This window comes from Phyllostomus discolor, chromosome 8 (genome assembly GCF_004126475.2).
Source record: "Phyllostomus discolor isolate MPI-MPIP mPhyDis1 chromosome 8, mPhyDis1.pri.v3, whole genome shotgun sequence".
Lineage (NCBI taxonomy): Eukaryota > Metazoa > Chordata > Mammalia > Chiroptera > Phyllostomidae > Phyllostomus > Phyllostomus discolor.
This window is the reverse complement of record NC_040910.2, coordinates 7,029,384-7,101,472: the sequence shown is the minus strand read 5'-3', so window position 1 is coordinate 7,101,472 and position 72,089 is coordinate 7,029,384.

Genomic DNA, 72,089 nt, shown 5'->3' with positions numbered 1-72,089 from the left:
CCCTCTCGTGATACAGGACTGGTTCCATTTGATGGCGCTGTTCTGAGTCGTTCGAATCTCCACGTTAGCTTACAGCCCCCACCCAGCTGAGTTCAGGGCCTCAGGGGAAAAGAGGGAAGTTCCGGGCTCTGTGGGAGTTTAACACAGCAGCGCTTTGCAGGCAGAACAAATACATAATCACAGCATTTTGAAACAAATGTTCTTTTTCCGCGTTTCAGTATATTCTGATCATTCAGCTTTATGCTATGTGAATGCAATTGAGGCTTTGAAGAGAATATAAGACTTAAATTTTGTTACCATATTAAGAGGAAGAAACTAGGAACTAGGAACAGAAAAACACAATATTGATTAAATACAAAGGTTAAACAAGGCACACTGAAGATATAAATCAAGAGGCTAAAGGAAGAGGCAACATCTATTTTTTTAGCCCTCTCTTTAAAAAGTGGGAATTTAGGTAGAATATCAAAATATCTTTCCGAACAAACAAGGAGATTATATATATTTGTAATGTATATTGTTACCAGTAGTTCACATTTATAAAGTGGTTGTATTTATAAAGTGCTGTATATGCATATAACTAGTAGATTGAGTTCATAGATTTTTCCCAAGATAATTTTGAGGGGTATTATACTATATTCTTCGGTTTTCATTTACTGTAAATGATGTTTTGAATGCTTCAGATTAAAAAGTTGCAAAAATACTAAATACATAAAATAGTCTTAGATTCCTGAGCCATATTCATAAGAGGCAAAATTAGGAATTAAAGTAAATCAAATTGTGTGTACACTCACTCTCTCTTTCTCTCTCTCTTTCTCTCTCGGTCAATTAACTTCACATCTCGTCACTGATAGAGTGTGTACTAATTTGTAAACAATCCGTGCTCCATGTTGAGATCAGGAAAACAAACCCCACAGCCACTTTGGATTAACACATACTAAGGAATGCAGGAACACAGATTATCACTAATGATTACAGTCTATGATTTACTATAGGAGCTACTTTGTATGATTTACTTACATTACTTATATTATTTATATTTACTTATCCTAATCCCATTTTTTCATCACAGTGACTTTCCCTTATAATTCATAGACACAGACCCTGCGGCTCAGACAGAGCCTGACCCATCCATCACTCAGCTGGTAAGGAACGGAGCTGAGATTCACACCCAGGAAGTCCTGCCAGACGGCCAATGTGTCCTGCTGCCCTCCACCCTGTTGAAACCGCACCTGAAGGAGAAAGGAGAGGAGGAAGGCACCAAGGGGAATGTATAGCTAAGTTCTGGGAGCGACACCGAGGCCAGCTTGCTAGCATGGAAGATACTTTTAAGGAGAAATGAGCAAATGGGCTCAAAATCAACATTTGGGTCCCACCAACATAATGTATCTGATCAGAGTCCTTGGAAGCAGGAAAAAGGTGTTCAACATGGAGATTGTGGGTGGGGGGTGGGGGGGACACATAAGCGGACTAAATGACAATGGAAAAGAACAGAATAGAAAATAATTTTTTAAAAGACCATTCTGAAAAAGCTACATCCTGCATGATCCCAACTATAAGGCATCCTGGAAAACACAGAAGTACAGAGACGTTGAAAAGGTCAGAAGTTGCCAGGGGCTCAGGCGGAGGGAGGGGCCAGCTTGAGGCGCACAGCGGGGCTTTAAGGCAGACAAACTGCTCTGTACGATGTTATAACGGTGGATAGATGCTATTTGTCAAAGCTTATAAAAGTCCTAGAATTGTACAACAAAAAGAATAAACTCTAATGTAAACTGAAAAAAAAAGGGAATCTGAAAAATTTTTTTTACAAAAGGTCCAAGGAGGTCTCTCACCTGACTCATGTAGGAAATTTCTAACGTTTATAATGAGCGGATTCTGAAGGGAACTCCCTCCTGGCCCTTTAGGCTGGTCACTCTGAACTGTGCCAGAAAGATTTGCTTACAATCACAGAAATGGAAAAATACAGTATGTCTTATGATTGAAGAAGTTTCGGGTGATTGCATTTCTAAAACTGTAGTATATTAGCAGGCATCACGGTAAATATATGTCAACGCATCGATTGAAACAGACTATCCTGTACTTTTGAGTAAATCATTCTAACGACGCTGTTTGAAGGAATACTCAGGCCTTTTGTTTGGCTTAATGTTCGTTTAATTGGAGAGAGGAGCATTTAACCTTGCCCTGGTTTCCATCTCGGTAATGGCCGGCAGACGGCACGGGGAGCCCGAGAGCGGCGCTTGCATGGGTTGGAGCCGGGCTTGGCAGCGTCCCGGCCTCGCTGCGCCAGCCGGGCATCCCGGCATTCAGACTCCCAAATAGGCCGTCGGGGCCCGATGGCTTATTAATAGGACTGGTCTGCCAGGATCCACACTTCCATGGTTTCCAGAGAACATTGGCATGAGTGCATGCACCAGTGAAACTGGCTAAAGTTATTAGGGTCTGGACATTTATTTGAGTTAATCAAAATACCTCATCTGTCCCTATCTTGATGTCTATGGCATTAATGACACACAACCTACTTGTACAAAAGAGACTAATTGTTCCATTTAAAAACTCGTTTTTACCTTACAAAGCTATGTATTTCATTCTCAGTGAAATAATGACCTATCACACCTATTTGCTTTAAATTTCAAGAAAAAATTATTTTTGAGTGTGATGGAGTAGCCATATGTATATACATATGAAATCTATGTATATGAGGATCTGTTCTGTAAAAGAGGGCATTTTAGTAACAAAATGTGAAATACTTACAGTCACACTATTAGGAATAAGAAATTTAAATTAAATGAATTAAGCATTGTGTAATGTTGCTTGTTTTTACTTATTTTTCTTTTGCTATTGATTTCTAAAATGTACAGTTTTATTACCAGTCTCAGGACAGGGATTTGGGAACTTATCCCCTAATATCTTTTATGATTTAAAAAAATCATGAAGTATATTTGTGTACACATTTCCAAATGATTTATATAATTATTATTAAATAAAAAGCCTTATAATAAATGAACTCAACATAAAGATGATTACAAAGGGAACAAAGAAATCAATTCTAAAGAAATATAGAGAAACGAGCATTTCAGATTTGTTCACTACCAAACCCCCATTTTCTGCTAAAACACATGACCCATAGGAGATGTTCTATAAACGCGATTTGAGTAAATAAGTCAACAGATACTGCATTTCTATTAAAATGTTCTAAATGCCACTGTGGTATGCTGAAGACCCGGGTGCTCTAAGTTCTAACTTCTCGAGAAGAAGCATAACTAGACATAAGATTTCAACAAGACTAAACACTTCACTGGTTTATAAATTTAAAATTTGTGGACAAAAGATTAAAGAAGACAGTTCGGCTGATACAAACAAACTGGATTTAGTACTTGATGAAGCGGATGGTCCCCTTTGAGAGAACTGCAAGGTGGGCTGGAGCCCGAAAGCTGGAATGGGATGAGGAGCAGAGAACAAGGAAAGGGCAAAGCTGTCTGATGGACTGGGGCCGGGAGGTTGGTTCTGTGGGGGGTGAGGGGCCCGGAGCTGGCCCCGGCCTGGGGGGGAAAGGGGGTGGTGGCTGAGCAGACTGAGTTCTGGTCAAGGGGAGCCTGTGAAGGGACAGGAAAGTCATCTCACTTGCTAATGTGGTACCACAGACAGGAACAACTCCATTTGGGTGTAGAAAGTTATTTCACAACACATTTCTAAAAAGACCAATGCTTTAAAAACATACTTATTGGTTGATTGATTTGATTGGCACTTATTTGGGGACAGTAATATGCTTGTACATAAGAGTTGTTTTAGACCTAAGCAAACAGGCTCCAAATAGCTGATAAACTATATCAAAAACACACACCAAAAAAAGAGAAATGAAAGGGTTTTAAAACGATGGTTGTTTGTTTCTGCATGAGCTGAGGCTGGTTATTAGGCTGCACGGTGAGGGACCTTTAAATAAAAAAAAGCTAAAATATTTACCACGGGCTACATGGAGGTGTCACGGATTCTCACCTCACTGCTATATAAAGCCGAACATTAGCATTTTGAAATGAGAACATTACTTGATTGAGTGAAAGGTTGAGAGAAATCAGATCAAATGGAATGTTCCTGAGTAGAATACCAAAATGCAGATCTCGGGTTGACGTCGAGAAACAGCATTATCTATCACTGGCGAATACAAGGGAATGAAAATACAGCACAAGTACTTGGAGAATAAGCACCAAATAAGTTGGATAATTTGAATACTGTAATGTTTTCTGTCTCTTTTGGAGAAAGAGCTAGAATATTACCAGTGAATTTAGATTAGATGATATGTATTCCAAAAGAAATACATGAAATCAAAGTTTTTATGTTTAAGTTCTTTTCCTAGACACTGGTATAATCTCCAATGCATGAATTGCCTTTTATCTCTCACTCATGACGTCCTCGGAGCAGGATAAATCCTGACAGGACGGCGGCATTCGCATCTCCGGGTGCAGCGGCAGGGCCCGCACACACAGTGTGGCCACGAGGAGCCCAGCTCAGGGAGGGAACGTGCAATGCTTAGGAATTCTGGGAATGGTGTGGTTGTGCTTACTACTTGTTTCTCTATTGCTAGTAAATTTTTTGGACTAAAAATAAAAATAAATGTATAGTCCGGTGTGTGTGTTTATGTATTGTTAATGACCGTCTCCCTTTTCTCAGCACAATGTCTTCTACGGGGTACATGCTAACAAAACCGGTACCAGACTTTAAGTATGATAACCATCAGTATATGACTGGATCAAAAAACTGGTGCATTTACACAATAGAACACTATGCAGCAGAAAGACAGAAGGAGCTCCTACCCTTCACAACAGCATGGATGGAACTGGAGAGCATTATGCTAAGTGAAATAAGCCAGGCAGTGAAAGACAAATCCCACATAATCCCACCTATGAGTGGAACCTATTAAACAAAACAAACGAGAAAAATAGAACCGGAGACATGGAAGCGAGGAACAAACTGACAGTGACCAGAGGGGAGGGAGGAGGGGGATAATGGGGGAAAGACAGGGAAAGGGCAAGTCAAGGAACATGTATAAAGGACCCATAAACATGGACAACAGGGTGGCGACTGACCAAGGGGGGAGGAAGAGCAGGGGTGGAGGTGGGCAGGGCAGGGAGATCAAAGGGAGAAAAATCAAGACAACTATAATTGAACAACAATAAAAAATGAATATTTTTTTAAATGACAATAATGTAAAAAATAATATAATGGAGCCAGAGCTGGCTTCCCAGAGTACTACCTTTCAGGTCTCACTCCTCAAACTCTGGAATATTTAAACTGCCCAAAATAACCTTTGAAGGGGGTACTAAATGCCACATTGTATCCCAAACAGCTATTTGGAAACATAACAAGAAAGCAGACATTACGATTTTGATAAAAGCATAAATCTAGCTTATAAGTTAATAGCTAAATCAAACTGTCTCGTAATAAAATTAACACCCTTCTTTAAAGTAGTCAATTCTTAATGAGGTCCCATATGCTCACTCGTATACTTAAATGCAATGTTTTGTGGGTCCGGTGCCAATGCTTCCACATTTACCTGCTACTTAGACGTCATCAAAGCAAGTTTACTCATCATCTATTCAGCACATGACACTATTTAAGAATTTTCCTTTCTTTCAAATGTATTTCTTTGTATAGTTTCTCACCTGAAACTCAGAGCTATTTGAACTAAAGACCAATTCAAAAGGTATCAAACATTTAAAAAAAAAACACTAAAATGTCCAGCTGTTTAAATGCAGAAAGAACTTATTAATGCTAAACTCAGTGTAGCTCTCTGCTTAATTTAGTCTGATCTGTAAGACAAAAATTAAAAACTGGGACCCAGACTTATAATTGCGCAAATGATAAATGGCTTTAAAAGCCTTTGGTGGAAGTAGCTTGGAGGCTTCCCTTTGATAACATTATTATTCTCATTTTTGGCAAAAGCACAAACCACACGTTCTAACTCTCAGAGCAGAGAATGTTAGCAGTTTCCCACTGACAAGAAGGAAGAAGATAAAACTCTTCTGAATGCTCAGCTTCTCCTGGCCACAGGCTGGAGACAGGAACTTTCACTGGCAGATTTCTGCCATGTTGATTTTTTATTTTACACTGCGTGATTCTATTTTCTTCAACGAAAGGGGAAAAGAACCTAAAAATGACTTTGATCTTGGCCTTTCTGTGCTTTCACAGAGATTAAGTTTGTGTATTCCCAAAATCCAGTCAGGATAATTTGCACTTTCTGACATAACATCCATAAAGTTAAATGATAATGACTTTTTGTTATTTGAGGAATCTCTCCCTCCAGTTAAAATTAACTTTGTGTCTCTCTTTTGACATACGTCTAACTCTGATTTTTTTTTTTTGTCTTCATCTTTTATTTTTCTTTTCTCTGATCTTTCCTCTAAATACCTTTAGGTATGCTTTTTACATTTTTGTTCCTCAATAATGCGAACTAATTTTACAGAATATCTTTAAAACATTCTCTTTGCTGGGCACTTTCATAGACTTTTGCCATTTAATTCTCAAAGTAATCCATTGATATAGTGGTTATCAAGACTATTATTATTACATTTAAAAACAATGCTCAAGCCCTGGCTGGCATAGCTCAGTGGATTGAGCGAGGGCTGTGAACAAGGCATCACAAGTTCGATTCCCAGTCAGGGTGCATGCCTGGGTTGCAGGCCATGGCCCCCAGCAACAGCATATTGATGTTTCTCTCTCTCTCTTCCTCCCTTCCCTCTCTAAAAATAAAATAAACATAAAATCTTAAAAAAAACAATGCTCAGATAAATACATCATGAAACAGCACACATTTCGTAAGAGATGCACAGTCAGACACGAGCGCCTCTGTGCTTTCGGTGCTAACCTCTACCCCTCTTCCTCCAAGGTTTGTGGGTCTCTTGCACTGTCTGTATCTCTTTACTTCTGCACCAAGCACAGTGGTCCTCTTGCTTGAGTCACTTCCTGCGCATGTCTTTTGTTGCACTCCCTCTGATTTCCTCACTTATCTCTTTTCTGCCCTTCCTAACCTTATGGGACCTCTGCCTGAGCTAGCTTCATAAGAAATCTGGTAATTATGAGATTAGGATTTATGTGCTTCTAAGAAAACATAAGAAGCCTTTATCCTGGCTTTTGTTGCTACCAAGTATATGTACTTGGTAGACAGATGCACACATGTGAGTGAGGTACGTGTTTGACCGGTGACACCTCTGTGTTCCAAGACTCCTGCCTTTATTTTCCCCCTTCTTTTCCACCGTCTCTTCTTCAGCTCTACCTTACGGTTTCATTTTGCCTCTTCCCTGCATGTAAATATGTCAGGAAAGAGATTTGGTATCTGGATCGGTATAAGTACATACACATAATTTTAAGGATAAAAAAAATGGTTCCTATCTCTGAAAACAAAACAAAGAAATCAATATTTTCCCTTTTAAAGCTCTACTTTTGGAAATGGCTTCTACGCAGAAAGGCATACAAGCCTAAATATTTAAAGAGCTCTTTTTCAAAGTCTCTTCTTCTAAAAATAAAGCGGTAATTCAAAGGATAAAAAGTATCAGCTTGCTATGGTATTATTTATTCCTCATTTCTTTCTCCCTTCACAAGATTTTATTTTATTGTCTTAGCATATTTGTGCTTATAAAGAAAAAGAATAATTACTGGTCACAAAAGAATATGAGAAAAAGGTGTGTTCATTTATAAAGAATGGAAAGATGACTCCATTAAGCCATGAGTGCAGGAAAATAGAAAATATTTCTCGAAACATGTGTGTGAAATATATCTATACATTTTCCAAGCTTCTGCTCTCTTGTTGTTTGCATCTCCATGTAAAAGATGCTGTGTTGGAGAAACAAATAGCCCCATTAGACATGCCTGCACAGCTGCTGGGCAAGTTAAGTTTATTAAAACCATGGGGCAGAAATTTAAAATCCATGCTGGACTTTTCCAATGCCGTGGGAACCAATGAAGTGAAGTAGATATATGCATTGTATCTTTTCTAATTCGCACCTCACACAAACCTAGATATTCTCACTCAATAAATTCAATGGATCCCACGGCATCAAAGGCAGAGTTGATATATCTGCATGTGCATAAATATATGTAGCAATTAAAATTGTTAGTGAAGTGTGGACAGAAGTCAGGCATAAATATTCTTCCACCAAAAGCTTCTCTGCATATTGGGTGTTGCGTAAAAAATATGTTGCTGGGGGAGGTGGTGAATCCCCAAATCTGAGAGCCACAGATCCAAGCCAAAAATAAGACTGTGAAGTAATATTATAACTAGTCGTAATACTGAACGTGTTCCAGCGAGTTTCTGGCAAGCTTTGAAAACGGATCACTTAGAGGCAATTATTCTCTAAGAAATGAGCAGTGATTAGTCCGTTTCTGTGCTGAGCACTGATGAAGAACACAGCCATGGAACCTGAGCTGGGGCCTGTCGATTGTCACAGAAGGCGACACGTGCAGAGAACTGTGTCTCGCTCTGGGTCACACTCAGTTGTTAGGTGCTACCCCTTTTAAGCATTGGCATCTTTGCTGTCATTACTATGCCACTGGTAGAGGCCATCTCCATGCGTGATGCAGGGCGAAAATACGTGCAAGGCTTCTAACAACGTGGACACTCACCAGAACGTGAGAGGCTGAGTTCCCCCGCTGAGTTTCCCATTGATTTGCCGGAGCGTGTCTGCCCCTTGGTGCATGCGCCTTTCTATCTCACTGCCTGCGGTCCGGGGTGGGAGTCTGGAGCCAAACTGTCTAACTTGGAATCTCAGCCCCGCCGCTTACTAGCTGTACAATCTCGGGCAGGTCACTTAATCTCTGTGTCTCAGGTTTCCTCTGTAAAGTGCCGATAAAAGATAGTACCTTTTTTCGTATGACATTTGTGAGGATTCAATGACAATACATCCAGCAACGTTTGTGCATGGCTTGGCACTGAACCCAAAATAGCTCTAAGCCACTTTCTGCTATGCGGCTCCTTCTTGTTCTTTAAACCCTTCTTTTATCTAGAAAGGTGAGAGAGTCAACAGGCATGAAATGAACACAATACATTCCATACATAATACCTTAAACTGTGAGCATCTGCCACTCATTGCTTTCCTAGTAACGGAGTAAACAAGCATGTCATACAGTGAATTACACTTATGCGTATGCATGGCACTTGGAAGTTTCCCTCCGGCACAGGGACGTGTAAGTGGATTAACAGAGTGAAAATAATTATTTTATGCACACAAAGTCACTGTGGAAAGTATTTTTAGTTCTTTGAAGTGTTTTTCCCCCTCTCGACTAATTATCAAGTAGCTGCCTGATTGCCGATGATTGATGACTGATGGAGAGGGCGTTCGGCAGGTGCTAAGTAGTTTGCTCGGCTTAAGTGCTTCTGAGGAAGGAGGAGCACAGTCCCGAGGCAGACTCGGCTGCAGCGGACTCTCCTATGGGGAGTGATGCGGAGGGCAAACGTGGAATTCGTGTCACAAAGTGAAAAGAGGAGGATCGGAAGGTGATCTTAAATATACCTGCTAATGACAACAGTAGACCTGCTTCTGACGATAGTTCATAAAAGTGGTCTTTGCATTTTACACTTTGAGGAGACAAAAAAAACCCTCAAGAAAAATGTAAAGATACATCTAAATTTTTCTAATCCAATCCTTTAAAAAAAAAAACCCTGTAGCTACAGATGCAGGGTCTGGCAGACGTAAGGCTTGCTTGAGTGTGGTTGGTAGGGAAATGATATGATTGTAGTAATGTAGAGTTTTAATTTGAACACTTCACCTAAAATGTCATATGGTGTGCTTGAGTGTGATACTGTTACGTTACAGAATTGCATGCTTATGATTTTGTAATAAAAGGTTTTGTAATAAAAGAGGGCGTTATTTGTGCCAGACCCTATATTTTAAAAAATCAATACATGTTGAATGATAAGTGAATAATAGTAAAATAAACATTTAAAATGACATGTACATTATTATTTACATATTTATTATGACATGTACATGTAATTTATTATTTACTAAAATACAATGAAACTGTTGCATGATTTTATTTAATAAGTTATTATGCATTAAAATATTTAAAATTTTAATTTTGTACTAAAACTAGAAATTAGTATGTTTCTTTGCTTTTATGTTATAACATAACACAAGTAAAATATATAGGATACTTTTTTATAAAGATAAATTGTGATTACTTTATTTAACACTTTACTGGAAGCCTATTCAATTAAAATCTCAGCACAGACATAATTATTCTTGTAAAATTTTTTTCCTTTCTGAAGTAATTTGGATAATCAGAATTGAGGCACTGAAAGAAGATAAAACTGAAAATCTAGGGGTCAGGCGATATCAGCGAAATACTTGTCACATGGAGAGGCTGTGAGGGAGAGCGCATGGATGGAGGAAAGACAGGCCTGATCTCCCTCTCCCATAACGTTGAGTGTACTCAACACACACGGAAGAATATGAGGGTGAAGGTCAAATTTCTGCAACCAAGTATCTGTATATTGTATCAAGGCTGAACCGAGACAGGGGACCCCAAGCTAGCTGCACAACACCCACCTCCTCTCGAGCCCAAATCGAGATCATACAATCCCCAGCACATCCTCTTGGTGCATCTCGAAAAAGTAAACAAGATAGAACTGAGCAAGGTGGAAGTAGGGAGAAAGTGTGGACAGAATGTCCTGATTGACACAGCCATGCACCCAGCTGCATGCACAGGGACATAGAAAGAAAGAACAGAGTACAATAGCTATTTTACCCTAAAGATCAAGGCCTTTCCTTGGTCTTCCTGCCACGTGGAAGGGGGACTTCAATGGGAGACCCCACAGGTGTTCATCTTTCAATCCACCGTAAACCTGCCTACTAATAACGGTCCAGTTAGACCCTGACAAATGACACCAGCTGACCCGCTCCCTGAATATGTATCTGAGAGAAAGCCAGCTCTCACGGCCCCTCTCTGGAGGTTGAACGTGTTTTTTTTACCCTTTGGCGTGAATTCCCTTCCTTGTGTTCCTCAAAGACAAAGCAGGGCCAAAATTATAATTAATGGAAAGATCATTAGCTAAATTCAATTGAGTTTTTATGATATCCCAAACATTCTTTGAATTTCCAATTCAATTCTCACAACAGCTTCCCATATTAGAGCTGATACTGCTGCGCTTCCAAGATAATGAAACTCTGGTGTGGAGATCAGTTACAAACAATCTGACAGTAACCGGAGGGGAGGTGGGGGGGGTAATGGGGGGGAGGGGGAAGGGTTTTTAGGAACAACTGTAAAGGACACATGGACAAAACCAAGGGGGGGTGGAAGCAAAGAATGGAGGTAGGGGCAGCTGGGATGGGAAGGAAGTGTGGCGGGTAAATGCAGACAACTGTAATTGAACAGCGATAAAATAATTTTAAGAAAAAGAAATACAGTAATGTTATTTTCAAATTAAGAAAACTTACAGGTCCCTTTTCAAGGTCTAGCTTACGCAGGGCTACAGTCCTGATGCCACACAAAGTGGTCCCCAACAAAACTAAGTGCTAACTCTTTGAAAAAAATGTTTAAAATTTACAAGCTTCTTGTAACTTGTCAAGCAGGAAAAAACAAATAAATAAACAAAACTTCATTTTAAAAAAACTCAATCAAATTTTATACCAAGTCAGTGGTAGAGCCAAAATTTAGTTTGCATCTGAAGTCATCCCCTTAAAAGTGACACTCTCCTGTGCCCCATAGACTTGGGTCACAGACCCCAGAGACTTGGGTCAATTACATAGACTTGGGTCAAATCCCAGACCCTGTGTTATCCTAGAAAGCTAACTTACATGTGGGAACCCTATTGATTTTCTGAGAGAGTTATTGTGAGAATTATATTAAGTCACCTATAAGTCCCATCGCTGTGGCCATTTTCTTTCCTTCTTTAGCTTCCAATCCCCAAAGCTTTCTGCTTACTTGTTCATCATCCAAAAGTCCTTTGTTCATCTTACTCCAGGATGTATTCACTGTTTTTTTTTTAATTAAAATTCTGTCTTGGTAAGCAAATATCTCATTTCTATTTACCTCTTCACAAATACATTGTTATTATCTCCTCACTTTAATTGAAATTTGACTGTTTCTGCTCCAGCATTTTTCAGTTGGATTTTCTCTTTCTTCCTAAACTGTTTCATGTTGGAGTCCCAAAACAGGTACTACAGATAGAGTACAGTTTAGAGTATAGATCTGTCTATTGATCTATCATATACATGTAATGTACATGCATATGTAATACATATAGTTCATATATGAAATATAGTCTATATTCTATTCTATTAAGTATATCTATCTGCATCTTTATTTTCAATCTTCTACAGACATCAAAAATATTTGTGAGTGTCTACTGGGGTATCCCTAGAGAACAGTGCCTGGCACTTACTGGTCCTCAAAATATACTTGTTTAATGAATGAATGAATGAATGAATGAATGAAAAATAAATTCTCAGGAGATACATCTATCTGTCTGGAAAAAGTCCACCATTATTAATATCATGAGAATGGTTTGCACAGCATGGATGTCAGCTGGCAGCCAAGGAGAGTGGACTGGAATGTTCACAAGTGAACAGTGATGAATAATGAGTCAGTGAGGGTGGTAGACAGCATTGAGTGAGCACGTGTACCGTGTGGCCGTCACATTCAAGATGACTGAGCAAGTAGAACAATGAATCTGCATCAGATTTTGTGTTAAGCTTGAACAATCCTCCACTGAAACCATTCAGATGAAACCATTCACAGCTATGGGCAACTGGTGATTGGCAACTTCATCACGACAATATGTCCGTTCATGCATCACATGTCCTGCAGAGTTTTCTAGAAAAATCACCCAGGTAACTCAGTCCTCCCTACAGTCAAAATTTGGTGCCCTGCAACTTCTGGCTGTTCTCAAAACTAAAATCACTTTCAAAAGGAAGAGATGTCAGGCTGTCAGTGAGATTCACAAAAATACAACAGGGCAGCTGATGGTGACTGGGAGAACTGTGTGAGTCCCCAAGGTGCCTGCTTTGAAGGAGAATGAGATGTCATTGTCCTATGTACAATGTTTCTTGTACCTTGTATCTTCTTCAGTAAATGTCGCTGTTTTTCATGGTACATTGCTGGATACCTCTGGACAGTACATGTAGATGATATAGATATAGATATAGATATAGATATAGATATAGGTGATATAGATATGCATATAGATATACATATAGATTTCCTCTTCTAAACCTTGTGAAGGAAAAGCCAAGGAGACTATGAATGACTTCCTAGCATTTATCTCCATAAATACGGAGAAATCCCAATAGCATATAAAAGCTCAATTTATTTCATCTAGCAAAGCAAAGAACACTGGCACCGTTGATATTACGGTGCTTCAGATCTTTAATTTTATGAAAAGCACACCTAGGTCTAATTGCATCCAATTAGGATAAAATCAGAATACATTGTTGATGTTACTGACTTCATAAATCTAATGCTCAATTACAAAATGACTCCAAACCACTGCCAAGAGCTAGACAACTGTTGCCTCTCCTAGAATCTCTTCAACAATAACAGCCGACGTGATAAATCACTTTTTACACGACGGAGGTCAGCTCTTTGTTGTTAATGGGATGTTTTCTCGCCCGATAATTTATGTATGTTGCTTTCCTTTCATCAGAATACACTTTGGCTACATATGGCCTGATATCAAAGTGCCTCTGTATTTCTCAAGATAAATCCTTTAGTGGAGGAAGGCTTGACTGAAAAGGGGAAATGGGTTCATTCTATACAGTTAAGATTTAAATTTTTAAACTATTAGTAGTGATTAGGTGCAGAACGAGCATGCTCCTACTTCTAAATCAAAAAATATAAGAAAACATTTTTTAACATGAAACAGGACAAGGGCATATTCATTCTATCTATAGATTGGCTTTAGATTTTTAAAGTAGAAAAAAGTGAAGTCTAAGAGATGATAAGAAAACTCACATTTTATAAGTCAAAAGTACCACAGCTCTGGGAAGACAAGCATCTCTGAAGCCTCACTTTCCTAAAATGCATGGCCACCTGTTCATAACCAGGTGACCAGGCTGGGGTCGGTGACCACTCAACCAAAGGTCTTTTTCTGAAGGCGGTGATGGGAGACGACCTGGGTTTGAATCCCAAATCAACCACATAACGCTGCTCACGTCTCGGTCAAATTTTCTTAACTTCATTTGTTAAATATAGCTATTCACCTTTTGATGTTTTTGTGAAGATTAAACGAGTGAATGTCTATGACATGTATAAAATAGCACCTGGCTCAGAGTAATTACTCTTTGTTCGGTTTTATTTTTATCACTGAGGAATTGTGCTGGCAAATATTTTTCTTCTTTTTAAGATTTTATTTATTTATTTTTAGAGAGAGGGGAAGGGAAGGAGAAAGAGGGAGAGAAACATCAATGTGTGGTTGACTCTCACGCGGCCCCCACTGGAAACCCAGGCATGTGCCCTGACTGGGGATCGAACCAGTGACCCTTTGGTTCACAGCTTGCACTCAATCCACTGCTCTACACCAGCCAGGATGCAAATCTTTTTCCATGGCATAAATAGGTTGGCAATGTCCTCACAAACATCAAGTCTTTATGGGCTTGTTTCAGGTCCTCTCTCGACTTACCAGCAAGAGTTTTTGTGAAATAAAGATAAATAAGCTGTTAGCCACTTTACCATCTATTAACTATATCACTGTATATATTTATTATATAGAATCAATTTGTGAGGGAGAAAGGGAAGTCTTAAGAAATTAAGAAATCTGATCAGCAGAGAGAAGCAGAGTTCATAGATATACAGGGAAAAGTAGAGATGAAAAATCATACTTGCCATATACAGACAACATTTTGGGGGGTATTTAACCATTAACTCCCACCAGCTATGGCTTGAAAGCTCCCCTGGGGCTGGCGGGGCTGTCATTTGCCCAGCTCTTGGGTCCTGCTGCACAGGTCGGCGTGTCCGCAGAGGACTCGAGAAGCCCGAGACAGTCACAGGCACTAGCAATAAGATTTAGGCCAGCGCACACAGAAAACGTCCAGAACCAGAGAGGGACAGAGAGGGCGAGAGGGAGGTGAGACTTCACGGCCATTTCTCCAAAGTTAAAAAGCAAAAGAAGAAAAAGAACTGAAAATAAATAAGTAAATAAATCGCACTGACCACATCCCAGGAGGAAACAGCCAATGAGAGCGAGCAGACAGCCCAGAGATGGGACCAGTGGTAGCTGCTCCTCCTCCACTGGGCACGGACCCAGGGCTCCACGGCAGAGCTGTGAGAAGGCTGAACACTGGCCACACGCAGACCTGAAGGGCTCAGCATCGCACACATCCTACTTAGGTGAGGCCCCCAAACACAAGTGTACCCCTGAAGGTCCTCCTGAGAGACAACTGGTGTTTATACTCTGAACTGGGAAGGAAGCATTGCTGCATTCACTGCAAGGCTGCATCTACCTCAAAGGGGAAAAGTGCTTTGACCGCAAAAGTAAGTTTTCAGAGACGAAAGGCAGGGGGTGGTCCTCTAGGGAGAATGCAGATGGCGGCCTATAAAGACTTCAAGCAAACCTGAAAGCCATTTGGTAGCAACATACTGAGCAACGAAGTCATCCTGTTGGAAAATTTTCAGCCGGTTGCTGTACCAGCCTCTGTTGAGGTAGGTGGAGATGCTTCAGAGTGGTCCTTGGCTTCCCTTTAATGCGAGTGAATTCCGAAGACCAGGCAAAAGGTATCGCCGCCACAGTGATGGCCTTATGTTACAGGGTAGGAATGTCTCTTCAAAGGTAAAAATGTTAAGGAGCTTAAAAGAAAGACTATTGTGTTTTAAAAGGTCTATCAATTGTAACACTATGAATTAAAAATGAAAAAAAATTCAGCAGGTAATTAGATTAAGCTAATGATGTCCGAGAAAAACCACTGCAAGTCATCCTCTCAAAGACATGTCACCAGGTCATGCTTTGCAGAACCACAGGTTTTCATCAAAAACTATAACATATGTGAGGCGACTGAGTTAAAGGTAAAACATTTCAAAGGAGTTATCAAAATGTTATTGAAAATCTTTGTGATGTCATCCGAAAGTCGAGCAGAAGTAGATTTAAAGGAGACATATAATGCTAATCAGTTGGATGTAAGTTGAACAAACGATTCCTGAATGTATTGATTCTGTAACTTATGTAACTTATTATAAATATCACAATGTGATGGTATTTTTCTGTTTTGATCTAGTAGCTTCACAGAAATTTTTTTTTGAATAATCAGTACAAAATCAGTTCTAAAGCCTTTCCTCAATTATTAGTACTTCAATTCTGACCTTTTTATTCATTCTCAGTAACTGAACTTACTTCTTACATTTCCAAAATTTTGGTACACTCCCTCCCCATACTCTAAGACACATTCCTTTAGAAGAATCATCTTCCCCTCTTGACTACTGAATGTCATTATGTATGACTCTGTCTGCCCAGGTAAACATTTTAGATACAGCACTGAGCTACACTCTGGAGAGCAAAATTGAAAAGAGAAATTTTGTGATCAGAGAGGCCAATTAGGAGTGTTGAAAGTATAATAAATAAATAAACAAACAAACAAATACAATGCCCTGTACTAAAGGGAAAAAACAGTCAACCAAAGTGTCACAGGTTCAATTCCCAGTCAGGGTACATGCCTGGGTTTCAGGCCATGACCCCCAGCAACTGCACATTAATGTTTCTCTCTCTCTCTCTCTTTTTCTCTCTCTCTCTCTCTATCTCTCTCTCTCTCTCTCCCTCTCTCCCTCTCTTCCCTCTCTAAAAATAAATAAATGAAATCTTTATAAAGGGAAAAACAGTCAGGATAATGAAAGGGAATATTTATTTATAAGAGATGCCAAAGTACAGACTGCATAGTGACTTTCCTGATGCCCAGATTTTTGCCCTTGGCCACTGAATGGTGCCCTTCACTGAGAGCGAGACCAGGGCAGAAGGGAAGTGGTTTCTATTGCTCTGTGGGTGTGTGCCTGCCGTGGAGGTAGCATAGGTGGTCCCCTGGCTGTGCCCATTTTATTTGATTTATACATTTGTAGATTATCTATATTTGGTCCACATGGTTCTATTTTTAGTTTTAGCATTTCCCGACACAGAGCTGTCTGTTGCATTAGTGTAATTTTCCCCTCACGGTGAAGGTCGACTGGAATCATTATCACCCCTAGGAATTTTGGTTACAACGTGTGTAAAATTTACCATGATATTATCTGGAGTTTGCCTTCTCAAGGATTTTATACATTTATAATATGAATTGAAAGTTTCAACCGAAAGCCTACCAGGTTCCAATATGGAGGCCATCTCAACATTAACGGGAAACGTGACTCATCTGTGTAATAAAAGTCACATTCCCCAGGCTCAATCCAGAAGAGAAATAAAGGTCGATATTATTTTAAAATTCAAACCCAGCTTACCAATGTCTAAATTGATCTAGTCATTTTGTCAATGAGCATGCTGATCATTATCTCTGACAAAATATGTAAGTTCAAAGCATAACAATAATAGGACAAGGAAATTTGATAGCTCATTTCTGAGGAGCGTATAGACCCAGGGTAGCTAAAAGCAGACAAAACAGTATCATGACCCAAAAAGTCCTTGGTTCTATGGTTACACCATATCAAACACAAACCCAACTCCAAACTCTATAATTCTGGTTAATTTACTGATGTTCTCTAAGACTTAGCTTTTCCATCTATAAAATAAGGCAACAATCACATTTTCTTCACCTGAAATTTTGTGAGGGTTAAATGATATTGAAGGAATGGAAATAGTCTTGTATTAGTAAGTGAGCAGTAAGAGTTACTATTTATACCATAATAATAACTAGTTATTATTTATTATTACAATAATAACTGAGCTACAGAGCAGCAAAGACAACATTAAATATGCCCACTGTCCATATGCCCATTGAGAGGAATTCTTCGCATCTACAGATGTGTGCTTTGTTATGTGTTAAATATGGTCAAAATTTCCCACACTGTGACTTGTTTTCTTATTAGTTACTTTGATAAACAGACATTTGTAATTTTAATAAAGTGCAGGGCTTTTTCAGTGTTTTCCTTGCCTCTATCATGGTCATGGAGTGAAAATGGAAAAAACAGAGTAATTTGGGGGACACGTGGACGGATTGGACAGAGGAAGAGAAATCAAGAACAGCACCTGGGATTCTGGTGTAACTACATGATCAGGGATATCATCCACTGATATAACTGATATCAGCTATAACTCATAACTCCATGATCAGTGATGTCAGTAATGATCAGTTATGTCAGTAACTGATCATGGAGTTACGAGGGAAACTGGGATTATGAAAACTGTAGAAATAGGAGGCACAAACCAAAACCCTACGTTCAATATGTTAGTGTTAAAATGACAAAATGATCTTTATCGGACTATTTTGAAGATGACACAGTTGGATCCATGTCTCATAGTCAGGGAACTGTTTGACTACAGATTCAAATTTGACCAGGTGATATTCAAAAACATGGTACTGGATGAGAGTTCCTAAGAAATGAACACATCGAGAGCGGAGGGTACAGGAACAATGCTGGCATGTGCCTCGATTTAAAGTTTTAGACGGAGGAACTTGCAAAAGAGACGGAGAGTAGTTAGTGAGGCAAAGAATCGGGACTGGTTGATGACATAGAGCCTAAGAAAGGAATGCAACACAAGGAGCATGCTGCCGAGGTGTCAAATAAGATAAAATCTGAGAAGTTTCATTGGACTAGGCTACCCAAAAGTTATTTTTTATCTTGACAAGAACAATTTCAGGGGCTCGGTTAGAGAGATACGTGAAGAAGTTGAGTGATGAGCGGAGAAGTGCAGACGACGCGATCAGACCCCAATCTGGAAAGAGTGTTCTGCAGTGGGGAGACCATAAACACAGAGGAGTATTCAGAAGAGAATGTGGACTCGAGAGAGTTTTCGGCTTCATAAAGGGGGAGGGGAAATATTATGAGACGTCAGAAGCCCCAGAGCTCCCTGGAAGAGGGCTTTAGATCAGACACGGAAGGGCACCTTTGTCCCGTTGTCAGAGTCGGGGAGCATACAGACACACATCCAGATGGGTTTGTAGCAGAACACTGACAGTACCGGGTTAATACTTTATAAAAATCCTTCTAGGTTCAGTGTGAAGAATGGATTGAAGTGATTATTTTAATATTCGAAGTGTGATCTGGTGAGAACTTCATCTGGAGGAAGAACAGAGGTGGTGGAGGAGAGGAAGCACGTTGGCAGGCGTTAGAAGGAGAATAGACTGGAGTTAATCGTGGATTCGAGGCCGAGAAGTCACAGTTATAGGTAAAGGAAGTGTTTGAAGATGATTCCTACTTGCTGGCCTCAGGGACCAGAGATGGCACCTTATTATTTAGCTAAAGAATACTAGAGGGAGGAGGGGACAGTTTAGAGAAAAAAATCTCCTTTGGTCGTATGGATTTTGAGGTACCTGGGAGAGGTGCAGGTGACTGATAGGTACAAGCTTTGCACTGAAACCTGTTATTTTACACCTTGACACAAGTCTGCCTGCAATGCAAGATGTGATGTTTATATTCCAGTTAAAAAATAATGGCCAATTAGCTTTTTGAATTATTATTTTTTGGCCTCTAGACATATGAAAAATTAAAGTGCAGTTAACAAATAAGTGCATAAATTGCTTCTATTAAATTAAACAAACATTAAAACACCTAGCCTAATGTTCCGTATCAAGATGAGGTATCCGTGCCTTGAGTGAAAGTAATATTTCAGTCTCAGCCACTCCAGACTAGAGTTGTTAAAATAACTGATTATGATGGTGCAGGTGACTTATCTCAAACTTTTAAAAGACATAAACTGCATTGCATTCATCTAATTGATTATATCACCAATGTATAAACAGGGATATATTTAGAATTTCCATTTCCCATCTTGACAGTGGAACATTTATTTTCTGTACATACTACATATACATTGCAGTTGTATGCAAATCTAGCCTAGAGAAATTCTGTGTAGAAATTGGAAACATTTTTTTTGTTTCAAACATGCTTAAGATTGGAATGAAAGTAACACATTATAATTTCTAATATGATTCTTTTCCATTTCAGAAAGATTGTGTCTTGCCCAAGGAAGATGTGTTCGTTTATATGGATATTTCTCTTTCATGAATTTATTTATTTAGTATCGCCAAAGTTTAGGTAAGGAGATAGCAGTGCATCAGAAACAAACATTTTTGAGATTGCTCTGGAATCTTCCAGATAATTTAAACCTAATCATGACATGTCATTTCATTGTTTCAGTGCTATTGCCCTGCACTAGTAATTAGGCAACAAAGCACAGCATACGTGAAGATGTTTGTACACAGCGTCTGGAGTTGAAGTCATTCTCCACAATCAGGAATATTAAAAAATTACCCTCTCTCCCATCCTCCCCTCTCACAAAGATGACAATCCATGTGACAAGAACTGTGACCAGTGATCTCACATAACACGCAGGCTGGTCAGCTTAGTGTGGCAGGCTCTGGGCACGGGCGGCAGGAGAGGGGGAAGTCAACTGCCCACTGTGTGCTGCTCACTATCACGGACTCTGCACAGACACGATGGCATCCAATCCCCACATCTCCGTGAAGCCGGGGTTACTGTCGACGGTTCCCATCCCGTTTTAGAGATAATAAACTGGTGTTAGCAGACATTGAACTCTTTGGCCACGTTCACACTGCCTAGTGACTGAGCTGAGATATCAGCCCAGATCTAAACGTGTCAGCTCAGGCTCTACTGACTGCATCACCCCGGACACAAAGCAAGGGACCCCAAAGACCCGTGTAGGGAATGCTGGGCTGAGATTGTGTCTGTGGATCCCTGGAATTCTGAGGACATTTTACTATCCGGGGTTTTTTGTTTTGTTTTGTTTTGTTTTTTGATACTTTTGACAAGTCAAGTTTATTTAAAGCAATTCACATAAATTAATACTGGGAGAGAACAGATTTCTTATCAAACTCAATGACAGAGCAAAGAAGAGCCAAGTCCTCTGTACACCTGGATTAAAAATCAGGAGCCAAGATTACGTTCTTGACCTCTCAGGGGCCTCATGCTAATTTTCTTTTCACGTCAGCAGGAATCTCCTTCAGCTGGCTCCTTTTGTTGAGTGTACACCTAGCCCAACAGAGCCACGCATCCTGACTACTACCATAGATCCAGACGTTTGCTCTGTAATGAGGCAGCCGTTAACTACCTATGGCTATGAAAGTTCAGGTCAGCTGAATTTAATAAAACAAAATGAAAATCAGTTCATCCATCTTATGACCCCCCTTTCAACTGTTCAAGAGTCACGTCTCCATTGTCACAGAAAGGCCTGGTGAACAGCACTGTCCCAAGTCTTGGCTCATTGGGCATTGTTTGGGATTCCTCTGCCTCCTGGTTCAAATTCCCAATTCACGTGGGACACTTCATGGAAGTTTCCGACCCCCGGCAGGTGCCTAGTCCTAGTCCAGCCCCATTAACACGGAGGGGAAAGACCTCCGGCCCAATTTGCAGAGCGGGTGAGCAGGGTGGCAAAGTCTAGAACTTTCCCTTTTCTTGATCTCACAGATACAGTGTCTGTGTTGGCAGAATTATAAATTATCGACAACTGTTGATTTTTCCTCTCATGGAACATAGGCCTTGCTCCTTTAGTTTGTCTTGTTCCTCCTGTTCAAGGAAAATTGGTGTTGTGTTAAAAATTGGCAACTAACAGCTATACAGTTAAGCTGGAAAAAGACCCAAGCTATTTTCTCGGATATTGTGTTTACTTCAAAAATTAAATAAAGAGTTCAACAACAGAACACATAGAACTTAAAACTATTTTTTTCAAGAAGGAAAACATTTTCCAGCCAGATTTGGAAATGTATGCTTTCCCTATTTTTTCTCCCTATCTATTGCTCTCTGAGCAAACAATTGTTTGGTATTTTTGGCTGTAATAGATTACTGTTAATGATAGGAGTGAGGAGTGTAAACTTCTTCATTTTCCAACTAGGGCCAAAAAATGTCAACCCACTCACCCAGCAAGTAACAACAAGGGAGTTTCACCCCTCACGCCCATCTATGGAGACTCGTGCATTGTTTGCCCGTCTGACGTCTGGAGCACAATGAGGTTGCCCCCCAGGGCCATGGAGGGGGACGTGCCGGTGGGGGCCCAAAGCTTACATTTCACTGGTTACAGAGACAATGGGCCTCTTGTCCTGGCGAGGGTTCTCTGCGAATTTCATTGTAACGCAGAGAGGGGTCTATGAAGACCGTGTGGACAATAAAAAACTGACACCATAAAATAAAATCATCAGCATCCTGTTTTATCAAGACTTATGCAAGTGCTGTGTTTCAAATTGTCTGATGAGTAGGTATATGGTTAGTTAACACCATTAGCTGTGATTCTATCAGATGAGCTTATGGAAGTGCATCTAACCTTCAGGGACTTAAATGTAATTAAGGTCTATAGTAACTGAGTTATTCGGATGAAAGGTGCTTTTGAAATCAACTGCTTATTGATGTTATTGCATTGCTGCTGATAGAAAAACATGTATTAGCATATTATTTCTGTGAAAATTGGACCACAGTTCCAGTGTGTGAACAACAAAAAAGAAGTTCAGGATGTACATATTTTTATTACTTACTCTTTAATATAAAATTCCACCTAAGTAGTTTTATGTGACTAAGATAAATATCAGGTCAATTTAACACTTTTAAATGAGCTTAACATTAGGGTTAATAATCTTGCACATTTCTTATTAAATTGAAGCTAGATCATCTAATATCTCTTATCACCAATATTTTCCAAAATTATTTAACACTGAATTTAATAGCAGATAAACTGTTCACATCTAGTAGCTACAGATATAAAATTCCCTTATGCTCACACCTTAGTTGGTGTTAACACTCTCACCGCTGCTAACCCAGGCTATTTCAACACCTCCCCAGCTACTGCCCCTCTGTCCACGAGGCTCTCCCCTTTCCAGATCATTCTACACACTCATCTTGTTAAGGCAGACAGAAGACAATCGGAAACATGAGAGAGAGGACATTTCAATCTATCCCACTGTGACTTGGGAGCATTATTATTTTACTGTAATACTGAATACTGGCTTTTTATTGCCTGTAACATAAAAATATGTGTCTGCCAGGATTAGTATAATGGTTAAATGAGGTGACCCATGGGCAAACAGCAGGTATACGGGTATGACAGAACAGCAATCACCCTAACTTTGTAGGAATTTGCAATGCCTCCTCACCAGTCTCCTTACCAAGACAGCCCGGTGCTGCATCACACCCCCATGGACCCTTCCCAGGTTCACGACTCGGTGGCTCTGACCAAACTGGAAGTGTCAGTGTTTGATAAAGAGGGCTTCCCTTCTGCCACTCTCGGCCTGCGCTTCCCTCTAAGGCCACGCTTCTCCCCATCCCACCCCTCCACCTGGAATGCCCCCCCTTTCACTTCCCTTCCATAAACCACATCTACGTCTGATCTTCCACCTTCTTCCCTCAACACACTTCTGAGGTCCCTCAGCCGGAACCTTCCCTCTCCACTGTTCCACTCCTGCAGCCCACACCGCCCAACTCAGAGACACCGCAGTTACTAAATGAGATAAATTACTACATTTATGCAAGTATCATCCGGTGTCCACTGAAAATTAACCCTTAGACAATAGGGAGCACCTCATGTGAGCTCTTACAGACTTGTTCTATAGGGCATCTTCGTTCAATGAGAGATATACATCAGGCGGAACACTCAGTCACCCAGGTCAGGACACTTACGGAGGTTTCTTGACAGAATTAGTAAAACAAGAGCCAACAGCAAATGCAAGAAACCCGGGTTTAGTCGTCATTCCTGGGTACACGCTCTCCGCCCGTCATCTAAGTGTTCGCTGTCCTATTACTGAAGCGGGTGCGGGGAGAGAGAGACAATAAGCTTGTGAAAGATTATTTTAAGACTACACAGTAGATGTTACACTATGTAGATCCCAATTAAACCTCTGAGAAAAAATGTTTAAAAAATCATTCTCCCGATTTCAGTACTATGAGAACGTGTGATTTTGAGTCACCATGTCTTATATCACCCAGGATTCACCTTGAACATTCTAGATGAGGGAGAGCAGAAGACAGGGACAATGCGGGGCAAGGCCATTCATGCCAAGCAGGAGTAGGAAGAGTTGAATAAAATTATTTCATATATTGTGAGGATAGAAAAATGATATTTCGAATGAATACATTATATTATTTTATCATTATGAACAAATTAAATATATATGTTCAACATTATCAAAGCTCTGGAATTTGTACATTCAACTTTGCACAAAACTATTTAATGGGTCTTTTCCATGGCGACACAGAACTCACCTTGTATTTGATGTTGCCACACGGGCGAGATTGGCATATGCTTGCAGTGCTGTGTAATGTTATAGGAGGAACAATATGAGTAGCTGAACATGACTTCAAAAATGTCCATTCCTTTTACTCCACTTCCTTTCACCCACCCAGTTTTAAAAATAGCTTGCATACTCCACAACACTCATTCATTGATGCATTTACTCACCCAATATTTACTGAGCACTTTTTTATGTGTTAGGCATGATGCTACACACTAGACATATAGTTGAGAAAGAAAGAGAAAAAAGACCCAGCCATCAAGGAGCTTCTGTTCTTTGTGGGGAGATATTAGAATATAGAGGATGAGACAGACAGACAGATCATCGGGTGACAATAAGCACAGAGGGAAAAGTACCAGTAGATAAAGTACTTAGAATGTACTAGAAGTAGGTTCTGTCACTTTAAATAGGGATGTATAGGAGGTTCCTTATTAAGGTATCTTTTGAAGGAAGGCCTAAATAAATCAGCACAGGGAATGCATTACTAATTTGTATTCACCCCCATTAATCAGGGCTCTCATCACTCTGGAGTGAGTTTTCCAAAAATGTTCTTTTCGGTGACAACAGCGGTTATGAACCATAGGCATGGTGTCTGAGTAGGTTTCGATGAGAGCATTGGGCTAGAATAGTCCTTCCTGGCTTGGGTACATTTGGAATCTGTTTAGTATTATCAGTTACTGGAAATATGAAAGAGAGAAAGCTAGAGTAACAGATTTCTGAATCCCCTCTATAGTTGAAATAATGTAATTTAACGAAATTCCTGGTGTGATCACGTATAACCAGAAAGCAATGAGGACTAAAATGATGCCCTTTGGAAACCTGCAGCATGTGTGAGATTATTAACAGAGGAGAATCAATGAGGTGAGTAGAAAAAGAACTAGGGGAGAAGGTCAGTTATTCATAGAAGTAAAGCATTTTATCAAAAAGTATGTAAGTATGAGCAAGGTGTCAACTCCGAAACATCCAATATAAATGACATATGACACATGACACATAAAACAATCTTGACCATTTGACAACATCAAAGATAAGGTGAGTTCCCGATTTCCATGGAGGAGATCCATTAAAAACTTTGACAGCCAACTTGAAAGTATTAAGTCCAGAGTTTTAATAATATTGGACAGTATTCCATTTAATTTGTTAAATGTAATTACAAACATATTTAAAAACATAGAACATATCACTTTTAAATGTTATTTACCTACTCAAAAATAATGACAGGAATGGAATATTAATTTTCCCATGTGTGGCTAACTTTGCTCAGGGAGCCTGGGACCCTCCTGCAGCATCTTGTATAAAACGATGCCTGCTCTCCACACAGTGCCTAAGCTGGGGTGAGAATGTCAGGAGCTTTTGGACATTCAGTCACGTGAAGAAGTCCATTGTGATGCCTTCAGCAAAAAGAACTCATGCAGATAAGAAGAGACAGACACACAATTTTGCCTTGGACGCAGTTGTTCCAGGACAAAATGTCTGAAGCTCTGACAGCTGTTTTAGCTGTGTGCAACTTCCTGTCTTGTACCTCTAAGGGCTCGGGACTGAAGATGAATATCAACATACTTTATAATAAAATGGCAAAAAATGATGGGAGAACTTGGGTCCTTGGTAACAGTATTGAGTCACCAGACTAACCCTGACATCACAGCCTCCTGGCACTGTCTCATGAGGGCTAATAAATGTCCTTGCTGCAGCCACTTGGAGTCAGACAACCTACAGCTCAAATATTTTACATCATGCCATAAAACAGGACAAAAAGTTAGTGAAATGGCAGCTAACTTGACCTTGGCATGGTTTATCGTGAGAACACAGGTGCTTTCAATTGGGAGAGAGCAGCAAGAAGCAAAGATGGTAGCTGATGCTCAATGTCAAACAACTACCAATGGCATCATTTTAAAAACTATCCTGTTCCTGGCTGGCATAGCTCAGTGGATTGAGCGTGGGCTGGGAACCAAAGTGTCCCAGGTTCAATTCCCAGCCAGGGTACATGCCTGGGTTGCAGGCCATAACCGCCAGCAACCGCACATTGATGTCTCTCTCTCTCTCTCTCTCTCTCTCTCTCTCTCTCTCTCTCTCTCTCCCCCCCTCCCTCCCTCCCTTCCCTCTCTAAAAAAAATAAATAAATAAAATCTTTAAAAAAAAACTATCCTGTTAGTGTCTTATCATTAACTTCTTTGTTTTCTGAGTAGCTTCCAAAACAGAACAATCGCATGCACCTGAAGATACTTGTTAACTGTACATTTCTTGGCCTTATCGCTTTCAGATCCCCAATTCACAAGGGTTCCCGAATCTGCATTTTAAACAACCACCTCAAAGTGATGCTTAGGAAGATTAAAATAAGCACTGGCTAGAGGTATAGTTAGAATGTTAAACCCAGTGAGTCCCAACTATGGGGGGCTGGCTAGGGGGGCTGAGTCTCTCAGAGAAGTTAGACACTTCAACAAACTGGAACTCAGTACATACATGCTTAATAATTCCACTTAAGACTCATACAAAAAACAGCCAGATCAACAGCAGCAAAACACAGGTCCACACCAGCAAGGCTGGGCCTTGGGGCTGGAGAGCTGAGGCTGATGATAATACACCCTGCACTTCAGGTCACTGGCTGGCTCAGGGAAGGGGAGTGACTGAATGTTCCAAGGGAACTAACTGCAGGACTTCCTCCTCAAAAAGATGTAACAACTAGGGGCTAATAGAAATGCGGCAGATAGTTCAAGCAGCATGTGGTCTGAAAAGAAACATTTGTTTTTGGTAATTAAATAAATTGAAGAACTAAGTAAGACAAATTCAAAGCAGTGGCTAAGGCTAAATCAAGACAGTTCAGAATAAAGAATGGCACTCGAGAAAGAGCAGATAATGAGCATAGATGAGCCCTCGGCAAACGCTGGGTGAGGAGAAGGGAGAAGAAGACCAGGCGAGAGGGAAGCGATCCCCGGATCCCCGCATCGACACTATGACACTACCCCACACCTCAAAGATGCCATTCCTGTCCATCACAGGTGACAAATAATCAACCATGCTGTGTCCCTGCAGTTACAGAAAAAGTCGTGATGGGCGTCCCTGGCAAAGGAAGGGACTAGTCCTTGATTCCATCACCCACTTCTAAAAAAGCATGGTTGAGTGAATAAATAAACAGCATATTTAATATCAATAATCCAACACGGATCATTGAAGTATTACAGAGTTTCTCTTGAAAAACAAAATTTTAAGGCAGGTGAAAAGAAAGGTTAGAAACATGGAGTATTGTGTAGCAAGAACGAGTTGCCAATATTATTTCTGGTTGCACCAGCAAATGGCATCCTTATTTTCCTACCCGAATGAAGGGCTGTATCTCTTCTCTGTGACCGGAGTGTGAGCCGGAATTTGATCAGGCCCGATGTGTGCTAGTTTCTATATGAAAAATTATAAAATGGTGTGTCACTGGATAACCTTGTTTATTCTGTTATTAAAAATATCATACTCTGTGGTTATTTCCATTGTACCACCAGGAAAATTGGTGACAGATAACTAATGTAATATTTTCCCACTCGGCTCTTCCATTTTTTCATCAAAAATTTTATCCAAGATAGAAATGAAAGTATCTCAAACTAAAAAAATAATAATAATAATAAAGAAAGAAAGACAGAGCTCCTGGCAAATTCGCTCTCCCAGGCAGTGGTGAGTTCATCCCTATCACTCAGCTGTTCAGGACAAAAATGTTATTGCTTGATAAGTTCTCCAGGATTAGAGTCTCGTTTTCTGAAACATCAATACACGCGTCTTTAAAATGGGTTAAAAACAGACTTGATTGTAGTGGATGTATGGCCAAACAATGGGCCATCTGTTTCATTAAGTCTTCAACAGTTTGCAGTCCTTTGCTTCCTCTTGGCTAAATCTGCTTTTTTTTTTTTTTCCTGGAACTGTTGAGTTTCAGCCAGCCTAATTCACAACCCTCTTCAAGAGTTGTTCTCTTGCTGAATAGCTTAGCATCAGCTGGCTCCGCCACTGAATCACTACCAGCATGTTATTGCCTCCCTCCTCCCCGTGTTTTTTTATTTAGAAGTCTATTTTCTCTAGTAGTGGGGAAGGGCCGACATAAATTTGAACAAAAGAATATTTTTCATGATATAATGCATCATGACATAGAGTCGCCTAATAGATGTGTATTACATGTATACTTGTAAATATATATATATAAATATATAAAACACTGATTTGAAAAAATATGTATATAATAAAAGTGGTGTCTCGCCATTAATAATGTCATACATATCCAGTATTTGGCATTGATTAGGTAGCATCACCAAAATAACACCATGTGGCAGATACTTTCAGTTGTCTTCACACCATTCTCTTCATTACCCTTTCCTTTTTTGGAAGAGAATTGTAATTCTATTGAGTAAGCCACTTTCATAAACTTAGCCATGTGCTTTAGCTTTCACTCCCCAGGAAGTGTTCCTAATCAGTGGTCAAAGACTGACAACTTTACTAGCTTACTGTATTAAGAAAAAATGACGCAGTACAATTAATCATTCATATGGTAAGAAACTCTAAATGAGATCCGACTGCCCACCAGACACCATGTTAAGCTCTGGGGAGCCAGTGCTGGGGAAACCTCCGATTACGGTGCAGCTGTAGTGAGTGCTGTCTGAATAATATGCAGACGGTATGGAAGGGGAGCCATCAAAGAAGTGAGACGCCCTTACTGGAGGACAGGGAGATGGCTGTGGGAACGGGCTCTCCTCTGATGGCTAGCAGTTTGCTAGTAGATAAGAAGAAAAGGCACTATGTGGGGGAAAGGAAAAGCTCAGTAACATAACCCAGTGCATCCAGGTAACTGCTTGCAGTTGACTACAAAAGTGACAGAAGATGTAAGGAATGAGGCGGTGTAAGTTATGCCTCGATGTACATCCCAGGGGGCTCCACGAGCCAGCAAAAGAAAGCAGTCTTCATCCTGAAGGTTCCGGGCTGGGCGTGGTACGCATTGGGCATAGTAAAATGTATATTGTCAGGCAGATTATCCAGTTCCCACGGTGAAGGACTGAGACTGTTTGGAGACTGTACTAGAGGTGTAGAACCGGTCGTTCCCAGGCAGGGGTGGTGTCCTGGACACAGAGGAGACGCAAAGCTAAAGCAATGAAAGCCTCTAAGAAAATGAAACCAAGAGGAAAAGAGGTGCGTGGGTAACAGAAAGGAAATGTTAAGAAAATGTTAATCTAAGAAGTTTAATACACAATTAATAAGAATCCAGACAAAAGAATAAATGGAGAGAAAATTACCAAAGAAATAATTCAAAAACATTTTCAAAGCCGAATGAAATAGCTCATCAAAACCTGGGGAAAAGTGAGTTAAAACAGGCCTACAAAGTGCACGTGTTAATGACATTTTAAATACCAGAGGGAAGGAATGACTCTAAAGTTGTTAAAAAAAAAAAAAAAGAACAATAGTTACATAGGAGAAAAAATGGATATAAAGAACATTAGAAGTCTTTAACGCTGCCAGTTTGAGGACAATAAAACAAAGCCATCAAAATTTTGTGAAAAATAGTGTCAGCCTAACAATTCTGAAACTTGACAAACTCTAAGGAGAAAACACCAAAAGAGGGGATTTTTCAGTGGTGGGCAAGTTCCATAAATTTTACCTATTGTATAGCGGATCTCAGAAAGCAGCTAGAAGAAGTTTCCCAAATGTGATCAATTAAATTGGGGGGAAAAAAGGGAGAAGAAGACATGGGATCCAGCAAACCATGTGCTCACTGTAGGCGACCGGCAGAGAGACGGTCACCACGAAGGGGATTCTCACTCAGCACGACTGCTCTGCAGCCCCCCTGAGTGCAGCTAGTCGCGTGATAGGTTCGTCTGAAAACACCTGATTTTAAAGCAATTGTCATCTACAGGAAAAGGTGACAGCAAACACAATTACAGCAAACACAACCTTTACCCAGAGTATCGTGAATGCTCATTTAATTTTAAAAAACGTAACAGTAATTTAAAAGGATGGAGGTAGGGAACAAGGGAAGTAATCAAGAATGATAATCCCTTACCTTTCATAAACTGAGATAATGTCTGAAGCCTGCACTTCAAGAAATAGCAGTGAAGTGTATAAATGTTCAAGTGCGAACACAAACGAAACTTGAAACACATGAAACCTTTGTCGGGAGTCAGGCCGAGAAGGGAAAAGCGAGCCAGCAGAGTTCTGGCACTTGATTACGGCCATGTAGTCCTAGCTGACTTTTTCAACTGTGTGGCTGTGTTAGCCTCATCAGAGTAGAAAGCGCTAAAACAAAGGATGAAACAGAACAATAGGGTGAGTAGGAGGAGAAACGCTCAGGGGTTGACGGCTCTGACAGGTCCCCGCGCGCGGGAGCTGGGAAAGCAGCTACCAGGACTGCGCAGCTATTGTGGGAGCCGAGACAGCCACCCGGCTTTCCTCCGGGTAGAATGTTTAAAGAACAAAGAGAGAGTCAAGATTCCACAATAATATATCATAATCTATATGGCTTGGGGGATGAAACGATGTCCCGCATTTACTTGAACTTTTCCGAGGTGTGTGACATAGGCATCTGAATGCGCACGCACGCGCACGCACACACCGAGTAAATTCTATGGCTCATATTTGCTTGGCCTTCCTATTCATTACGATAGTGCACATCTGAACTAAAAAGAGAATGTCATTTGTAGTCCACGACTTGTTATATTTCAGAACTGAGGCAGTCTTCATCTGTTTGGCTTCCTTTATAATTCTGGGGCGCATCTTTTCTCCTTTATTGGGCATTCGCAGTGACCGAGCATGCGTACGCACACGGACACACACAGAAACACAGCTAGTGTATCACTAAACAGATGTGGTTACTATCATTTCTGCAAAATGACAAAATTACCTTTTTAAAAGACTGAAATGACTTACATTAATATTTTTAAGAGAATGAAATAAGGTGCTCCTATTTATACTCAATTGACCACGGACGTGGCTGGGAGAAGGGGCTTGGCAAGGATTCACACGCACAGGCCGGGGCCGTGGAGCCCAAGCTTCCGTCCAGCACACAGGAGTCCGGAGCGGCACCGGGGTCTCCGTATCTAAAACACCCGAAGGGTGGTGGTGGAGAAAGGGAGGGTGAAGCCTGAACCCTGTCAATTTCTGAACATCAGAAATATTCAGAATCTGCACGATGTCTTCAAGTACAAAGGTCAAATATCAGTTGATATTAGTCGATACATCACCAAGTACCTTTCACTTCACTGCTATTGGAACATTATAGAAGTAATTCAAGATCTAGGGTTAGGTAATCCATCTCCAGAAACAGGGGAATATTTGCATATGGCAGACGTAATACAGCAGCTCTTGACCGGATGAATGTAAGGCCCCCAGTTTACGACCTATCAGAAGGGAGCACATGCTCTTTTAGCCACTAAAACTACTTCCTTCCATCTCCACGACCCTACACCAGATGTCTGGTTTCCAAAACCCTTGAAAGGGATACAAAAAATCGAAATAAACAACACACTGCCAAGACACAGAATCAGATTCAGATGTTAGAAGAAACAAACTTTAAAAGAATCACGATTAAAAAGATAAAGGCACGACGAAGAATCTTCATAACAGGTGTTGCCAGTGAACTCATGGAAATGCTCATGGCCGATATAAGGGTCTGTGAATATTCTCCAAGCTCCGAGGGCACTGACACCGGACCCCTGCCACAGCGCCCGCCGAGCAAACACTACCCTCGTCCGCCTGTCCCCTCCAGCCCGGTCCATCCTCGTTCTTGTATCCCTGTGCGGTGCACGCCTTCTAGTTTGAGATGCCTTATCTGTTTGGCTGAAAATGCTTTTTAAATAACTGTCAAATAAAGAAAGTGTTTATATTACTGGATCCAAACCAACAAATTGTTTAAAAAAACAAACAAAGCAAAACAGAATTTAAAACTTCAGATCATGTATGCTTGATACTGTGGGTCTAATTTCAGTACAAGTATTGAAAGTTTGTTTTAGCCAATATGCATATATGTGTGTGTGTGTGTGTGTGTGTGTGTGTGTGTATATATGCATTTTACATATCTTTAAAATACTTCAGCATATATCAACACACATATTATAAAATCTATTAGAATGTATTATATTTATCTATTATAATATACAGTTATATTTGTGTACTAGAACAAATATTAATTTTTGCTATGAGTCATATGTATATGGATTTGTGTATATTCCCCAAAGTAGCCCGTAACATTTAAAAATTGTAACTCCGGCACTTGGTGCTCTCTGAGCCTCACCAAGTATTTCCCCGACTGACGCTTAGTCTCTCTAGGAGTTAATTTAGGGGGGGAATCCAGTCTCTCAAACTAATGCAAACACTCCTACAAAGTGTATGGGAATTCAAGGCAGTTTGACTTCTAAAAAATGTCAGAGAAACAGCCCATCGAAGCCCCAAGTGACAGAGAATGTCAACAACAATTAAGCTGAAGCAGCTCTGCCGGCCTCGGCGCTCTCACGGAAGAGTCAGGGGGCAGTATTTAATCAAAAGGGATTGGGAAAGGATTATGAAGGACTGTGTTTACCTTAACCTGGGCACTGAATGTTCGGCAGTGTGTAACAAGCCACAGATGTAACTGCAGATAAGGTCTGAAAAGGAGAAGAGGGAAGCCGAATGCGGCCTTAAAACCGGCATCCCTGTCTCTTCCCTCAGAACTTTAGAATTGCGGTTAAGTCAGCTAAACACAGGGGGCCCGTCCCATTGTGCGCAGTGCAGTAGACAGTGGGACATTGTAACTTACAGCTTTAAAGCTCAGTCTGTGCTCCAAAAAGACAGGTAGTGTGGAGTCCGGCATTATTTATCATCTATAGACACAGTCATCACATAATGTCACTGACTTCTGTGTCGGTGGAGAACTCTATGAAACCCTGTTCAGCAGGCCATCCGCTTGATAAAGCACGGCCACCCCGAGATGCAGCAGAAAGAGATGAATCAAAGTGACGTTTCTTCTTATAAACCATCTACTCTTCTAAAGAGTCTCTTTGGTAACTGAAGGGTTTGGAATTAGGCAAGGATAGACTGCTGCTCATCCTTTTAAAGAATGAAATATATTAATAACAGTATCTAAATAGATACATTTAACCTAAATGTTTATAGAACCATTTATAGAACCATTACAAACCACAATAGATACTTAGATTCTTTGAGCTCTTACCAAAGATCTATTTTTAAATATAACTCAAGTGTCTGATTGAATAAAATGAATCCAGTTGAAGTCCTATTTTTCTTTTCTGTTTTTTTTTTTGAACCAACCAACAAACAAAAAAGAACATTACTTAAACAGAATGAGCATTACATAAACAGAAAAAATATATCTATATGTAATAAAAGTGGAAAAACTATTTCCTCCAATGAGCAAGGAGTCGAATTTATAGGTTAAAAGTGTTCTAGTAAATTTAATAGAATATGCTAACACATAAATGACACTCCTAAAATTTAGGAAAATGAACAGTAAAAATAAAGTCAGCATTTGCTGTCAAGCCCACGAATCATGGCACTGGGGTAAGGACTAAAAGGGGACAATCCTATGCAGTAAGTAGCATTGTTCCCCCATTTGATAGAAGACTAACTTGGCAAAACTTAGTCAGGGAGCAATGGGTTTAAATCAAGAATCGAGAACCACGCCACTGCAGAGGCTGCGTTTGTGAGTATTATTCTCTGTGAGATATGAGAAAATCAACTTCGCAACCACCTTCCATCCGGTGGGTCTCTCAAGTCCCTACAATGAGACACATTTGTCTTGAGGAGACGTGGTCTGCTTGCCTCCACAGATACCAATCTCTCCTCAACTCCAGTTGCCTCCCAGAGCCACTCATTCCCATGTGGCACGTGTGAGCCAGGAGGAGCTGACCCCATATCCCACGCCAGGCGTGAAGGCGTTCAGATCAGTCATGACCCCAAGTTTGTGGCGACTGGGTCAGGAACCATGGCTGATGCTAGTCGATGCACAGCATTTTCTGGTGACTGGTGCCGAGCAAGCCTTTTGGCTGGGCTGGTCCAGTCCGACTCAATGGAAGAGTTTCATGCTCTCCGGTTATGGGACTCAAGATTCTTCTCTTGCTTATACCAGACGAGAACCAGGACTCTCATGGATGTGTGTTCTGCTGCCAGCCGTCTTACGACCATGAGCAAAGGCGGTGTGAGGGGTCAAGAATGACCCAGAAAACACCTACATAGCAGTGAGAGAACTGCTGAGGAAACAGCAGATGGGTAACGCTTGAGTCTGGAACCCTCTGACTCCCAGACTTGGGGTTCTGTGGGAGAAGAGTGTCCTCGCCGTTCTAGTCACTGGAGGCAGGTTTCCTGATACTCGATGGTCACAACTATGGTTATGGATAAAACGCAGGCATACCCACACACACAGACACTCGTGTGAAGTTGCTGTGGAGTGTTAAGGCTACTGCATCTGCCTGGGCCCTTCCCTTAGCAACGTACCTTCACATTCAGATAAGGAGCATTTGTTTCCAGATTCAAAGTGGTAAGGGGACCTTTAGAGTAGTCTCCATCTATTCTAGGAAAAGAGAAAAATTAACTTTTTGCCTTGTCTATGACAAACACAAAACTAGGTTTTTGTCAATTACTGTAGAAAATAAGTAAAGAAAAGTAAGTAAATTAATGTGTTGTAAAATAGGAAGGCGTGCAGGTGTGTTATTTCAGCAGAAATTCAGAAGCAGGACTGAATTTCCGCTTCTCTAGCCTGTCTACCCCTGGATGACAGAGGCCACCTCAGATTCCTGTGTGTGTCAGTGCCCATCGCAGGGGCGACACGGACGACGGCCCGAAGGTCCGCAGCTGCGCGGGGCTCCCCCAAGCTCTCTCCAGCCGTGTGCCGGGCTGGCCTCTCGGCCTCTTCCCTGCCCGCTAGTTACTGCACTGACTTCAGCGGTATCCCGGATTGCACGGTAGGTAGGGAGCTGGAGTGCCAGCCTGTAGTTTTACAGAAAGCATAAGAGACGTGGGTCGGAGCCATCGGGTCAGGATTTGATACACACGCCCCCTCCTCCGCGGCCGAACAGCAGCCTGCGACTCCCTTCCTTTCCCGGCCGCTGACGGCCGCGCCCAGACTGTGCTGGAACAGTGGCCAGGAGAGATGAGGCGTTATTAGTTCAGGGAATTCCCATTGCACTGAACTCCTCAGGTCTTGGTCTGGCCTGATGAAAACAGTACCGCTCTCATAAAAACCCCTGGGTTAAAAGTAATATATTTGCTCTTGCTCAAGCAGCGAGGGGCAGAAGTGTGGATGTTTGCCCTTGGCAAATTTAAGCCGGCTGGGAGCACTTCCTGTGTAGGCCATGTCGAAGGTTTTGGCCTTAATTCCAAGAGGAATTATAAATGATTGGTGACTCATATGACACGGGAGGAAAGTCGTGGGTCAAAGACGAGTCTTGGGAAGTCCCCCTACAGCAACCAGCCCGGTATTAGAAGAGCAAGCCTGGGATTTTAAGTGAAGACCTCTGCCTTAGCTCCAAAGATATAAAACACGTTAACAACAGCATATAAAAAAAACACAAAAATAAAGCCCAGGCTGGCATAGCTCAGTGGATTGAGCTCGGGCTGCGAACCAAAGCATTGCAGGTTCGATTCCCAGTCAGGGCACATGCCTGGGTTGCAGGCCATGGCCCCCAGCAACCGCACATTGATGTTTCTCTCTTTCTCCCTCCCTTCTCTCTCTAAAAATAAATAAATAAAATCTTAAAGAAATAAAAAAACACAAAAATAGAATTTAAATGAAAAGAATATACTTAAAGTCTATTCTACATCAATAATGTCATAATTCACTTTAACACAGACACAGATGGTTTCATCACTGAAGGGATGTAGTTCTACATCCGTCCCACCCACAAAGCCTTGTTTAGCCCCCCAGCACCAACTCACAGGTACCCCAGAGCAAAGGAGATACAGATGGGGGAACGGATTACAAAAAATAAACAGCAGGTTTTAATTCTCTATAAACAAGGACTCAACCTAAAAGTCCTTAGAAATTATGGTTATAATACAGAATGCACTTTCCAAAGCTCCTGACTGAAATATTATGGGATACACATAACACACTGAACTGAGACAAACGTCACAAAACAGACACGAAAATCTGGACAGATAATCGGAAGAGGAAGTGTAAGGGTACAACTTCTTTTATCCTTCATATAAGAAAAATATTGTCTCAGATAAGAAGGTTATAGGTTAATAAATATGGATTCAACTGATTGACTTCAAGTTATAAAAAATGAAAAAAAGAGAGATTGTATATTGTCCTGGCTGAGTAACTCACTTGGTTTGAGTGTCAACCCAGTATGCCAAGGTTGCCATTTTGATCCCAAATCAATACATTTTTTAAAAATTCAAAAAATAACTAATAAGTGCCACCTATCTGAAATAACAATATAATATTTATAATAGTTGACAGGATATTGTGAAAAAAAATTTTGGAGAGAAATACAGTACACATCCCATGGCAGATCAAAGCAGTGCATTTCCAGCGTTGGTGCGTATCAGAGTAACCTGGAAACCCCCTCAAAGACAGATTACGAAGCCCTGTCTCTAGAGTTTCTGATTCCTTAGGTATGAGGAAAGGCACAATAATTAGTGTTTCAACTACTTACCAGGTGATACTGATGGCATAGGTCCAAGAACACACCTTCAGGAGTAACACATTAAATGGTCAAATACACCTCTAGGTAAATATTTTACTTTGAGTCCATTAATTTCAAAGAAATCAGTTGATTTGATTGCTCTCCCGACCAAACGAGTGCTTGACAAAACTGAATTACCCACGTGCCTCTTTCTTTACTTAAATATTGTTTTGGTAAGTGAAAAGTAGAAGCTAGGTGAGTTACTTCCATTTCAATAACTACTCTTTTTTTAAAAAGATTTTATTTACTTATTTTCAGAGAGGGAAGGGAGGGAGATAGAGACAGAGAGAGACATCAATGTGCGGTTGTTTGCTGGGGGCCATGGCCTGCAACCCAGGCATGTACCCCGACTGGGAATCGAACCTGCGACACTTTGATTCGCAGCCCGCGCTCAATCCACTGAGCTACGCCAGCCAGGGCTAAATAACTACTCTTATGAAACTATATCCTACCTAAACACACTCAGGGAGTTAGGAAGCAGGACACACACATCAGCCCACACCCACTCATTCCCTCCTATCCAAGGAGAAGGTACATTTTCAGAGATAAGCCATTGACTTTGTGACTTTAAATGACCCTCTCTGTGGTCATGAAGGTTGTGTTTCTCGTGTCTTTTGACTTAACAGTTTTTCTGCAGGCATTTAGCATCCTCGGCCTTGTTCATAGTCAGTTCACAGTACCCATCTTGAACCTACAGAACAACCTTGAACCTCAGATGCTCTAATAAAATGGAAGGGCCTCATGCTCACAGAAGGAGCCCGAGGGAAAAAATAAGCCAATTTTAGTTTTCTTTGCAGAAACTAAAATATCATTGAGTTCCACCCCTCAATTGAAAAAAAAAAAAGAGGAGCAAAGGAAAGATTTTGGAGGTTTTAATTTTTTTCAGTGTATCTTCATTAAAGCTTGAGACAATAGTTAACAACAGTTAAGTTTTATCACTTTATGTTTTTGGCAAGGTCAAGATCTAGTGCCCACTAGAGCATTCTGCCAAAGGAAAAACTTGATTAAAAGTACGTAAAACTCTACATACTCTGCCTTCAGTGGAACTTGACTTTCTGAAACATCTGCAACTTGACTGTTTTTTGTCAAATTAAAATGGGGAGGTTTGGACAGGAGCCTCGTGGGGACAGAACATTCTGCCTCTGAGTCAAAGCCACGGAGCATTTCTTGTTCTCACTGAACAGTTACCCTTCCGGCCAGCTACCAGGAGGAATGCTAACAGTCTTTGCAAGGTGTGTATTGCAGTTTTCCTTGAAGACTATTATGTTGGCAAAGTCATGGGTCTTCTAAGGAATAGTAGAATTAAAACTAGGATAACCCTTTTGCACTGTTGGTGGGAATCCAGACTGGTGCAGCCACTGTGGAAAGCAATATAGAGATATCTCAAAAAATTTAAAATGGATCTTCCTTTTGATCCTGTGATCCTACTTCTGGAAATACATTCAAAGGAACCCAAAACACTAGTTCCAAAGAACATAAGCACCCCTATGTTCATTGCAGTGTTATTTACAATCACCAAGATATGGAAGCAGCCCAAGTGTCCATCAATATATGAGTGGATAAAACAATTATGGGACATTTATACGATGGAATACTACATGGCTTTAAAAATGAAGAAAATTTTACCATTTGTGACAGTATGGATAGACCTGGAGAACATTGTGCTAAGTGAAATAAGCCAGTCAGAGAAAGACAAATACCATATGGTCTCACTCATATGTGGGATCTAATGAACAAACTGAACTAACAAGGAAAATGGGGACAGACTCCTAGGTGGAGAGCAGGATGACAGCTGGTGGTGGGGGAAGGGTCGTGAGAGGGTGGAGGGACTGAGCAGAAAAGAAAAAGGACTCATGGACATGGACACGGGTGTGGGGATTGCTAGGGGGAGGGGGATATAAGAGGACTAAAAGGTAAGTAGAAAAATACAATAAAGATTAAAATATAAAATAAAATGTAAAGGGGATTATAGAAAAGCAAATCTAGTATACTGAGGGGGTATTTGGGATTCATAGAACATTAGAATTAGGGAAAAAAAAACTCATTCACTCTCCACTTTCGAAGCCAGACAATAAGTTTCTTTATAATGAAAACATAGAAATAAATTATTTAATTATTATTATTTTTTTTAGAGAGGGAAGGGAGGGGGAGAGAGAGAGAGAGAAACATCAATGTGCGGTTGCTGGGGGCTGTGGCCTGCAACCCAGGTATGTGGCCTGAGTGGGAATCAAACCTGAGACACTTTGGTTCGCAGCCCGAGCTCAATCCGCTGAGCTACGCCAGCCAGGGCTGAGAACATAGAAATAAATTAAAATTGTTCTCTCTTCCTAAACTTCTGTAAAATCTGGTCACAAAGGAGAAAGTTTTCTGCATTACTTTTTGTTACGCAGAGTCTGTCTTGGACCCCTAGGACTGGAGCGCAGTCTCCAACATGCCTCTTCAAGGTTAGAATTTCAACACTGTCATTAATATTTTGCTGTTGCACTAGGATCATTCATGCTATGCTGCCTCTGCTAATTAAATTAATGGCTACAAATGCTTACCAAAGAGATTAATTTACACACCGCCCTCCCTGGAAGAGCCGGTTGCTAGGCAGCCCTGGGGGAAGGTTCAGCTCCAAGCGGCTTCTCGGTCAGCACCAAGGCCGCTGGGCATCCTTGACCGGAAGAAGGAACGGATGCTGCAGCACGCTCACGGAGAGCCTTCACCTTCGTCTTGTGCTCCGCTTCATCTCAGTTGCTTTGCTTTAATTATTTTAACCACTTGGTACATTCCAGTGTTTCAGGTCTACTTAAACGGAAGTATGTTGTGTCTCATGCTTTGCAGACTCGTTTCAACGTCTTTTCTTACTGTCTCATTACAAGGGGTGACTCTCTCTCCCACGTGGCTCTCCCACCACAGACGGGCGTGCTTGATGGCTCCAGAAGCTCTCTCCACGATTAGTAATCATCCAGATCTTTGCAGATTATCTCAACTCCTGTAACTCTCATTATCAAATATTTGTTTGATGTAACGCCTCACTTCCCGCACTACCCTCCCTGCTTGTTATTTTTGGAGACCGCACCCCTCCCTGGGTGTTCATGCTAAAGATAGACGTGACGGTTCTCTCTGGCTCTGGGATGCGCTTTTTGCTGCTAAACAGGCTGCCAGCAAGTGCGTCATTTGTGAAACTTGGCTTTCGCCCAGATTTGAGTTGACATTCTTTCTTCCTTGCAAACAGGTGGCTCTTCTAAAAATTAACCAAATACAAATGAACAATGAGTATGTGCATAACCCCTGATTAGAAAAAAAAAACTAAGTAATAAATGCATGTTTATTAAAATTATACTATTTTAAAAAGGACTTTGATCGAGGAAACCCTGTTCGGGATGAGAGTTCCTGAAGAAACTTAACAGCTTTTAGTCCAAAATCGCTTATTTCATTGGGGAACACTAGCCAAGGCCTTAAGGCTCCACGGCTGGGCCACACCTACCTGGTTTGACTGTAATGTCAGCCTTGGCCTGTGAAATTAGGCCTCATCGTTCTACACTCAGTGTGTGGGGGGGGTTATCTGTAAGTGCGTGTGTGTGAGTGTGTGCACACGCACAAGTGCCCATGCACTCACAGAGGAGGACATCTGCAGAGCTCCACAGGAAGGCCACACAGATCACTAGGGTCCGGTGACAGTGCCCGTGATACTCAGCGTATGGCTGTGTTTCCTTAGCTAGGACAATCCGCAATGCAGCTGCAGTAGGACAGAACTGAGTTTTGCTCACAAAACACACCAGAGGTGGGAGAACCAGCCTAGCAGCACAGGTTGGCCCCGGCGGCCCCTCCGTTGTCCGGGTCCCCTCTTTCCGGCTGCTCTACACACAACCCCCAGTTACATGCTGAAGTTGGGCCACCACAGTTCACATGGCATCTCACCAGACAGAAGAAAGAGAAAGTGGAGACCAAGGCCATTTCATTTTAAGTAAATTAAAGAGAAAGTACATGCATCCTTACATCAAAATTCACAGGGCCCAATTGTATTAGAAATTAGAATGTATGCAATTATAAGAGGAGGTATATAAATAAAGGTCTAGAGGGGGAATTAGAGGATCAGAGAAGAGTAAAGATGACCCTCCTGAGGCCCCTGCATGAGTGGACAGGTAGGGCCTGAGGGGACATCTGGGAAGCAAAACAGACCATTTGGGACAGTTAGAATATGAAATACGAGTACATGGAACCCTGTGGCCACCGCCACTGTGGCCCCACGGCCCGGGGGTGGGGTGGGACTAGGCTGGTCAGTGAGGAGACCTAGAGGCAGAACAGAGGAAAGCAAGACCAGCTTTGACCTGTTGGGCACTTGTGCATCTGTCTTCTGTCATACCTACCCAGGTAGACTGTTAGAGACTTATGGCTCCCGCATCCCATTTGCCTCTCAGACCCATGCAACACATAACCTTAAGAAAACTCTGACCCACAACCTTAAGAAAAGGGAGTTCTGGGGAATGTAATCAACCTGCCGAAACAAGAGGCCAACTCAGGAAGCAACTAGAAGTTGACCGTCCTCTCTTCATCAAGGAGTCTGAGGATGGGGATTAAACTTCTGGGTAACATTTTTTCTAATAAATTCCATCAAGTCAAAACTTTCTACATGAATGTATTTTCCCTTCACTTTACCTCTCTATGATTCTACCTGTTCGTAATATTTTAGAAAGCAAAGAAGACAAATGATGGAAGATGAAACAGAAGAGAGGGAAAGGAGGAAGGGAGAGAGAAATCAGTGGTCCGGGTGGGTAATGGATTTCTGGTTCCAGGCAAGTCCACCTGGACACTAACAGGAGACTAATATCCCTGTAAAAATTACAAAGGGACAAACTGATGTCACGTAAGGGATATCTCTTCATTTTTACATTCCAATATTGAAGCCTTAAGAAGTTTTTAACTTAAGAAAATAGGGAATAACTAAGGCTGAGGAATACACAAAACTCTCCAAGAATTGCATATAGTGTGTTTTAGGGATCTTCTCAGTAAATGACTGACAGTCTCCAATTGTCCTACATTTTCACAAATTATATAAAAGTAATTATGCTTAGGCACTTTAGATGTACCTTCTTAATTATGAAGGAAAGGGAGAAGAGAGGGAAAGGAAGAGCTCCAAAAGGCTGTTCTCAGTTTACCAGGCAGTAACATTGCCCTCTGTTCCACTTTAGAGCTAGCACAGCTCCCACCGCTTCCTGTGAGCTGCAGTGAGAGGATTCCCCAGCAGGGCTGCCATGGCTGCTACCTCGTTCCTGAGCCAGCAAAACAGGTTTCCTGGCTCTCATTCTTTGCCAATGTATCCTGTGTTCGCGGTGTCCCAACGATCATTTTTTTTTAAATTGAAAAAAAAAAAAAAAAGCCCTGGCTGGTATAGCTCAATGGATTGAGCGAGGACTGCAAACCAAAGTGTCGCAGGTTCGATTCCCAGTCAGGGTACAGGCCTGGGTTGCAGGCCATGACCCCCAGCAACTGCATATTGATGTTTCTCTCTCTCTTTCTTTCTCCCTCCCTTCCCTCTCTAAAAATAAATAAAATCTTTTAAAAATTTTTAAAAAGACTTAAATTTAAAAATAATAATAATTAACATTTTTTGTTCAAAACATTAGTTTGACCACAATTGTTCATCTCTATTTCTCAGTCAAAAACTTCTAAAATGACAGTGAGTGATTTAAAAAGTGTATACACCGAGAATGAAAAAAAAGAACTTGGAGAGGCCGTAACAGTGAAGGGTTGAAAACAAGATGTTAGTCGATGGCGACAAGTCACAGTATGGGTGGGTTAACAACAAATAAGATGAGATGATTTGCTCATTTGAAGAGAACAGCACTATACGAAACGTACTGTATGCGGCACAGTGTATGCCTCTGTGAGGCCCCTCCTTGAACCTAGCACGGTTAATGATAACAAGACCCCCACAACAAACCACAACGTCATGACAAACACAAGTACTATGTGTAAGCAGGAAATCCTTCATTCCTCCAGAGGGGTGAAATATAGTTTATAGATAATGACATTTCACTATATCAGAGGCAAAAGATGCATCAATCTTCCCAAAAGAGAAAAATAGATAAACACAAAGACCGGGGTATCCCAATGGCTCGGACTTCTCTCCATCAGCACCGCAGCTTAGAAAGTATGACAGACGTCTCCAGAATTCTGACCCGAGACGACTTCCTGTCTCCAGTGCTCTCCCGGGGCAGGCCACCGCATGATGCCTGAAGTCCTTGCTCATGCACTGTTCTCAGAGGACAAAGGAGAGCGCACCAAATAAAAATAAAAAAATACGCGAAAAAGGAAGAGACTCACTACCGGATACAGGAAAATAAAAAGGCAAGACCTACAGGGCATCTAGCTGGTTCCAGGCGGTCTTGGTTTACATTTGTATTGATGTAATTTTAATAATACATCGCTCGTTCTCAGAGATGCCCTAGTTTGTATGATAAAATACAAAGCCACACACGTATTACAAAGCGCGGCTCAGCAGCCCAGCCCGGCGCGGAGGCAGAGCCCTCAGCAAGGGTGTCTCCCAGGAGGAAGGAAGAGGAGCCGATGTGTGACCTTACGAGAGAAGTGTTATCCTTTTTAGTTCAATCAGAATGTTTGAAGCTGAACGAGCGTTGGGTGTGGAGTCTGTGTAAAACAAAAACACTTTCGAAAAAAAAAGGCATACAATAAGAGTGCAGCGGTTCGGCTGTGAATGATAGGTACAAAGGCATACGATGTAAACACTAAGTGCCTATTAATTTTTTAGAAATTGTCATTTAATTTCTGGGCAAGTCTTGTAGGAGGAAGGATGTGTGCATTTCATTTTAACAAAGGTATAACATTTACATGGAACACTAGAAATCTGCAGCATGGACACATTCTTTGGAATCACTGGGGTAAATATCGGACAAAGAAATAAAAGGGCGGAAGTGGTTGACTCCAAGAAGCAGGGCCCTGATGGGAAAGGTCAGAGCAATCAAACATTGTGTTTCACTGCTGCCATTGTAAGCTGTGGACAGGGGGTACTTTGATAGAAATAAACATTAAATTAAGAAATCTGCTTTTTCCCTATTGCCCAAATAACAATGCTCAGTCTTTTTACCGTGTAATCCAAAACTCTTAGAAATTTCTCTCCAACCTAATTATCTGATCTTAATCCAACCACTCTTTCCTTTTTGCTTTTCAATCAGAGACACATGCACACATTTTTGAGAAATATTTTTAGTAAATTTTACTTTTTCGCATGCACTCTACACTTCTATGCACCCATCCTTTAATTAAGCTACCCCATTTGCTCAGAATGCTACACCAAATATTTACTAGACACTCTTTAAGAATAAATTCAGCCCTGGCTGGTATAGCTCAGTGGATTGAGGGCAGGCTGTGAACCAAAGCATCGCAGGTTCAATTCCCAGTCAGGGCACATGCCTGGGTTGCAGGCCATGGCCCCCAGCAACTGTACATTGATGTTTCTCTCCCTCTCTCTCTTTCTCCCTCCCTTCCCTCTCTAAAAATAAATAAATAAATCTTAAAAAAAAGAATAAATTCAAATGTTATCCTTCTTTGAGCTCATTCTTAATCTTGTAGGCAATTACTTTCATACAACTCTTTGCTGCCCTAAGCATTCTTGGTGGCTTATTTTGCTTCTTGTTTACTGTATCTTGTACTTGTACTGTACCACATACATATACACGGCTTCCCCACCCTGCCCCTGGCCAATCTGTGAGGGGATGTTGAGGTAGAGAGCTAGTGTCCCATTGCTCCTTGTCACGGAGAAACTTGTCTGTAACCACACACTTGTTACCACACACTTGTTGCAGAAGAAGAATTATTCTCCCACCTGCAGCTCTGGACACCCAGTTCAGTCCTGCTGGGCTAACAAGTCATTGGCAGGGATGAGTCAGGGATAAGGAAAGAACCCATTTCTCTGCCTTTTTCAGCTTCTGCAAACCACTTGCCTCCCTTGGTTAGTAGGCTAGTGGCTTCTTCCTCTCTCTGTCTTCAAGACCAGTAATCAGCTTCTTCCAATCTGTCTGTCTGTCTGTCTCTCTCTCTTTGTCTCATACACAGACACACACTCATCCTCACATCACCCCTGCTTTCATCCTCACATCTTCTCTCAGTCTCCTCCCACCCAGCCTCCGCTCTCACCCGGCTCCCCCAGATAGTGGTAGGAGAATCTCCCCATCTCAAGATCCTTAACTTAGTCACATCTGCAAAGTCCCTTGGCCACATTATGCCACAGCGCTAGATGTTTGGTCCTGGTTGGTTGGGTTGGGTGGTTGGATGTTTGCTTAGTCTTTGTCCTTTCTGTTCTTCAGTCTTGGAGGTTTAACTCCGATATTCTTCCCTCAGCCATGTCCTGCCTACTAACAAACCCATCAAAGGCATACTTCATTTCTGCTACAGTGTTTTTAACCTCTAGCACACCTTTTTTTTTTTTGCTTTCTTAGAGTTCCCTTTCTTCACGTACATTGCTCACCTGTTCTTCACTTTACCCATGAAAGTCCTGAGCATATCAATCACAGTTGTTTTAGATTTCCAGTCTGATAATCCCAACACCCCTGCCATGCCTGGCTCTGATCCTTGCTCTGTCTTTTCAAATTGTTTTTGAATTTTGGCATGTCTTATAACTTTTTCTTGATTGGACAAACAACAATTTCAAATTCTAGTTCAATAAACACACCCACACCATAAATGCAAATCAAGACTGCTCTCAATGAGGCATTTGAAAACTTATTAGAGAAATAAACTGACCAGCTGTGGGGGGGGGGTTCCACCCACAGGGCCCCCCTAGCCACCACAGAGGAGAATAAGTCTACCAAGACATGATCTGCCTGGGGAGGAAAGGTGGCCAATCTTTCAAAGGAGAAGGGCCAGGAGCCTGTTCCTCATGGGCTTTTATTGGGTTTGTTTACACAAGAATTCAGGTAAGGCTCATTAATCATTGTCAAGAAGTAAGGATCAAACAATAGATAACAAGGAAGTCTGAGGGCCTATTTTGAGTCAGGGTCAGATAGCTAAAGAGCTGTAAAACTTTGAGGAACAAACTTACTTCTTGCTTGGACCCTTATCATTTAATGGAAAGCATACTAAACAAAGCAGGTTTCACAGGATTTTACATATTCTTTCTTAGGCCTGATCACCTGGGGAACCCGCCCTTTCCAGCACAGGGTGGCACCACCCTCCGTCATTGTTTCAGGCTTAAGTGGAGCAAGGGAAGTAAAGCAGCCAAGAGATTAGGAGATTTCTCGCAGACAATGAGGACTCAGGCTTTGTCAAAGCTGAGGGGCAAGGGTCCATCACCCCCTTTCACTGTAGCCCCCAAAGTCCTTTCTTGGGGGCCTCCCACATGATCGTGCCTGTCTTAGATCGTTCCCCCTTTGGGGAATCTTACCCATCATTGGCTAACCGACCAAGCATTGGGGGCCAGGCAGGGTGAAGTAAAAGGAGCAGAAGAGGCACTCCAGCCAGGGAGATAAGCTTTTGTCTCCTTAATGGCTTATGGTCCAAGGTCGCTCCCTCAGCCTTAGCCTTGGTGGGGGTTACAGCTTCTGAAACCAGGCAGGGCGGTTCCCAACAACCAGCTAATCCTCCCAGGAAAATTTGTAATTTCAAAATTCTTCTTCTGGGATTTCTGGATGAGCTCTTCTTTACATCTTATGCAAATTTTTGTCCACATTAACATTTTTCTAAGGGGAAGTATCCTTAATGTTCAAAAATATACAAATGGCCCTGAAATGCAGGCAATAAGCAACAAGATCCCTATCACTATAGGAAAAAGAATAATGAGAGAAAAGGCTCTAGCAAGACCAAATCTAAAATAAAGTTTCTCCTCCCTCATGACTCTCCATTTGACTCAGAAGCCGGTCCACACATCTGTGGAATTGTGTGATTAGGGAAGGACAACGACAGCGTGTTCTCAGTATTTAGTGCTTGCGCAGCAGTGGGATGTCCTCAGTCTCAGAGATGTTTCTGCGAAAGGCAGCAGGCTCCTTGTAGCGAGTTTATGGCTGGGTCTCAAATTCTGTTTTCTGTTGTCGTTGATGTGATTATCACCGTCCCGCTATAGCACACAAACTTCGGTTGTTATTCATAGAAATTTCAAGATCTAAGTTTATTATACTATTTCTCATATAAATATGCAAAAACAAAATATAATTGCGAACTGATTCCAAGTCTATTCCTATGCAAAAATTCATGTTTATTGAAAATTATAATGCAAATTTGTTATGCAACTCCGCATTGTGCTTCTTTAGTAACTGGGTCGGTGTTTTTTTTTCATTTTTAGCTATAAATGTCTACATAAATTAGAATAATTTCTCTATATTTTATTCCTAAATGCCTCTATAAAGTGCGACTAATGTTTGCAATGTGCTGTTATAATGTTAGTACAAGGAGAATCCAAGCAACTCCGTGCGGAAGTAAAGAAACTGCCGCCCAGCTTCGGTGGCAGGCTGTCCTCCTCCTCCGGTCTGCATCACACTCTGATCCGCGCATGCATTTCCGAGTTTGCTGAAGTTACTCCTGTCTGTCCAAAGCACTTATCCTTTTTGAAACGAGGCTTCGTGTTCTAATCCTTTCACGAAATCTTTTGTGTCCTTTCCTCAGCCTCTCCTTGAATTTCCATGACGGTTTCAAACTCTTGGTAGAAGAACGTTAACATGGTTTATGGGCTTCGCTGAAATTACAAAGCAGTTCAAAAGGCAAAGATGCAACATAGAAGAGAATGTCCAAGGGGCCTACCTGCCAGAGAACTGCTGAACCCCCAAAAGGAACCGCCTGCCATGGAAAGGGAAATGCACACATCAGAGGTCAGTGCAAGAAATTAATTAATGCCTAATTATGTCTAGTACATCCCAAAAGAGGTTGCTTCATTTCATTTAGAAAAATTGAGTCCGCATTTCTTGCCCTGCAGGCCTATCTGTCAGCTTTCAGAAAACCCAGCTTGTCGCTGCGGGTAGACGCCCAGCGCAAACACCGAAGCAGCTCAGTTGGGCTGTGAGTCATAACCGGGTTTCAGAGTAGCCAGGCTGCCTCTTGTGCATTGGGACATGCAGACACAGAATACATTTTGATTTCTGATTTCCATGCAAACTGACCAAATAAATACTTGATTTTGAGCTCACATATAGTGTAAAAACTGCTCATTTCAACACATGAACTGAACTGTTCTTTCTCCATAAGCTCCTTTTTCCTTTGCAGCCCCAAATTTTGCTGACAATATTCCCAATTATTTGGTCACTGAGGTCAGAAAATAGGAATTACTCTTTGCTTCCCTTTCCTCCTCTGACCCCATTTCCAACCTATTAGCAAATACCACTATTTCTTCAACACGTCACAAATCCATGCTCTGTTGGCTACCTCATCGGCATTACCACAATCCACAATCTTCTGTCTCACAAGGGTTATGTTGTTATCTTTACATCCCTTTTTCCTATTTCCAGGTTTACAACTTCCTATGATAAATTATACTTTACAGTCAAATAGGTTAATTTAAGGCACCCATCTAATGCTATCACTCCAAAAAAATATTTTATCCAGCCACTCATCCATTTCTTCAGTCTCTAAACATGAATCACAAAATAAATGAGCAAAAATCTGCAGCTCATCTCTGCGCCCCCCACTGTGTGGGCTCCAGGAATTGTTAGACGGGAAAGAGGACCTGCCCCGCCCTCAAGCTCCTGAGTTTTAATGCCTTTTCATTGGGATGCTTATCACTGTCTAAGGAATTCTCCAGAACCCCCTCCTTCTTCCCGCCTGAGGATAATCTTTAGAGGTAAGTAATGCTGATTTCTTTGCACTTTCATAACTTACACTGCACGTTGCTCTTTTGTTTCTGAATAACTTCTTCCCTCCACCCACAATGCACGCACCCTGTTCTGGGTGCTCTTTCTTTCTAATGCTCCCTTAGTCTGTAAAGCTTCCTCCAAGCCCGTCTGTCCCTCACACTGGCTGCCTCCATGCAGCCTTCTTCTTAGACCTGCATTGTATTGTATTTGGTCAAGTATTATCAGGTCTTCCTTAAACTACATTGCCTAATAGACAGTGAGAAATTACCTTTATTAGGAGAAATCCTGTTTGCATTTTGAATCCACAGCCCTTACCAAAGTACCTAGAATATTGGCACAGAGCTTAAAGAATAGATGAACTCCTGGCTGGCGTAGCTCAGTGGATTGAGCGCGGGCTGCGAACCAAAGTGTCGTAGGTTCAATTCCCAGCCAGGGCACATGCCAGGGTTGCAGGCCACGGCCCCCAGCAACCGCACATTCATGTTTCTCTCTCTCTCTCTTTCTCCCTCCCTTCCCTCTCTAAAAATAAATAAATAAGTCTAAAAAAAAGAATAGATGAATTCATTGGTAAATTATGATATTGTTCCAACTTTTTACTCCATGCCATTTAATTGTGCTATTTATCAAATACTTACAGAGAGCTTCTGATATGTTCAGAAGTATATTAATTGTTCATTATACCAGAGACAGATGGCATTGCCATTGCTCCTTTCTTTCTACTACCTTTTATTATGTCCACAGAATAATTTGAGTTTTAATAAATTAGGACTTCACAGAATTTTAAACTTCTTGGAAGTATTCTATTCCATGGGGAAGTTTTCATTAGGAAAAGCCACCTTGATATCATCTAACTTTCAAATACATTCTATATATTATGTTTTTAATCTGGCATCATGAAAAGACATTATAAAAACTTAATTAACAAGATCAATATATACATATGGCATATATTAAAATTAAAGGAGATGGTCTCAGAATTCTTGGGAAGTTAGATTAATTCAAAACTTACTTACTCACTCATAACAAGCTTAGCAGCAAGAGTACTTGTCTCGAATTTGTATGTGAAAGCCCTGGCTGGTGTAGCTCCATGGACTGAGCTCAGGCTGCGAACCAAAGCATCACAGGTTCGATTCCCAGCCAGGGCACATGCCTGGGTTGCAGGCCATGGCCCCCAACAACTGCACATCAATGTTTCTCTCTCTCTCTCTATCTCCCTCACTTCCCTCTCTAAAAATAAATAAAATCTTTAAAAAAAAATTTATATGTAAACCTTGGGGGCTGCTCAGCTGGATTTTAGTCTTTCAGGTTTCTCAAACCTGCACAGCATGTGCGGAGTCTTTAGAGAATCTAACTACCCCCTCAGCTCTTCACCATCTTTCCTCTCCACCCTTCCTGTCCCGCGCCTGCGTGTTCGGTCTCTTCTGCTTCCGGCGTCCAGGAGCCACACCTGTCTAGAAGGACACCTGTCTGGTTTCCTGTCCACCAGGGCCAGCCATGAGGCTTTTCAGCCCCCCTGAAGTCCCCAGAAGAATGAAGACTCTTTTGACCGTGTTCATGCTCTTGTTTGTTCATGCTCTTTCCTCTGGGCCCTATTGCATGTGCCTGAGAAAGGGTGACTGCTCTTTGGAGACAATAGTATAACTAAACAAAGACTTAAAGTTTTTTTTTTTTTAATCTCCAAATTTATTCTACATTTTGTGATGGCCAAATTAGGGGTTAGCCCCATGGCAGAGCTCCTCTTGGGATCAGCATCGTGTCTAGCAAACTTTAAATGTCAGCGAAGAGTTCATTGGAAAATATTCTTAGACGCGTCTCTTCAACCTGTGAATTCGGACAGAATTTGTCAAAAACCTACTTCTTCAAAGACTTCATTCAAAACTGAGCAGAAATGTAGAATATGGAAAGAGACAGAGGAGATCAGAGGGCAAGGACTGCTTCAAGTATTTTTACCTGAGCACTTGGCAACGTGAGTCCGCGGCTCCGCGCGCCCCAAGGGCCCCGCAGCTACAGGCGGATAATAGGCTGAGCCGCGCTGAACTTGGGGCTGCTCTTTGTTCAGCGCACTAAAAATGGGGCCAACTGCAGTTTCACTTCATCTTTTCAAGGTGCCTGTCCAAAATCCAAGAACTTTCTACATATCCAAGGAAGTAAAATGGCCAAACCATAGAGACACTATAAACATATGTCCTTACTGTCTTTGATATAAACAGAAGTTTCCCTTAAAAACACCATTAAAATAACTTCCATCAAGCCCTGGCTGGCGTAGCTCAGTGGATTGAGCGTGAGCTGTGAATCAAAGTGTCTCAGGTTCGATTCCCAGTCAGGGCACATGCCTGGGTTGCAGGCCACGGCCCCCAGCAACTGCACATTGATGTTTCTCTCTCTCTCTCTCTTTCTCCCTCCCTTCTCTCTCTAAAAATAAATAAATTTTTTAAAATCTTTTAAAAAGTAAAATAAAATAAAATAAAATAACTCCCATCAGCAGGCTGGGCGTGAGGAAACGATGCGAGGGTGAATATCGCTGTGAGGGTGGAAGGCATCAGCGCTGTGGTTCGTATCACGGGTAGGGTGCCTGTGTGGATGAACTGGCCATCGTAAGGAATCACGCCAGAAAACATGCGGTTTTTCTGTTTCAGACCCCAAACCCTGACTGCTGTCGTCCTGTGGAATCCATTCAGTGGGCACACTAATCCCTACATGTGTATCTGTGCCCGTGTAAAACCCACCTAGAGTAAGCTGAGGACCCTCGCTTGTGGAATAAGAGCTAGGCCCATGTCACAATGCAGGTAATGAAGGTGTGACCAAGTGGGGTGAACTACGAACGTGCTTCTCCGAACGTGGCTGTGGAACTCGTTCTGATGGCTTCTGCGTCTTCGTGTTCTCGCATTGTCTCCTTTCAGCCACGGCGGATAAGTGACTGAGCCTTCACTCATGTGGGTCTGTATCACATGTACGTGGTAAAGGTCTTTAATCTGTGGTCTGCGGTTTCTAAAAGTTTGTTTACACAAAGTCTCTTAATGTTATTGCTAAAAGATAGTTTCTTTTCCTACACTACGAAATGTAATATGCAACCTCCCTGAATCAGCTTACTTTGGAAAGAGTATTATAAAGACAATTTTATTTTTCCTCGTGACCAACAGGATTCTTCACCTCACCCCACCTCCTGGAGTTAAACCTACTTGTGTTGGGTGAAGATTTTATAAGCTTCCTTTAATAACAGGTGAATAAACAATAAGTACTTAACAGTTTTATGCTTTAATAAGCTTCCTTGGAGGCTGGGAGCCTGGAGTTCTATAAAATGGGAAGTAGGAAATAGTGTTGTAAACTTGAGATTAAGTTAAATTTTTCCACACTTGAAAAAGGGGAGATTTTAGTGGATTAGGATTTGATGGAAAGTGGAGAGAGAGACTGTGCTATTAGCAGCCGTTGGTATAGTTTTTAGAAAGAAGTCTGGCTTCGAGTGTGTGTATGGGTATGTATATGTGTGCACAGAAATGAGATTTTATGAGTGGCTCGACGCAAATTGCCTAGGTTTTCCCTACGGTGTACTTCAGTAGAAACCGTGCTCGTACTAACTAGCTTCTGCAGAAGTTGCGTTTCTGGGTAGTTCAAGAACCTCAGGGCTGGGCTCCAGCATTGGCACAGGGTGCAGAGAGAGGCTGCCCTGTGCGGACAGTCATATGAAGACGACAACTAAAATTCACAAACCAAGAAGCAACACTTAGAGGCATTTTGCTTAATTGCCATGGAGACACCCGACCAGAAAACGCCCATTAGTATGACTGTTAAACTCTCAGATGGGATTTCTGGGTTGAACAATAATCCTTTGTGTTTGATTTCAGTGCCATAAGAAAGTTAGAGAAGCAGCTCTGAACTGGCATTGCCACTTTGGAAGCCAGGGGAGGCACAGTGTAAGACACGATGTTCTGCAGAGTGTTGTGTGAGCTGGCTTGGGGGAATTCGAAAGACTCCCATGAGGTCACAAGCTGGCTAAATTGACCCTTATATTCTGCTCGGAAAGACTCAACGTTTCTGAAGATTTTGAGTATTCCCCTCAAAAGGCAGTGAGTTGGTTATGCTTTGGTTGATTCTAGGACCGATATCTTCATCACCTGCTAAAGCAGAAGTATGTGTGGTTAGCTCTCCAGATTGTGGAACCAATGTTTGAAACTGTGCACTGTATCATAACCATGTAAAAGAAATGTGCCGGATATTAGAGTAACTAAGGCATGCTGGGAACAAGCTATGGCATGAGAGGCCACAGGCCGGAGAGCGAGGAAGCAGTGGCATTTGAGAATTTCTTTCCAGGGGTCACCATTAGGATTATCTATGTTTTCAAATTCACAACGGTGTCTGTCACTGTGGCTGACAGTACTTGTACTTGAATGTGTTCGATAATGAGGATGGTACAGAGCCCTGAATGTCAAGTTCCCTACCAGATGTGAGCATCCAGGAGAAAAGTCATGCACATGTCTGTTAGGTTGGTCATGAGAGACTTCTCCCAGGGTGCGGCTGTGCAGTCTCCTTGGCATCGATGCCACTGGTCTTTCTGAAGAAACCTAGCTTTTCCTCCGAGCAGAAGTGAGCCCTCCGATTCTTAGTATTACAGGAGCTCTTTTGGAAGCTCAAAAGTAGAAGCAGCCTTGGCTGTTCTCAGAGAACAAAATGTTTTGACCTCGTGTGTAATTTTATGTTAGAGAGCTGCTGAGGTGGGCTGGTCTCCCTGACAAGGGAGACCCCATTGACTCAGGACAGGCAGCCTGCCCCCTCGGGTTAGGAGGCTGGCAAGCCTGGGGTCATTCAAAGTCAAAGATCATTAACTCACTTCAGGTATGAATAACTTTGCTCCAAATCATATCCAAATGCTACCCACACTGCTCAGCCCACAAGAGGCCCCAGAGGTATCTGAGAGATTCAGAGCAAAATATATCCAAGGAGCATCCAATACTCTGTGAGTCTGGTTTTTCAACACAGATGAGGGTCTTATAATCCATTTCACCACTGACGGGATCTTTATCCTGAAAACCCGGTGAGGGAGTAACCACAGGCGGAGGTGCTGGGTCTTCAGTTATCCTGGCTGCCTAAGTGAGGGGAGAGGGCAGTGGGTGAAATCCTTTCCTCCCTTACAGAAGTCGATGGCCTTGGATACAGCACACTCTGGTGACAATGCTGTCTCTCTCTCTTTGGGGCCAGGGACATAAGGGTGAGCTCCATTTCTCATTTGGAGGAGCTGCAGAAGAAAAACCAGACTATGAATTCCTCCAGCTCACCCAGGCACCTGTGTGTTCCTATGTCGCTGACTCTGGCCAACAAGTGTTACTTATTCTTTATGTTCCGAGAGAAGCCGAGAAGGCTTTGCAGACAGAGCCGAGCTCCCGGCTGGCTAGGATGGGCTGGGAAGGTGCCCCAGAAGGGAGAGTCAGACATTCATTCACTAAGCAGTTACATAAGCGAAGTGAGCTAAGGAATGAGGACCCCAGTGGGGTAGCTCAATAACGCCATGCCTCAGTCCAGATAATAAGGACCAAGAGAAGATGTACAAGAGGTAGAAAGCCTGAACAGGAGCATAAGCAATTGTCTTAACATCGTCTCAGAGAGAATGTGTTAGATTTTGCCAGAGCTAAAGGTATTTGTTCACTGAAAATGGGAATACTGTGGTTAAAACCCCCATTTTCCTTATCATCATCTAGGAGTACCTATCTCGGCCTCCCCCTCTAGTAGAGAGGTGCTTGCCCAGAACTCACCTTCGGGACAGAAGCACGCATCCCTGCCTCCCCGCCATAGTGATGGTGTTAGTGGCTGACAGACGATTGCTGTTGGCTGAAAAGAACTCACTCCTGCAAAGTCAACCACCGTCAGGGGCAGCCGCATCCAGTGATGGGTGTGTGTGGGACGGGAAGGCTCCGCCCCTTTCCACCAGATCAGGGAGGGCGGTGCTCGGTCCAGAGCTCTTTCTGCAGGAGACCCAGCCTTTGCTGTGTTTACATCCGAGTCCACCTTCCAGCTCTCTCTGCTCTCTTTCTTTCACGCTCCTGCACGTGTTGATCCCAAAAGTGCTCTCCAGTAAACCTCCTCCAGAAAATCTTCTTCTCCGGGTCTTCTTTCCTGGGAACACGGACTGCAGCTTGTGCGTCAGAGAGGAACCGGGCCTCGAGGGCCTGTGTGTCGGCCGATGAGTGTTCTTCGCAGACCTGAAGTTTTTAAGAACTAAATGGCTCTGACAATGCAGGAAAGAAGTATTAAAGGCTGCGGAATTATTTAAGAAGGCTATTACTTAAGAAGAAAGCCTTAAATGAAATGTCTAATTTAAATGTTGAAGGGAACCTCTACTTAATCCCTTAGGTTGTGTTCGCTAAAACCACTATCGCTAATTTGGTCCCTTGTTGAGTCGAATCTATTCGGTAGCCATCTGTACCTCTGGGACCTGCGTCAAGGTTAGTGCACAGCCTAAGGGGAAGTACTCTGTGGGGGTGCAGCCTAATCCTGGGGGCACAGAGACTGTCCTCTAGGAGCACGCGTCCACAGTGTGTAGAGGGTGTGGCCCCTGTAAGTGGAAGGACATGTGTGTGTGCTCCATCGAGCTGGACATATCATCCCTCTCTTTGGATATGAACAGAAAATGAATCAACCCAATCTGCTGTTCTCATCCCTAACCTGACCACTGAGCAAAATCATACAAATGCTATTTCTTTGGAAGTATCACAGGACCGAGAACACAGAGCTTGTGGCACTGTTGCAGGCATCAGAAATACTTCTTTCTAAGTATGTCACCCTGTGCATTGGCTGTCAGCTTTGCAATCAACTTTTATAATTTATCTTGAACCTCTCACACGGAATCCTGCAAACTATATTTCTAGGACTCTCTTGTTATCCTTCAAGATTCCCCCCTCAAGGGGAAACGGATGGGAGCTTGGAAGCCCAGAGGGGAAGAGTTATTTTTCTGTTTGGCAAAGCTTCCTTTATCAGCGGTCTTCCCAGCACCCCTCGCACCTCGATAATCAATACCCCGAGTTAAACCTTCTCTGCCTAAAATATCTGGAGTGGTTTCTACTTTTTGGCCTGGACACTAAATATTCTGAGATGGTAGAAGAGTAATTATTTATGAGGTTAGCTCTGACTTTCAACAAGAAGAGACATGGTCTATTAGTGGGCCTTGACTTTTTTATGACATTATTGAAGTTTCCAATTTATTGACCTCAAAGAAGTCACTTAACTTCTCTGAGTCCTTGTTTTCTTAGGTGGAAAATGCAGGGTTTGAACTTCGTGAACTTTAAAGTGAGTTCTAACTTCAATGTTATGAATACAAAGAAAGCGAAGCTATGGGATTGTCACCAATCCTTACATTTTCTCGTGTTTAAAGATCAAGTTCAAGGAGCACAGGTGGGAAGGTTGGACTGTGACTGTCAGTGTAATCCTAGGGAGAAACCAGATACTTTTAACACGTGTGTCACCAGTCTGTCACACCGAGAGCAGGAGGAAGTCCAGACGTGTTCCATATTTTAAAGGTAGCATAAAATATATTAAAAATTTAATCATAAGGGATTGCTATTTGTCACACAAAATAAAATAGATGCTACATACCTTTTCCTGAAAATACAAAGCTAATGAAATATTGTACTGACACTATATTCTAAGACATTTTGAAGAGGAAGCTAATTTTGTAAAAAATAGAAAATGAGTCATTTGTTATCATCAGCAACGGATGTCACTGATAGTCAGGACAAGCGTATACGAGTATGTCTTTTCATAGAAATGCTACGTAAATGTTACGAACTTGGATATTAATGTCTCGAGAAATCACCATTGCTGCCACTTAAAGACATGAGAAAGTGGGGCTTAAATCTGAAGTTTGTCGGGCGCAGGTGTGTGTTAGGGCCGTAGACGCTGCCGGGATCATGCTCCGGCCGTAAATACAGGGCTTTCCCTCATCAGCTACCTTTCATCCAAACTGCAATCGTGCAAAATTACCGGCAGTGAGAGCTCTTGTCGCTGGCCTCACAGAGTAATTTGCAGTGCTGGAGAGGCCTTCGCCACGTTCCTAAGTGATGCTCTGAGTCAGGACTGCATTTGGACCTGTCATTGTCACTTGGTCATCAAGGAGTCCAACGCAAGCTGCGCATCCTAAACCCCCGGACCCTGTGCGCCCTTCCTTCCATTCAGCAGAGCGGCAAGTCTGAGTTTGGACGTGTTGCCCATCATGGCAATGGTTTCCAACCTTCACGGTTGTGTTCAAAATACAAATAAATGATCTTAGAACTATCAAAACATTCTTACAGAGAAAAAGTGATTCTTCTATGTCACTTTAAAATAAATTGATCTTTGCTTTATTTTGGAATCTAGCCACTAATCCATGTTAATTCTTTTTTAAACCATATGCTAGGGATTTTGAAATTAAGGCTGTTTATAAATTATACGACTTATCATAGCTGTTTCCTCAAATAATATGCACTATTGAAAAAAACTCTACTATATACAGATAAGATGAGGTTATTCTTAAATAACATGCACAGTTTAATAGTCACATATGATACATTCTAAAATAAGGTAAAGTTTGTTAGAATATAAGCACATGCATGAAATGTGTGCCTGAAATTGCGGCATTTAAGCATTGATTATAAATTCTAACAACTGCTTTTATGTAAACTATAATTAGTATTCTGTTATCTCATATACCTTGCAGGTATGATAAAGAAATATACAGGGTCTGGCACAAACAACATCCCTTTTTTATTACAAAATCTTTTATTACAAAATCATTAGCATGTAATTCTGTAACATGACAATATCACACTCAAGAATACCCTATGACATTTTAGGTGAAATGTTCAAATTGAAACTATAAATTATTGTACCCCTATTATGAACCGACCACCCACACCCAAGCAGGTGTTACTTCTGCTGGACCTTGTGTTTATATCCGAGGGTATTGATTCTCTATTATTGCCTAGCAAATGACCTGGATACCTAATAGCCTAAACCACAATTCTTGCAGAAGGGGAGTTCAGGAACAGCTCCCTTGGATCCTTTGGGGTATTTCTCAGGTTACAGCCCAGTATTTCTGGGATATGGTCTTAGGGTTAAACTGGAAGAAGGGTCCACAGTGACGCAGGATTGGCAGGACACAGTTCCTTGAGCGCTGTTGGACTGAGAGGCTCAGTTCCTCGCCATCTCTGGAACGAGGTCACCCTCGTTTCCCTGCCACGTGAGGTTCTACAACCGGCAGCTTACTACAGCAAAGCACCCAAGCCGAGAGGGCAGTAGACAGAGTCAGCTAACAAGACAGAACACACAACCTTTTGGAACCCAGTTACGGACATCACAACCCAATATTGCTTTGTTCTGTTGGTTAGAAACAGATTCTCAAGGGGAGGGCCATGAGCACGAAAGGCGGAGATTGGGGAGGATGGTGTCTCGGTGGTCCACCACACTCATACATGGATCAGCGTGAATATGACCACATCGGGTCTGTAATTCCCAGCAATGCCTTTTTCTCCCTTCTGAAGGTAAACCTTAAAAACATGCTCTCCAAACATTGAGCTCCCCCAGGTTACACTTCGCTACCTGTTCAATCGCAACGAAACCCAGAAAGGCAGTGCAAAAATTGTCCCTCCTTCAGTAAGAAATGGAAACATACTTAAAAGAGAACTATTATCATATTCAAAATTATATACATATTATATACATATAGAGATAGTCATAAATATATAGTGTGTAGTTATAACAATATACAATATTTGTTTAAATATATCATCTATTTATAAAATATATATTTATATAAATATGTCATATACACTTATAAATGGGACAGAGGAAGAGAGACAGAGGGGGAAAGAGACAGAAATCAGGAGCCTGCAATTCTGTTCTTTAAAAAGCACCTCTATCTGGGATTCAGAAAGCTCGTCCAAAGAAGAACCGTGCCAGGCCAAGAAATACTTTATAGCCATGTGGTGAGGTTGATGGGACCCCACGGAGAACTCTTTTTTTATCTATGTTAGAAACAAGCCAGGGCCTAGAACAAAAGTAGGCTGAATGATTTGATTGATGTTAGCTATTTCTCTAGGTTCACAAACTTAAAGACACATGGCTCGCATAGGAAGCAAAGACAATACAAATCTACAGAGAAAAGTCAGGCAAAGCACAAAGGAGCCAGGAGAGCAGAGAGAGCTCCAGGGGTCCAGAGCCCCCTGCCCTGGGTTTCCGGCACAGGTTGGCTCCGACCGGAAGTGCAGTCCAGCCACTCACCTGTCTTGGCCACGCGGGGCAGAAGGAACAGAGGAAAGGGGCCTGCGACACAAAGACAGATGGTGGTCTTTTCATGGAGTAGCAACAGTTCCCAGCCTTGTTCACGTCTCCAGTCCCCCAGAAAGAGGAAAGTCAAATATTCACCACCATCTCATAGGTTCTGAACCCTAAGCTATGTCCTTGAACCTGACAGGTCAAGACCAGTCGGCTCCTCAAAGATAAAGCAAAGAGGGACGGCAGAACAGAATGGCAAAGAAGCCTGTTTCACGAGGCCTGATATCGACAATAAGGATTGAAAAAATATGACTATATAATAGAATTCCAAGTTATAAGATAAAATGCAGGGGGGAAAGTTGATGTTAAATCTTCAAAGTCAAAGCCTCAAAGCAAATAAATAGAGACTGAAAGTCAAACAACAAAATCCTTTGTTTCATTTTCAGGCAAAAAAAAATTCATATACAGTGCAAATAAACAAAGATTCTATACCTTCCTGATGTTGCAGAAATAAATTTTATAATAGGAAGCAGCATATCCTCACAAGTTACCAGAGTAGGTGTTTTAGCTTATGTTGAGGAAAAGGATCACATGACAGATGAGTCTGCTAGCCTGCAGCCTTCCAGCACCGACGAGGCGAAGAGCGGAGTGCGGTTCGGCTTTACCAAGTGGTGGGAGGACGGGGAGCGTGCAGACCACCGTCCCGACTCTGTTGCCTTTTCTCTCCTGCTCCCCCCCTCACTCCCCGGCTCTGCAGGGACCCCTCTTGTCCTCGGAATGGCATGATCTGAATGTAGATATGGCCCCAGAGGAAGCACACACACATGCACACACACACACACACACACACACACACAGCACGTTGTGAAATGTCTTCAAGTCATTGTGGCTTTAACCCACAAATGCTAAGAAAAAAATTAATAGCAAATGATGCACTACCTGTTACCTAATATTGTTAGGCCTTGTATTTCTTTTCTTAACATTGAGCAGGTTTTATCAGCTATTTGGCACATTGGGAAGCTTAATATTTTACTAGACGTCTAAATATATTTTACACACATCATCTTCAATGTTTTATTCATTGTTGATAACTCGGTATACTGGCTCCATTTCTGATCAGTTGTTTATATAAAAAGAAAGAGATTAAAATATATCATCTGTTTCCTAGTGATATATAGTAATTGATATTCTATTGACTAGAAAAGTATACATCCTATTTAAATACATAATTTTATTACCAGAAATTGAATCATGGATATTAGGGATTAGGGTTTAGTTTTTTCTTACCTACTATATTGAATGAGAAAAATAGTTCAAAATATGTACATGAAATGTATACGTGAAACTGTACACAAGGTCTGTCTGGAAAAAGTCCAGATTGTTAATATAATGAAAATGGTTTGTGCAACATCAACATAACCCAGCAGCCAACAAGAGTGGACTGGAATGCCCACACGTGAATAACAATGACTTCACTGTACTAGTCAGTGGTGGAGGTAGACACTGTTGTGTGAGCATGTGCACTATGTGGCCATCACATTCGCAATGACTGAGGAGTATAGCAAGGAATCTGCATCAAACTTTTCATAAAGCTTGAACACAGAAACTATTTGGATGATGAAGAAGGCTGCAGCTCTGGGCAACTGGTGATTGGTAGCTTCATCATGACAACGTGTCTGCTTATGCATCATGTCTCGTGCAGAGTTTTTTAGAGAAACATCAAATCACCCAGGTGACTCAGCTCCCTACAGCCCAGATTTGGTGTCCTGCAACTTCTGGCTTTTCCCAAAACTAAAATCACCTTCCCAAAACTAGAGAGAAGAGATTTCAGACCATTGATGAGACTCAGGAAGATACAATGGGTCAGCTGAGGGCAGTTGGAAGGACTGTGTGAGGACCCAAGTTGCCTCCTTATATGGGGAACGAGGTATCATTGTCCTACATACAATGTTTTTTGAATATTCTTCAATAAATGTCTTTATTTTTCATAGTACATGACTGGATATGTTCTGAATAGACCTCATCATATATACACTCATATACATTATATATACATACCTAAATACAGTGTAGATTTAAATTATATATACATATAACCCTTTTAAACAAACCTTACAAAAATTTTCAAGACATCTGAGAGTTTGAATAATGATGGGGAGATTCGTATTAGTAGGCATCACACCCTGATGCCCTACAGGTAAAATCTCCTGCCCACTTTAATAAGTGAGAAAGGGAACAGAAAAAGATTTGGAACCACAACCACTATTGTACACTGGCCACACGAGGTCTGCTGGGAAGAGCTCAGGGCCCTCAAGAAGGAGATCGGGACTCTGAGGATACCTCAACCGCCCGCGGAACTGGTGGGCAGAAGGAGCTCCACGAAGAAGTCTGACGAGGCCGCTTTCTCTTCAGGCCGCACTCGGGTGTCCGCCGTAGAGCTCTCCCTGGTGCTTGTGCCCGAGGAGACTGGAAACCCTCCTGACTTTGGAGCTATGGACTATGGTACAAACATTCTTTTGTACCAAAAATTCCATTTTTTAGTGTTTTTCCCCTTAGTATTAATCTTCGTAAACTCTTCTAGAGTAAGGACATTCTTTAAGTATCATTGCTTCCACCTAAAGAATGTACAGATACCCACACACTTGTTGCTTAGTAAATGATTTTCCTTAGAGGAATACCATCATTGGTCGCACCTATAGAAATGAAGAAATTCATTTTTCAATTTAGCAAGTACCTTGTCTGTGCAATGCTGTCCTAGGTATTTGGGATATGTGACAATTAAATTTATAAGAATTCATGTTTTTCATAGAGGTTAGATTTCAGTGGGAAAGGTGGCAATAAACAATAATCATAAAAAAATAGATAAAATCAGGTTAAAATGTGGTACACATAATGGAGGAAAAATCAAACCAGAACAAATTAAGGGCCACTGTGAACAGGTGGGGAAGGGAGAGACCTCTCAAAGAATGTCAAGGTGACAACCAAAAAAAAGTCAAAAAGAAATTTTGCTATGTGTTAATAACCATCCAGATTTGACTTGTCTAAAAATTCACAGATTTTGGTTAACTTAAAATGCATGGAAATCACAGCTGAAACAATAGCTGCAAACTACTTAATGTGAATAACTCTAAATTCAAAAACCGAAGCAGGCTTCCAGAATGCATAAGGGGTTTTCTTTTTCTATAAGAAAATTGTAGCGAGTGACTATTCTAAACTGTCCCCAAAATAGGAGCCCAAGGACAGACTGCTGTGCTGTTTCTCTAGGAAAGCTGACTACTATTATATCCACCAAACTCACATGCCAGCTGAGAAAATTCTTGTTCCTACAACAAGTGTTGCACAGTGAAATTAACGCTTAGCAAGCAACCATGGCAAAGCCTCTTTTTGTTTTCTTTACAAATGCCTTAACGAAAGGAGAAGGCACAATGTAGTAATGCAGAGGAAACCTCAGAATTAAATTTAAGGTTATTGCTCAGGAAATCTTTTGAAGATGTTGTTTAGAACGGGCTTAACCAATTGCTTTTTACTGAAAGCCTTTTGATACAATTGAATGACTTGCCTTCTCCAAAGCAACCATCAACTGCACAAATCAATACTGACAACACCACCTGGGTTACAGAGGATAATTTTCCAATCGTAGAACCATACGTATTAGGCACCATACAGAACATACACATCCAGTGCTAATCATACGGCAGGAAAAAAATCTGTCCCTGATAGGAGGACGGAACAAAGCAAAGAAATAAACCTCAACTCCACTTACATTCTAAAAGGGCTCACAATAACACAACAAATGGCAAAAAATTAAAAAGAACCAGAGGGGGTGAAAAAAACTTTGCATCTCTACCACACATATCAAACCAACAAGCCTTCCACTGTGGATGAGGTTGTGGTTGCTGCATGAGTTTGTGTGAATACGCCAAAAGATCCCTCAGCTTCCAGAAAGCCACGTGGCTGGGATAAAAGTATGATAAGGAGGTTCAGCATATTGAAAACGTGACCCCATAATCAGAAAAGACTTCTAGACAAAAGCCAAAATATCTAGAATGACTCTGTGAACCAACTTCTATCATCAAGTAGTATCGTCTTGGATTGTACCTATCTTTTCTACAGGAGCTCTTAACTCTTACTAGCTGAGCGCTAGGGCTTCTTCATCTTGTAAAATCTGTGCGTGTACAACTAGTATTTATGCATGTACACAGTGAAGTACGTATGCCAGTCACTTTTCTAGGTAACAAGTGTGAAACTCTTATTAAGATGGCTCCTTTTCAAGGATCTCAAAGCAGAGAAAGCTCATATCTACTTTCTAGTGTCCTAATGGAACGCTCTTTAAACATTGATTCTAGGATAAACTAGGGCTGCTATTATTTCTGTCTGAAGTGCAGTCTTAGGAGCCATGGGTAGATAACTAGGGGGTGGGGGAGAAGGAAAAACAAAAGATATGCCTACATTTCAGAATTTTAGATTTTAGATCATATGAAGATTGCAAGTAAATAAACAGTAAATAAATTGATTAAAAAATACCAACTCACACCCTGGCTGGTGTAGCTCAGTGGATTGAGTGGGGGCTGCAAACCAAAGCATCACAGGTTCGATTCCCAGCCAGGGTATATGCCTGGGTTGCAGGCCATAACCCCCAGCAACCACACATTGATGTTTCTCTCTCTCTCTCTTTCTCCCTCCCTTCCCTCTCTAAAAATAAATAAATAAATCTTTAAAAAAAATACCAACTCATTAGAGCAGATCTATTTTTTTAAACTTGGTCTCACCTTTTTTTGTAACTTTACACATGATAAACTATTGTTTACTAGTTCAATAAATGTCCAAGCATTTGAATGCTTGCAAACAATGGTTATGCCTTGCTGATCATAACCCTGATTGTCCTTACATAATGTTGATTTTTTTAAGTGAGGAAAATCAATTATTATATTTTCAGTGAATGAAACAAAATAATTGAGTGACAAAGCAAGATTTTGTTGTTTTCATTTTGTAATTTGATGTAAATAGATTAAGAAAAATGTCGAAGAGATAGAAAAATCTACATTTACGTCATCCCACAGACACAATGGGTAAGTCTCCCGGGGTCCAGAGGAGCAGGACACTGGAGTGATTTCACAGTAGTGCCCTCGGAACTTTGCTTCTCTATTCCCATGTGTAAGGTTAGGCAGGTGAGGGTGATTTTACATGTACATATGATGAAGCCTCAAGAAACAATAAGTGATAATAAATTTAAGAGAGCATAGCAACTATAAGTTTTCACCGAAATTCATACAAGCCAAGTTATTTCTGTAAAATTACAATGAGTTTCCTAAAGCCGTTCATCAATTCTGCAGAAGGAAATGAGAATTAGAAACTTAGTTGGGAGTCCATGGCATTTTACTCTTTTCTTTATTATTTAATTTGCTCCATGTATAATGTATACTTAAACTATCTTTCTTAATTTTTACTTTTAACATAAGTAATGTAAGAATTCCACATATGTTTATGTTGATACAAAAAATTCAAAATAATTATATATAAACACAGGGTGCAGCAAAAATAGGTTTACAGTTGTTCACATGGAGAATAATACAATCATTAATAAATAATAATACAAGAATAAACTCTGTGTTTCATGTACTCACAACTGTAAACCTACTTTTACCCCCCGTATGTATATATGAATTCTCAAAGCCAAAGTAAGCTATAATAATATATATGTAATATTCAAAATATGAGTTCTCTTTTAAAAGTAGCAGAGAAAAAGAATTTATAAAGCTCTCTGACTACCACAGTCACTCATGTTCATGGACCTGAGAGTGATGTCACCACTGAGCTTTCAGAGCCATTACAAATATTTAATTTATGTTCTGCAAAATGCTGTCATTCTGAAAGTTCAGTCCAAGTGCTATTTGCTGCACTGGAGCATTAAAAATCAACCGAGTACTGAAATTCCATAATAATAGGCTGGCATTTCATTTAACCTTTTTAGCTAAAAAAGCATATAGTGTGTATTTCCAGGAATCGATCATGCCAGGTGAGGCTAATCTTTACTTGATTCAACTACCCAGAGATAATAATGTGATATATCAGATCTTTTATTCATAAAAATATTGGTTTATTCCTAGGGGAACCTGAGGTCGTGGCACTCTTTCGAACAGAGTTTCAACATTGGATTAAACATTACTGAAAATACATAACATGTTCAATTTCTTAGCAGAAAAAAAGGAGTTCTTATAAATTATTCCTAGTTCTTAGTAGAAAAAGCTTTTAAAAAAATTCAGCTTCATCATTAGGATCTCATTGTGATTATCTAGAAAAGAAAGAATTCAATTAATAAGACTATATTCATAGTACAGGACTAAAATTAATGTTCATATATTAATCATGAGGTCTGAGATTAAATACATTTTTCTTTCAGATGACTTTTACTTTGTCAAAGGAATAAAGAATTCAAAATTCCAGGTCCAGTTATTAAAAAGGTAACAATTAAAAGGACTCCTTAATTTCCCAAGATCAAGTACCAAATCTTTAACAAAAAAAATCCTCAAATTGCCTTTTTGTCTTTGACCGGCAACAGACCAAACTTCCCACCAAGAGCAGCTGAAAAAAATTAAAATATGTCTATGTGCATGTATCTGTGAGACTTCCCAACAAAAACTAGTCTAGTGGAGATTTTAGAAGTATCTCGCAGGGCTTGAAAAATAATAATTGGATTTTAGGGCCACAAAAGCTGCCAAGACTTGAGGGGAAAAGATCATGGAGTAATAGGAACCCCAAAACAAGTGAATGGGACCTGGACCTGCTCTCCAGCAGGAACACGTGCTGACTTCCAAGAAGTATATGTCAGCAGAAAGCAGCAAGGAGGTGGATGAGAAGCTAAGTGCACCTTGCCAGTCTCATGTTGTGAAGAAGCTCAGATCCCACCAATACAGAGGGTGACATACACCCCAGGTTCTCAAAGGGACTCTATTTGTCAGGGAAAATCAAAATTAAACCAAGCCCTTATGAAGAATGAAATCTGACATTGAATCTGTCCAACCCCTAATTGGATTAAGATACTCCCTAATCTATTGCTCATCAGTTATTCTTTAAGTATTATTATTACTAAAATATCTTTTCATTTGGAAGAAATTATCGCTATTTCTTCCAAATGAGAAGAGTGCATATATATATATATATATATATATGTATATATATATACACATATATATACATATATATATACACACACACATATATATACACACATATATATATATTGCATTTTACTATACAATGTCTAGGAATCAGTCATAAATTAAGAATAAAAAGGAAGAAGACACAGGACATGGGTTAGTATATAAAGATGTGTCTTTGCTCTATCTGCTGAGCAGGCCAGGAAGCAATCACAACCCACTAGCAATGAGCAGACCCAACATGCAGATTTTACTTTTCAGCACCAGTGTAAAGAACCAGGACACCTAGAGACATGACCAGTCCTAGAACTGGGTCCAGGAATATACAAGAGAACTGGGAACATCTTGTCGGGCCAGCACGTGAGAAGGAGGGGAAGGAAAAGAAGGAAAGAGGGGACAGGGCCTTTGAAACGGACACAGGAGCCAACTGAAGGAGCTGCCGATGGCCAGATCTGGAATCATTTGGGCAAGCAAGGAAATGAAGAGTAAATACCTGTTTGAACTAAGATGTAGATAGGAGAATAAACAAAACTCCCGTGTACAAGAATTCTAAACAACCTGTGTATTTAGATCCTTCGACCTCTAGCAGATAGAATCCCCACCCCTTACAAGTGGGCTACACATGGTGACTGCCTTCCAAAGCATACTGTATAGAGATGAGGAATAAGCATAACTTTATTATTACATTAATAATACTAAAATCTAAATGTATGTAACTAATATATAAATTATAAAACAATGAAAGTCAACATTTTCCACATTTAAACTCTGTAATATAGTCTCTTGCACGAAATAAAAGAGCATTTACGATGTTACGGAGCCTACTCTTTCTTGCTGCTCCTGTTCATCATAGGCGTTAGGAGTTCAAGTACGCATAGAAGCAAAACTGAAAGGAAGATCACACTTGCAGTTGTCAGCAGTCCTCGTGCCCACTGCCACGTCCCACAGTCGGTTACATTTGCTGTCTTTTGGGCGACCGTTTCAGATATCACGCTTTTCTGTACTCACGGCTAGCTTTGCTTTCTCGCAAACACGGAGGGGTATTCATTTTGCTACGCTGCGACTTCCTCTCCCTTCAAAGCCAAGCGGAAGACCTCAATTAACTCAACAAGGTAACCAGAAAGTCTGTCAGACCCCCGTTCTCCTGCCCACTTCGCATTACCTCTCACATACCATTGTGGGTGTGAGGTTGTCCACACCATTGCTACCTACATGTGTAGCTTGAAACATAAACCCTGCCCCTACCTCCTGGTTTCCATGAGCATCCAGGCCCATTTAAAGCATTAAAAAAGTCCACCGACTTGGAATACATTTCATTGACCCAAAGAAGGGAAAAAAAAAGTGTTTCTGTTTCTTTCTCCCTTCTTTTTCCAGACAGGCAGCAGCAATGACTGCCGCAGAGGAGGGAAGATTGACGGCTGGCACGGCTCACAGGCGCGAGGGCCTCCCCCTCCCAAAGCCTCGCTTAGGCCTGGCGACCCCAACCCAGGCATTAGCCTTCTCCATTCAACCTGCGGGCCTCTCCCTCTTTGTAGAAAGCGCGTTTCCCTAGTACTTGAAAGATGGTATCATTGATCAATAAAATAAGCAACTTACACTACAAATGACTGTTTACATCCTTTGCGTGGGTGAAGGGACTCCGTAAGGCGCCTGGGGGGCCTTACAGAGGTGAGGGAGTGAGCAAAGTTCTGGAAATGAAACGTACCCCAGAAGGAGGAGAACTGGGGCGCACATCCTCAGTAAAATAAGTGGAGGGGTGACATGAAGTGCGGCAGTTCAGATTTCTCTCATATGCTTAATTCCTGCGTGTTTGGCCTCTCGCTAAACCCGGGCATCAGGACCCAAGGGAAAACCGAGGGAACGTGGGTGCCCATGTCCGCAGGCCCCACCTGCCGCACCTGCGGGGTGCGGCAGCTAGGGCCCCCGAGGCAGCCCCTGGGTCCTTTGCTGGCTCCGAGGCAGACGTAGGACCACGCTCATTGGCGACAGGCCAGGGGGAGGAGGCGGCATCTGCGGACGGTTTGTCTTGGGTCCCCCAGGGCACAGCGATGGTGGACGCAGCCAGGCCGCCAGGAGGCCAGCGTTAGGAACAGGAGGCAGGACCACTGCCTATGGCAACCGAGGGCCAGTCTGTGGCCAGAAAATTGCATTTTCTCAGGACTACGGAATGATTGAGAGCACTGTGAGGACTGTAGAATTCCAATGAGGCAAATGGGGTGAATGGAAGCAAATATTTTTGTAATTGAGTTTGATCGTCAGTTCTTTTTTTTTGACTAGTTGTACAATCTTGGAAAATACGCCATGCTAGGGTCCAGTTTATTCATTTCTAAAATATGAATGATAATAATAGCTATCTGGCAGGATTAAGGGGATTAAATGAGTTTATCTCTCTCTATATAATCTACCTATTATGTATTAATATAGATAATAATAGATATCTATTAATATCTGTTATATTCTGGTAAATCATAAACACTACATTGTTGTTGTTATTATTATTATTGTATCTAATTTTACCCCAAAAGGATGTGTCCCAAGAAGTATGAAATATGTTATCAGTAAAAATATTATAAGCATGACCGGTGGAGGAACCCCTAGTAGAAAAAGCTAAAACAGTAGGAAGTGAACAAAAAAGATGACAAGGCTAGCGACTGCTGTTCATTTTTAAATTCCGAGCCAACAATAAAAATGGACATGTAAGTGCACTGACTGACTGCTTATTCAAGACGTACTTTAAAGCTAGTTTAGGTAGGCAGGTTTTGGAAGGTGATAAATGAATTAAACAGTGTCGATTTCAAACTGTCACCGTTAAAATCTAATTCAAATTTAAACAGCAATTTAAACAGTATAAAAGATTGCCCTCACCGGTCCTCCATAATCTTAACCTTTGGAGCTCTCCACAGAATAGATAGTGAATTGAATTAATTATTAGCCTCTCACCTTGGGAACCCGGGCAGAACTCGGCAGCTCAGAAGACAGCTGACGAGATTGGTAGCATCGCCCCAGTCCCCAGCGTGCTCCAGTCCTCCACACAGACCCCCGCCTGTCGCATGCCCCTGCCGCTTCTTTTCAGTGAGTAACATTCTGGGAAGTCAGACTTGGCTGACATTTAAAATCCTCTTTGTAGAGTGGCAGCACTGTGTATGCCAATAAGGTCAGAACAATGTCATGTGTACCAGATCGCGGGAAACGCAAAAGAAGAAACTGGAAGTAGCAACCAACCATAGGATTGACCCTAATCGGTTCCCGGGATTCCGCAGTACATTACTCTTTGGCACATTGCTCACCAAAGTCTCCCGTTACACACTCACTTGCTCACTCACTCTTTCATTTATTCCTCCATTCAGTATGCATTTACAAGCAGGTACCACACGCCACATGTATGTGTGAGCCCGGGTGCTTAGCATCAGCATAGAACTTATAAAAACAAGTTAGTAGGTGACGTAATGACACTGTGACCAGAGGTGATAAAGGAGACGTTTGGAGTTGCGTAATCTGGCCTGGGAAGACTGGAGTGGGCTTTTCGGAGGAAATCACATCTAAGTTGAGCCATGAAGAATGAGCAGGCGTCAATCAGCCTTAGGAAGGGAATGAGGGTCTAGGAATGATATACATCCTGAAGCATCACGTTCTTCAGTAGAGCTGCAACACAGAGCGTGCATAGGGCAGAAGGATAGGAGAAGGTATCTGGGAGGAAAACAGACTTAGTACATTGCAAGACATTTAAAGGGACTGTTTCCTGAAGACAGGGGCAACTTATTAAGTCTTTTCTGAAAGAGAGTGACCTCATCAGAATTGCTGCACTTGCAAAGAAGGCATTAGTGCTGAACAGGACTTGGGCCCGGCAAACCCATCAGGTGGCTCTTGCAACAAACTAAGTTACTAATTGTGGAGAGCTAAGTGAGGGAACTAACAACAGAAATAGAGGAAAGTGAACATTGAAAAATATTGTGTGTGTGTGTGTGTGTGTGTGTGACAGGATTGATGAAGAGATGAGTGAGGAGAAAAAGATGCACAGGTCAAGCTGTTGGATTTTACAAGCAGGGGGAGTTTTTGGTGCGGAAACAATGAAACCTTAGATGCGTGTGTCTAGCACACTGTTGGACGCCAGTCCTCCAGGGACGCTCACATTTCTGCGTGTCTTCTCTTCTAGGTCCCCCTTGCATGGAGGTACGTATAAATAAGAAACTCAAAACACAGAGTGCCTGCCACCTGGGCAGAGCACAGGTTTCTCAGTATAGATAGTCTTCCTCCAGAGCAAAGGTGGGCAAGTTTGCTAGTGAAAAGATTGACCAACCCCACCGTGTGCGCAGCATCCCACTGGGTCCACCTCTGTCTGCATTGTCCCATGGGACCTGCTGGGTGAAAGGAACCAAATTAGGCGTGCAGTCCCTGCTTCCTGCTTTGCAGGGAGTGGAAGCGTCCTTTGTCTCTGGCCCAGTAATCTCTTCTCTCTGCTGGTCTCTTCTCTCTGCTGGTCTCCAGGAAACTGCCTCGGACTGACTAGTTCCCATGTACGGAAATCTCCCAGTGTCGCAGGTCTGAACACACTCTCCTCCGCAACCTCTGCATTATCTCTATCTTAACAACAGTTTGAGTTTGTGGGTTTGGACTTTTCATGGGGATGTTATGTTATTACGTTGAGGAGAGAAATTTACAGTCGGAAGATGTGTTAAAGGGGTTTTTAAACTTTTCAGAGTTTTATATCCTTATCAATACCGAAGTCTTGCATTTCTGCCTGTGCTTATGCATCTAATTTTTAATAGGCCCATAATTAGTATATTACACATAGCCAAATAAGAAAATTCTAAAATTGTCTTTTGTACATCTTCATTTTTTTATAACCTGAATATTTTTAAAAACATGCATAAAAATTCATAATTTCACATTAGAGAATAGAAATTGGCAGATTTGTCGTAAGTTTCGCAGGTTCGAGTGAAGTTTCCTGCAACTACCTCTGGGTTGAAACCAACAACTTAACAAATAAGGAAATTCTGACTTTTCAATTTTAAAGGCACTGGTCTATGTTGTAGATGAAATGTTTTAAAGATGCCTTCAACAAACTTTATTACATTCTAGAGACCAGAAATATGACAATGAATAAGGAATCATCCCTTTTCTCAAAAAATAACTAATGTGAATAGCAACATTTGTACACAAATACTCTGAGTAGAAAAATCATTTGTAAGCTCCTATGTGAAAACTGAAGCCCGTATTCTGCCGTTCACTTGCTCCTGAAATTCAGTAACACTGTGGGGAAGCTATGGCTCGCTTCATGGTGCCGGCAACACGCTTGCTTTGGAACAAGCTGAATGATCGTGGAGGCCTTGGCTAAGTGATCTGCACAATGACTGGGAAAGGATTTTCCATTAACATTGAAATTAAAGCCATTCTTTTTGTGCAAGCATTTTGAGATGCCAATCGTGGGGCCCTGGGTAAAGCAACTTGAGGAATTTAGACATTGTATCTACTTTTGTCCCAAGGCCTCTAACTTTTTGTCCCAAGTATGGGCAAAACAATTCTATACTCATCAGCAACTAATTATAATTAATAATAGCCCACTTTCTGACATGAATACTTTGGCTCTTCAAAGATTTGCCATCGAAGGAGGCTGGTTCTCTGCCATGTGTCTACTTAACTTCTATTAAAGAATCAAATGGATAAGGAGAGCTGAAAATATAGCCCTGTAGTCAGCTGTAAAGACCAGCACAACCCACGCCTGCTCAGTAAATTCCATAGCTTCTCTTCTAACACGGGGGCATGTGTAGCTTTAGGCTTCTACCCTAGTACCAACTATATATAAAACCGTAACTTAAGCACGCAGCCTCTTCCCAGAAAGTGAATTTTTCCTTGAAGATCTGGAAAACAAACGTGTTGAATCTTGGCACTCGTGAAAAGTTCTAAAGCAAAACCTACAGTTTACTGTTTTTC